Source organism: Phodopus roborovskii, unplaced genomic scaffold (assembly GCF_943737965.1).
Source record: "Phodopus roborovskii unplaced genomic scaffold, PHOROB, whole genome shotgun sequence".
Classification (NCBI taxonomy): domain Eukaryota; kingdom Metazoa; phylum Chordata; class Mammalia; order Rodentia; family Cricetidae; genus Phodopus; species Phodopus roborovskii.
Genome location: NW_026126710.1, coordinates 28531 through 100619, shown reverse-complemented (window position 1 = coordinate 100619; position 72089 = coordinate 28531). Strand labels below are relative to the sequence as shown.

Here is a 72089-nt window from a genome sequence, read left to right as displayed (position 1 = left end):
ATCCACTCTCAAATGCAATCCAGCCCTTTTCCCAACAAATCTTGTAGGTAAAAGTGTTCCTCCTTCCCATTCTGCCTTTGTCTTTTATTTATAACATTGTTTAATCTTCAAAATCAATTATACTAACTTTACAGAAATCCTGAAGTAGGTTCTTACTCAAGATGTAGGCAAGTGGTATATGTGGCCCAGGAGATCTGCTCTGTTTTAAGGTCTACATTTGAACTCTGATCTTTTCCATGTCTGCTTAGAGGTAGGCTCATAATCATTTTATTCAATGCTCTAACATGATGAAGGAAGTACCTCTCTTATGTAGAATATGGAGTCTTTGAGAGGACATAGGTCAGTCACAAACATTTCATTTTTCAAGTGCATTAGCTATGATCAGGATGATCCCAAACAGTCTGAATGAGAACAGGACCAAGGTTAGTTTCAGATACAGGAATATTATTTAATAAGTTTGTTAAGTCTCTGTGCTCACACCTGTGATCACCACAGATTTGAAAGCACACATATGGCTCAGGAAATATTGTGGCATATGTGTCATGAACATCTGACTGTTTGAGTCAGGGACATTAGACACAGAGAATGGAAGGCAAAAGCCACTTATAAAAACACAGGTCAAAGACACATTTAAGTTGTATGACATCTCTGTACACTAGCCTTTGGATTTTACTTCAAGGCATAAATTGAAAAGGGAGAAGAGACTTGATAAAAATGCCAAATCTTTGAAAATGCAGTTTGTTTGCTCAACTCTGAATAACCACAGTGATAGAACTTGTATGGTGACACTTTGGGCCATATTTCATTTGCAAACTAGTCACTATGTCTATAGATGCGAGTGCATGTGTATGAAGGCCATACTTTTTAAAGACAGGTTCTCTTACTGAGGACTGTGTGCATTCATTAGGCAAGACCTGCTGGCCAGGAAGACCCAGGGATTTCTGACTTCATTTCGTCAACACTGAACATGTGTCACCATTCTTGATTTTTCTTTTTTCATATGGGTGCTGTGGGTTGAACTCAGATCCTCATGACAAGATCTTAACAAATTGAGCTCTCTCATAAGTCCCAAACTGCTGTTGTTAATAGATTTTTTCCCAGTCTGAAGGAATCTCTTATTGGGGTGTTGTCTCCCTAAAAGTAGATGTCCTAAGAACAAGGGTTCATTTTTGGAGCAAAGTGCCCTTGCAAATAAGAGAAGGCCTGTCCACATGCCACCTAGACTGCCTCCTCTGTAGCTGACTTTGTCCTACTCCTAACAGGGATGATGGAGAAAGACTTCAAAGGGGGCCCTCTGGCTTGGCGACCTTAGCCAATGGAAAGAGAAAATGTCAGGAAGTTTCCTATCATGCTGGGGCGCTATTATGAGCACGTGGCAAAGGCAGACCTATCCCTACAGGGACCCAGGGCATGGCCACGCCCCCTCGCCTCCGGCCATGTCCTCCAGCCTGCTGGCATCCTGCTTCAGATGAGTCCAGAGTTGAGGTTTCCTCAGAGGCAGCACATCCACTTCCTGGCCGCGTCAGTTGGAGTCAGGGTTCTGAAGCTGTTAAGTGGACCACATGTGCAGTATGGGAGACCAGCGACTGGCAGCGAGCAGGCCTACCCGCCTCAGCTTTTCCTGGTCTCTGCCAACTCTTCTTGCATTGGCTTCCACAGAGGTGCTTGATGGTTTCGCCCCCTTCTTCCTTGTCATTGGTGCTTTTCTCATCAGTGCCCAGAACCCAAACCGGGGTAGCCCGGGGGTGCGGTGTCAGAGGCAGAGGCAGCTAGGCTGGCTTCCAGGGCTGCCTAGGTTCTACTGCGAGGACTGTGCGGACTGGCAGGATGCCTCTGTGTGGGCAGGCAGCCTGAGCTTTGTCGCCACCCAGGAATTCACCATGCACATCTCCTTTCTGCTGCTGCCTAATGGGCTGTGGGCTTCAGCCCTGCTGAGAGTGCCTTTTCTACCCCGCTGTTGACCCAGCTCGGCATATGCCTCTGTGTTTTGCCCATGGTGGCTGGAGTTCCTCATGAGCAAGTAGGGTTGGTTCCTGCAGGAGCTGCATGTGGAGTTTGCCTTGGAGAATGACCTGAGAAGAGGCAGCATCTTGGGTGATGGCAGTGGTGGAGGAGGCGCTGACAATGCCACTGGAGGTGTGGAAGGTGAGGTGATGTATCTCTTTTCTCCCTGGCTGGAAGTGCTGTGCATCTACTTGGAGCTGATCTTATGCTTGCTGCTCAGCAACCGAAACAACAGATAGGCTTGCCTGAAGACAACGAGGGTGTCACACTTCCCCTGCCTGGGGAAAATTCCATGGGATAAACCAGCAGGTCTTAAAGTGGTTTCTGTAGATGCAGCTGTCGGTTCTGACATGGCTATTTCCTGAGACAAGGGGTGATTGGGGGACTTGACCTGACATTTATCAGACACCATTCCAGGCTCCTCCCAGGCAGGGTTCATTCATCCATTCTTGGCAGTGAGGTAGAGCAATGTCATAGCTAGGGACCAGCTGATTTATTCTGAAATCAACTAGACCTGCAAAGGTGCTGTAGGTGAAGAGCAACTGTGAGTCCAGTAAGAACCATTTTTCACAGTTCTTTTGGGTGGATATATAACATGTATACACAGTAGTAGTATACCACATTTTGTCTCCAATTCTCTTTTTCTCTGTCACCCTTACCAGGTAATCTTCTGTGCTAACATATTTGTGAGGCCACATGTGTCTGCCCTTCTGGGTCTGCTAATTACTTCTCTGTTCACAACTGTCAGTCATCTGTGATTGTCAGGTTTTTCTTACAGAATAGTGTGTGTGTGTGTGTGTGTGTGTGTGTGTGTCTGTCTGTCTGTCTGTCTGTCTGTCTGTCTCTCTCACTATATGGGTGATTGTTTTGTTTGTACTCAAGGGTATTCCTTTTTAACTGATTAATTTTGGACTGAGGTTTAGCCTTGGTAAGTGTTCATTTCTGGCATACTGGAAGCCATGGGTTTAGTCCCCAACAACAATTAAATTGGCAATGGTAGCACACCTGTTCTTTAATACTTGGAAAAGGCAAAAGGATCCCAGTTTAAGGTCACCTTGGCTGTTTATTTAGTCAGACTCTCCAAGGGGAAGACAGCTGGGGAGGTTCTAGATGGTGTGTGTTGATGCCTGGAAAGAGTCAAGCCCATCATACCTAGGGTTGTTTTTGAAAGAGCAGCTTTCTTCATGGGCTCAAACTGCTTCATTGTAACTGAATATAAAAGACAGGAAGGGTTTAAATTTCAACCCTGAAGCCCCGTCAGTTGTTTTGACTACTCCTCCTCCCCCACAGGACAAGCTGCAGACCTGTGTTTTTCCTTTGCAGGGAAATGTTTCTACAGACCCAGTGCAAATAGATAAATCATAAACTTGAAGTGAGGGTAAAGCACCCAACCCAGGTCATTGATACTCTCTTTTAGATCGATTTTTTTTTTAAATCTGTGGTAGGGATTATGTCCTTCACCCAGATCCTAAATGAATACATAGAGATTTATTCTTCCTTATGAACACCTGGCCTTAACTCAGCTTTTATCTAGTCAGCTTTTCTAAATTAAATTATCCCATTTCTCTTTAACTATGCTTACCCTCTGGGCTTTTTTCCTTTTATTATTCTATTGCCTTTCTTTCCTTCTTACTCCTTGGCTGTCCACTGGTATCCTCCTCCTATTCCCTTGTAGTACCTTGATCTTCTTTAGGTTTCTTCTCCTATTTGTTCTCTAAGCATGCCAGCTCTTCCTATCCTTTCCCCTGCCTAGCTATTGTCCTGTTGAGCTCTTTATTAAACCAATCAGGTGTTTTAGACGGGCAAAGTAACACAGTTTTACAGAGTTAAACAAATGCAATATAAAAGAGTGCAACACATATAAAATATTCCATACTCTTCTTTTCTAGACACTATCCTTATTCTCTAACTCTCCTGGCGTTAAGGTCTGTGGAATCTCCTCATAACTCCTGTTTGAAAACTAATGATTCACCACACTTAGTCCCTCAGTAAGCACAATTATAAATTGCCAGAAAACATTGTTGGAAGCTTTCTGCTTCGTATTTTATGGTAGCCAGTTTCATATGAATAGAGTTGGCCACAGCCACCTGTGCATGTGTTTGTATCAGCCCTGTGGTGGATGCATGCTTATTTGCTTATCTTCTTTGTCTTGAAGCTTGTGGCAGCAGTGTCTGAAGATATGACAGCAAGCTTTGATCCTAGTGAGCCATCTATTAATATAAGTGTTTCAACATGGACTTATCTTACTGGAAAGAGGGTCCTGACCTTTTCTCTCAAGTCTTTATATCTTGAATACCTAAGTACAACTCCCAGAATCCTCCTTTCCAATCTGCACCCATCTTGATTTCCTATTTCCTATTGGTTAGTGACTTTGTTATTTACTAACTAATAAGAGATACATATTTACAGAATGACATCTCCCATCAATATTTCATAGACTTTCATTTTGTTTATTAACCATAGGAGAATTAATAATGGTGGCTCCTTAAAATACTTAGATTTAGGGCCAAATATATGTTGTCTCTAGAATGAGACTGCTTCAGAGACTTAAATATGATAACACACAGTGTAAAATTTGAATAGGAGATCTTACTATGTAGCAGTATTTTCATTGGGAATAGCATGCTTTTGGGTAATTCATTTACAGTACAGCCATAAGAAATTTGGTATATTAAAGCTGGTAGTAAAAGTCATATAGATTTACTTGAAGGTATATTTGTGTTAATGTAATTTTGTTAAAAATTTCTTTCTGATTCAAAGCCGACTTTATTGGAACAGGTAGTATTTTTTTTATTTAATATCTTGTGGTTGTATATAATTTAAAACCTTATAACACTTGTGTCATAATAACAATAATCTTTCTTTTGATTTCTCAGTAAGAAAGAAAAGACTGGCACTTGAACTTTCAAGGCAAATCAAAGAGAAATGTGATCTAATTGAGAAAGTGAGCCTTGCTCAAGAGCAGGTAAGAGGTGTTTGAAAATACCATCCACCACTTTGTGGAGCTTATGGGTTATTTTATGCTGTAAGTGCTTTGTTTCGGAGAAGTGCTCTATTGCTCCTCACCTTCATCACTTACTCATTTTCTTTGCAGTCCCCCTGGTGATATGTAGTGCTTTTCCTAAAACAATACATAAACACCCTGTCTTGAACCCTCACCAACAAAAAATAAAAATGTATGTAGAAGACCATGAGAACAAAAATTTCCACATCTGATATTATTACCTATGTTTGCTTGTATGTTGCTTTGCTTATTGTTTTCAAGACAAACAGCCCTGTATAAAAGCCCTGGCTGTCTTGAAACTCACTGTGTAGACCATGCTGGCCTGGAACTCATAGAGGTCCACCCTCCTCTGCCTGGTGTTTGCTGGGATTAAAGGCATGTTCCCCCACTTCTCCTAAAATTTTACTTTTTAGATGTTATGAATATAAGTGGTGTTTCATATTACTGTTTTCTTCTTATTTCCATTTGATGAGACAGTCTTAGAATATAGCCCTGTCTCTATAACTGTATAACTGTATAATTGAGTCTCAAACTCCTGACCTTCCTGCCTGTGACTCCTAAGTGCTGGGATTACAAGTGTATTCCCCAACTCTTTTACATGGAAAATTTCCATATTTACTGTAGAAGTAGCCATATATACTATGACTTCAATTATCATAGTGAAGGATATATACTCATATATACACATATATAATACACACACACATATATATTATATACATATATTTACTTAGAATATTTATAAATGTTTTACTCCAAATTCTTGTATAAGCAAACACTTGATGTGTGTAAGATTATTTAAAATATGAATTAGTATGTTCATGTTGAACCTGAAAAGTGCTATGATACTTTGAATTTGTGTAGAAATACTATTATTACATAATTTGTAAAATCCTTGTAAACATAAGGTAAGAAATCTGACAAGGCCTCTTTGCTGGCCTCTCACTTTCATTAATAATCAATTAACAGTGTACTAACTAATGCATATTTTCTTGGAGCAAAAGGGCCTCATTAAATACTTACTGACTGATACTGTCATTTCAGATGAGTGATATTTCAAAAGCAAAACAATCTCTAGAAAATGAATCAAAAGTCTATCAAATCACAACTAGATGGAGTAAGTTAAGTTGAATTACTTAAATTGGTCTGTTACTTTTGAAGAACATTTAGGTTTTTATATTATTATTAGGTATATTAGTGAGAGTTTTCTAGAGGAATAGAACTTAGGGGATGGCAGCCAGCTATCTATCTATCTATCTATCTATCTATCTATCTATCATCTATCTATCTAATCTATCTTTCTAAAGGGAATTTATTAGAGTGATTGTCAGGCTGTATTCTGGTTATTCCAGCAATGAAAGTCTAATAACAGAGATTCTAAGAATCCAGTATTTGCTCAGTGTATGAGGCTAGATGTCTCATCTGATACTCAGTATACACAGCAATCCCAAAGAAATAGGCTACAATGCCAGTGGGAGTGAGGACAAGCAAACTTACTACTTCCATGTCCTTTAGATAGTCTGCTGCCATAAGGTGTAGCCCCAAATATAGGCGGATCTCCCCATCTCAAAAGGTCCAGATTAAAAGTGAGTCTTCCCTTTTGAAATGATTTAATTTAGAAAATTTTCTAACAGCTTCCTTGGGATTTAGTTAATTCAAAATGTCATTGACAACCAAGAATAGCCATCATATTAGGTGAAAAAATATTACATTAAGATTTGAAATATAGCAGATATTAAATATGCATTTAATTTTAACTGAGTAACTTTGAATGAAATTCATTTTCACCTGAATATATTTAAACTAGGACTGTATCTGAGCACTCTTTAAGTTGTGTTAACATGTAATGATAGTAAATATAGTTACTTCCTGAAGTATGTAGTTTAGCGCAGGAGACAGAATAAGTAGTGTGGGATCGTTCTGGAATATCTACTCCTGAACTAGTGAGCATGAAAGGGTGTTGTCACCAGTGTACTGTCTGCATGACACTTCCAGAAAGCCTCAATTCTGGTTCCGGTTTCTTTTCTAAAATCACAAAGTGGGCAGGGAAGCTAGCTAGAGTTTTCTGAAGTGTACATGGCAGTAGCAGGTTGCTAAGGGCAACGACCCATTGTTTCAGCTATTTCTCCAGCTTATTCCCTTCCTGGTAGCAAATGAAGCCATGCATAGAAAATAGTCAGTATAGGCAGTGTTTTAAGTAAGTCACTAAATAAACCAATATGTCGGTATTTAGTAATTGTTCTTTTCTATTTCAGTAGTTAACAAAAATGTCTGCATACTACATGGAAGGTTCAATAATTTGCTCAAGTCATGTTGCAAATGAGTGTTGTATAAAATTAGGGTTGATACTTCCTCTGCTGTTAATAGTGGAATGTTTTGGCCTTAGATTAAATTTCATGTTATTTATTGGAGACATAAACAGGAGGTTTTCTGTTAACTTGTTATAAACTGTGAATTTCTATGATTTAAGCCAATATTTGAAATCAATGAAAAAATAACTTAAGGGAGTAATAAGAGATACCTTGAATGAAAATTCTCAAATTCTGGAAAATCTGCAGCAGTTTTGTAATATACAGATATTCTCTGTTTGATCTGAATATAGCCTCTCAAGATCTGGGCAACACATGACTTCCATTGTTGTCTTGTAATGTTTTATGAAATAGTACAAATCACTAGGTGGGTTTGGGTGGTGTATGTAATCCTTGCATTTTGGCAGGCTGAGGCAGTAAAAAAGGCAAATTTAAAGCCAATGTGGGCTATATAAGCAGAACTTGTCTCCAAAAAGCACATAGGCTGAGTCTATGGCTTACAGGTTAAGAACACAGGCTGCTCTCCTAGAGAACTTGGGTTTGATTCACACAGCACCTGAGTGATGGCTCACAACCATTCTTAACTTCAATTTCAAGGGATCTGAAGCCCAATTCTATCCTTCCAGAGATAGCATTTCGTAGTAGCAATGGAGCCAGTCCTGGAACTCACTCTATTGACCAGGTTGGCTTGGAGCTGACAGAGGTCCACCTCTCACTGCCATTGGAGTTCTGGGTTAAAGGCCTGTGGCCCCACCTCCTGTTTTATGTTTATTTTACAAAATGCCTGTTTTGATATGCCCTAACTGTACTTGTGTTTGAGCATGCAACAGGCAGAGTGTTACTACCATGCTTAAAGATTTCTATTGAGCTCTAAGGAGTACTTAAAATAGGGAATAATCAGCTCCTACACTGGTGTGGAAAAATTAGCTTATTCCCATGTTTTCTGGAATGTCATGGACCACTTTCCTCACTGCCTGACACTCCCACGAATAGAACTGTGCATGATGCAGCTTTACTGACTGCTGATTGTCATTTTGTTTCAGAAGGCAACTTTGCCCACCTCTGGTCATTCTGAATGCAAAGCAGCTGACTCTGGCATGACTCCTCCAATGGTTCCAAAGGTTAGAGGCCCTAGAGTCCCTAAAGGACCTGCCTTTCCAGGGAATTCGAGAGGCCAGATCACACCACCTCCTCCTCCAGGAAACATCAGTGGAGGTCCTGGATAGTATGTCCCACCATGGGATTTTGGAGGCCCATAGTTTCCTCCAATGCCAGGTAGGCATTGCTTAAAAAGTCCATGTGTGTGTCAATATTTATCTGTGCTTTCCTTCAAGTTTGTTTCCTGTTACTGAGATAAACACTGGCTAGTACCATATTGAGAGGGAAAAGTTGTGGAGGCTAACAGGTTACAGTCCAGCAACAAATGAAATCAAGGCTTCACCTTGATACACCTTAGGGTATTTTGAAATTGTACTTTGGTGTGATAGGCCAGAAGATCAGTAAATTTACAAGCAGATTTTTTTTTGTTTTTTTGTTTTTTGTTGTTGTTGTTGTGGTGTTGTTTTGTTCTCCCCAAGGCAGGGTTTCCCTATAGCTTTGGACCCTAGTATGAGTGTTTGGAAAACAGAATTGGGGCTGGATCTAGTGGGATAAGATGTGTATGGTACAGGGTTCAACTTCCACTGTCTTCTACCCATATCTTGGAACAGGGGGTAATGTGTACCAACCAATGGACTTTCCATCTGACCTTCCCCCAAGAACCCAGGTTTTCCTGACTCTCATAGGCTAAAGTAGAAAAGAGCTCTCTCCAGATGTGATTCCCCCTTTCCAACAACCTGAACCTGAACCTCTAGCCTGCACTTGGACCTCCTGAAACACAAGGAGATATGGTACTTTCCACGGCAGTCATTTCTTCTCATTTTAAATTTTAGCAGCTGCGGTTCCTAATGATTCTGTTATTGTTGAAATAGAAGCTAATGTGATTATATTTTCAGGATAGTAGTTTGTAAAGATAAATGATGTATATATTTATCTTATGAGTAAATTATTTATATATATGTTATTATGGATAGTAGCTTTTACTTTTATTATCAGCACATCCATAATCTTTGTAGTTTTATTCATGTAATCTTATAATTGTGGATATCTTAAACTCAAACTGCTGTGTCTTTAGACTAGAAATGTGTAAAAAACATCTTGTGGTAGACAAATGTAAAGTTAACTGTATGTGTAATCAAATACATTTTAATTAAATTAAAGACTTGTTTGCCATTGATTACAATTAAACCTTCCAATGTCCTATAAACTTGGTTCCATAAATTAGTCATTTTACTTTTTATAAAATAGGGCCTGGAGTTAGTGGTTATTAAGTGTGCAGTACAGGATTATCTCCTTCCACTTTACTTCACCATCTCTTTGAACAGGGAGAAATGTGTATGCACTAAGGGTCTGTCCATCTCATTTTCCTTCAAGAGCTGGGTTCTTTCCCTCACTCTTTAATCCTCAAGAAAATCTATGGGGATATTTTCGTACAAGAGAGTTCATTGGCCCACCATATCCTCCAATGCCAAGTAGGCTATTTTAGAGGTCCTTGTATGTGTCAATGTTTGCCTGTGCTTTCCATCAAGTGTGGTTCCTGTTACTGTGCTAAACTCTGGCCACAACCAACTTGAGGGGGGTGTTTGTATTGCTCAAGTTACAGTTCAGCAACAAAGGAAGTCAAAGATTCACCTTGTTTCTTCTTAAGGAATTTTGAATTTTTACTGCATTTAATAGGTCAGAAAATCAGTGAATTTACCAGAGCATTTTGTTTTTGGTTTTGCTTTTCCCACGTTAGGTTTTCTCTATGGATTTTGAGCCTGTCCTTGAACTCAATCTGTAGACGAGGTCAGTATGCTTACCTGTCAAGTTAGGACAAGCACAGGTGAATCTGATGGTGAAGTTCTCATTGATCCTACGTAGTTAAGAAGTGTACTTTTCAATGTCAAGATTTGTTTTGGAGTCAAAATACTGTGGTGTGAGTGTTTGGATATCAGAATAGGGTCTTGACCTAGAGGATGAAAAAGTGTACAGTATTTGGTTTCAGCATGCACTATCCTTTACCCATGTCTTCAAACAGGGAGAAATGAATATGAACCATGGGGCTTTCTACCTTACCTTACTCCAAGAGCTGGGTTCTTCCTCCCACCCCCATATCCTCCAGAAAACCTCTACAGAGATCCAGGACATTGTTTTCCACCATGCAATTTAGCTAACCCACCATTTCAACCATTTCCAGGTAGGATGTTTTAAAGTCTATGTATGTGTCAACATTTATCTGTGCTTTTCAAGTTTGGTTACTGTTACTGTGAGAATCACTGGCCAGAACCAATGTGAGGAGGAAAGGGTTTATATGGCTCACAAATTACAACATAGCAACAAAAGAAGTCAAGCATTCATCTTGACCCAACTTAGGGAAATTTGAATTATAAATGTAGTATGATAGGTCTGAAAATCAGTATATTTTCTACCAGGTTTATTTTTAGTTTTTCCCCAATGCTGAGTTTTTCCATATCTTTGGAGCTTGTCCTAGAACTCACTTTGTAGACAAGGTTTGTCTGGAATGCATAGAGATCCACATGGCTCTGTTCCAAGTGCTGGGACTAATGGCTTGTGCCACCAATGCCCAGCTTTAATCAGTTTTTAGGTTAACATTTTGTGTATTTCATTTTGTTGAATTATATAGAGGTCATTATTTAAAGTAATTACTTATATTTTTGTCTTAAGATTACTGACAAGTGTTTAAGTACGTCTCCTATATAGTAGTTCCCACAATATTTAAAATCTAAGATCATATATAGTTATTTGTTGAATTCCTTGAAATTCCTTCCTATGCTTATATTTTAAAATAAAAGTATTTTATTGATTTTACGGCATACTTTCCCCTTTGAAATCATAAGTTTTACACAGTATATCATGTTTGCAATACTGGACAAGAAGCAGCTCGGTTGTCCTAGGTGGAATTACAGGAAATGTTTCTTGTAGGATATCAGGTCGGGGTCACTGATCTGAACATTAACTTTAAGTATTTTACTACATGGAAGCACTGTTTTACATTCAGTCTCCAGTGTATTGTTATCTGGGTAGCTGCCAAGATAGGACAAACACACCTGAAAGTATTGGTGATGTACTCATATTTCTGTGTAGCTACCATGTCCATTTTTCAATGTGAAGATTTATTTGTGAGATTAAATATTGTGGTGTGATATTTGGAGCTAGTATTTTAAAAAGTGTGCAGTACTGGGGTTCAACTTCCATTTTCCTTTACACATATCTAGGAACATGGGGAAATATGTAGGAACCAAGGGACATTCCATTTTACCCTTCACCAAAAGCAGAGTTTTCAACTCCTCTCACATCCTGAAAATAGAAATGAGTTTGATGTAGACTTGAGTCCCCATGCCAAACAAACTGCACCTGAACCTCCATTCTGCACTGGAACCTCCTGAAACACAAGGAGACCTGGCTGTTTCCTTGGCAGTCATTTCTTCTCATTTTCAGTTTTAGCAACTGCTGTTGCTTATTTGATTCTTTTGTTGCTCAAATGGAATCTTAATGCAATTGTAAATTCTGGATAATATTTTGTAAGTAAGGATGATTTAAATATCTTATGAGTAAATTATTTCCATGTTATTTCATTCTGTATGGTATCTTTGCTTTTCATTATTACCTCATACATAATTATTATGCTATTATATGTGTAACTTTATAGTTGTGGATATCTTAATCTCAAAAGGCTATGTCTATATACCTGTGTTGTGTAGAAACTTCTAGTTGTAGACAAATGTAAAGTTAACTGTAAATTTAATCATATGAATTTTAATTGAATAAATGTTTTGTTTCACATTGACAGTAATAAAACTAGGCAGTGTCCCATTATCATGGTTCCATAAATTAGGATATTTTACCAATACAGATAATTCAGCTGTTCCAGAGGGAAGTGTCTGTGGCTGGAGAGATGGTGGCTCAGTGGTTAAGACTGGCTGCTACTCTAGACCAGATGACTTGGGCTTGGTTCCCAGCATCCACATTGCAGTTCACTGCAAGGCATTTTTCTCTCCTGGGAGGTGTGCCTTCCTGTTAACTACTCTCTTTGGCTTGTATCCTATGACTTTGTCAATTCTAACATGTTATTTCTGTGTATCACATGCATGCATGATGACTGAGAAGGACAATGCATGGCATCAGACCCCCTGGAATTGGTTTTACAGATGGCTGTGAGCTGCTGTGTAGTTGTTGGGAATTAAGCACACGTCCTATGGAAATAAAGCCATAGGAGTTGTGCTTAACCATGGGAACCATCTCTCATATATCAGGGATGTCATCTATTGTATGTGCTCATGCTAATTTTTTGTGCCTTAGTAAGGGTTTCTGATATCTGGCTAGAATACAAACTGTACTCTGTTCCATGTCTAACTTCTCATTGTTTTTAAGACATTTATATATATCCTCTTTAGCAGTCAAGGATATTAGGCAGGCAAATGTTAATGGATATGTAAAAGTCTACCAGTAAAATAATTTGTGTTCTTGTTCATAATTGTTGCCTCATGTGATCAGTTTTCACTCAGTAGATTCAATCTGTCAGGACCTCTTCAACTATCACTACCCACCGAAGCTGTTAAAGATATATATATATATATATATATATATATATATATATATATGCCATTAAAATGAAATCATGATTTTCACCGTGTCACAGAGACTCCACAAGAGTTGGTGTGGCAATTAACCACTGAACCCATTGCTCCAGCCGTATCTTGTGTTATATTTCCAGGTATCCCATCTGACCTGATGTATGTGTTGAAGGTTAGCTTTGCTGCCATAGTAAGGTTTTCTTGTGTCTGGCTGTATTACAATCTTTACTCTTCTCCATATACAACTTCTCATTGTTGTTATGTCATTTACATAATCTGGTTTAGCAGTGAAGGCTATTAGGCAGGAAAATGGCAATAGATATGTAATTACTAGCAATAAAATAATTTGGGTCTTGTTCTTAACTAGTTACTTTATTTATGCCTTTCACATTTGTTGATTGAATCTCTCGGGACTTCTTCAACAATCACTCACTATCCATTTAACTGGGAAAGATGTGTATCTACTATAGGTATTAGAGTAAATCATATTAAGAACGTATAAGTTTCAAACATTTAAATTTATTTTTTTCATTCATAGATGTTTTTCCATTTTTTAATTATTTTTATATTACATATCCATCCCAGTTCCCTCTCCCTCCCACCCTCTTTCCCTCTCTCCTGCCGTCCCATGCCCCATGACCATTCTTCCCTCCCATCCCCTCCCCAATCTACATGTAGGGTGATGCCTTCCAGGAGGGGTCATCTAAATTTGTCAAATCATTTGGCATAGAGACTAGGCCTTCTTTCCTATCTCTACGTTAAGGCAATATCCCTCCCTGAGGATTGTGCTCCCAAAGTCCTTCTGTTTACAAGGGATATATCCTGGTTCCAATGTCCGAGTTCCCTTTGACTGCCCAGGCCTTCTAACTGAGACTCATGTTCAGGGGGTCTGAGTCAGTCCAATGCTGGATTTCTAAGTATCAGTGTTGGGCCCATTAGCTCCTCCTTCTTAGGGTCAACTTTCTCTATGTGTTTCTGTAGCCTGGTCCTGTCCTCCCTCTCTGCATCTGGATTCGTGTTTGACTCAGTGTTTAGTTGTGGGTGTTTGACTCTGTTTCCATCAGCTATTATATGAACAATCCATGATGTTGGATAAGTTAGACTTCGATCTCATTATCAGGGAAAGGCATTTATGGTAGCCTTTCCACTGGTGCTCAAATTGTTAGTTGGGGTCACTGTAGGACGTCTGGACATTTCTCCAGGTTCAGTTTTCTCTTTGAAACTATAATGGCTCCTGCTTCTCTCTCTCTCTCCCTGTCTCTCTCGTTTCTCTTATCTATTGACTTTTGACTCAGTCTTTCTAGTCCCTTTTCCATCTGTGAGGATCCTCATATGAATCTCTTAGAATCCTCCTTGTATACTAGTTCCTTTGGCAGTGTGAATTATAGGCTGATGATCATTTGCTCTATGTCTAAAATCCATGTACGAGCGAGTACATACCATGTTCCTCTTTTGATTAATAGGTTACCTCATTCAGGATGATTTTTTCAAGTTCCATCCACTTGTCTGTGACTCAAGTTCCATCCACTTGCCACTTGCCTGAATCAATACTTCTAGTCCCTTTCCCATCTGTGAGGATCCTCATATGAATCTCTTAGAATCCTCCTTGTATACTAGTTTCTCTGGCAGTGTGAATTATAGGCTGGTGATCCTTTGCTCTATGTCTAAAATCCGTATATGAGCAAGTACATACCATGTTCCCCTATTTGTGAATGGGTTACCTCATTCATGATGCTTTCTTCAAGTTCCATCTACTTGCCTGTGAATTTCAAGATTCCATGGTTTTTTCCTCAGAGTAGGATTTCATTGTGTAAATGTGCCACATCGTCTTTATCCATTCTTCAGTTGAGGGGCATCTAGGTTGCTTCCAGATTTTTACAATTACAAATAAGGCTGCTATGAACATAGTGGAACAGATGTCTTTGTGGTATGGATGTGTATCATTTGTATATATGCCTAAGAGTTGGATTGTCGGATCCTGTGGTAGACTGATTCCTATTTTCCTGAGGAACTGCCTGTTTTGAGAGTTCTCCATTCATTTCTGTATCACATTTTTAATAGGGTTATTTGGTGTTTTGTTGACTAGTTTCTTGAGTTCTTTGTATATTTTGGAGATCAGCCCTCTGTCAGATGTCTTTGTATCTTTTCTGCACCTATACATGCAGGATCAGGACAAATATATCACCACGACTCTGACCAGTACAAACCAGCTAACATGTCCCTTGGAGTTCTTTCCTTTGGCATCTCCAGATGTAGCTCCCTTCATGCAGTATTCTTTACTACTCTTCATATTAGGTATGCAATTTAAGGTAAGCTATGTGAGTTGGAATTCTCATTGAGAAACTAGACTTTGTGTTTTATATTGTACCTCAGTGAGTATCACCTCCAAAATGGTTGAATTGAATAGTGGATATAGCAGTAACCACTTGATGCTAGGCTGTGAGGAATGAGTTTTCCGATGGAATGTGTTTAGTTAAGTACTTAGTCCAAAGTAATCTCTGGTCCACTCCAGTAAGTCAGTCAGGCCCCCATAAAGACACCAAGTGACCTGAAAAACAAGTATCACATGAGGATAAACTGAGCAGTGACAATATATGCTTGAGGTTGGCCACATTTGTTTGAAGGTCACCTTGTACCCAAGGAAAATAAGCTCCTTTTCAAGAAGAGGCATTTTTCTTGTTGACCAGAATGCCATCTTCATTATTCACAAAGACTTTCTTCTAAAAACCTCAAGTCATGGATAAACAACTATATCCTCAAAACATCTTCCTGTAACTTTTGCATTCAGAACTTATATATGCAGTTACCTCAGGCTTCAGGACCCCAAGTACACTATATAGACCTCACCCTCAAATTGGTAGGTGCTACTTTCTCTGTCCAAATGGGAATCATATAGATGTAACACAAAATGGTAGAACCTAGGCTCTAAAGCTAAAGATATTTCAGTCAGCTTTGCAAAGTAATTACTGTCTGGACAAGAACAGCAATTTAATCTCTTTCAGGCCCAGTTAATTCAGCTTTAATACCTATAAAGCTTCTAGTTTGGTTTCTCAAAGAAAAGTACTTAATAGAGAATAGTAAATTCCCCTTGCTTTATAGATAATCAGCTCTCTGTCCACCTCCTTACCTCTCCATGCCGATGTTGAGTTAGCCATTCAAAATGATCAGGGTTCAGAACCAAGTTCTGCCCTTCTCTTTGGACTCTTTCTCACAACCCAGTATAACAATGTCACCATACTGACATAACCACCTTGGACCATCTTCCACCTTATTTTCTGACTCCCTAGAATTTCCAGAAGACTTGACCTCCTGGACGTGCCATAAATGAAAGCTTCTAACTTTACACATACTATAACTGGTTAAAACTCACATATTACTCACTAAGATTACTTCGATGTTTTTCTTGTTTCATTCTATTAACCTATGCACATGAAGGATGATCCACTACAAACAGAAAATGGATTATGTCATACCTCTGCCAGTCTACTCACAGAGCCCCAAACTACTGAAAGCAAAGGAAACATTATATTGTCCTATCAAGGTACCATGACATGAATTTGCAAAGCCTCTAGTTCTCTCCTGGGCTCATTCAAATCCATTCTGAGATCTGTCCTCTTCCTATCTACACATAGCAGGTTGTATCTGATGTTTCTGATGCTCAGAAGGACTGAAGCCTAGTCTTCTCTAGGCACACCTACTTGCTCACTAGTTCTGCCTAGTTCTTCAACTTTTTGTTATGCACCAGCTATTCTGTATGAACCCTTATTACCCAATTGTCTGCATGTTTATTACCCATTCACATGGGAATCTCTTCTTCCTTTCTGTCATTTTCTCTACAGTACTAATCACCATCTAAAACATTACATGTTTGACTTATTAAATTATTACTTGAGTCTGTACCTACATATAAATTCCCTCCTTATATTCCCACAACGTTTGAAGCTGTCAAAAAGCTCTTTGGTAATTAGAATATTTTTGAATGGGATGTTCAATGTTTTATCCATCATCTGTTTGCTACTTAGTTTTACATTGCAAATGTTTGACATATATAAATTTAAAGAAGGAAAGATTTACTTTGTTTCATTTTCAAAAGTTTCAGTTTGTAGTCACTTAATGCCCTTTCTATGAGTTTACAATGAGACAGAAAATGATGGCATAGAGGAAAGAGCAAGGTAGAACTTACTTCCTGGTGGCCAAGTAGAGAGAGCCAAGTAGGTCCTGGGGTAGCGTGAATATTTCCAAGCCATGTTCCCAGTAACTGAATTCCCCAGCAAAACCTCACCTTCTCTAATTTCCAGCATCTCCTCAAAAAGTATTATCAGCTGGGGTGGATTTCAAGACACAAGCCTGTGGAAGACTATGTACACATATGCAAATGTAGTGTCTGATTCTGTTGCTAAGCATTAATGCTTTTTAAAACCCTCCAGCAAAGGCCTTGGTGAGGTGCAGCCTGCTGTATCTACAGGGTTAAGGTCTTCTGCATAGGAGAATCAGAACTCTACTTACTGCTCTGTTGTTGGAGGACTCATGTTCCAGTGTATTTGCCGAAATTCACTTCTCTGAAGGAAATTCCAAACTCCTGATGTGGGGATGGGATATATTCTTTGCAGGGTAATATGGGAATTACCACGGCATAGGTTTGTCAGTGAAATGAGTAAAAGGGTGGGGGGCGAGGGTAAGACTGAAGATCATGTCTGAGGCAATATTCATGGAATACTCCAATGTCCTCTTTATTCACTTAATTCAGTAGAAGCGTAACCCAGGGATGGCATCTGGCAAGAGGAAACAGGAATCTCTTCAACTTCCTCATGGACAACTGATGACTGGCTTTCTACATAGACAGAGAAAAAGACATGGAAGCCCTAAGTTTTCTCTTCCAAAAGAGAAGATGTAGGCTAACGAGGCACACAGACATTTCTTCAAGACTCTTTACTTGACTTCTCTTCTTCCCACCACAACAGATGACAACTCTCATTGTCTCTTTAATACTCACTGATTTATTTCCTGAGCCTGGCACCCAGTAGGGATGCAGTAATGATTGCAGAATAAATGCATAATTAAACACTGAACATGAGCATAAAAGCCGAGATGAAATCAAACTTACTTAAAGACAAACTGTCCCCAGATGAGTTCAAAGTGGCTTTGAAAGGAGGAGAAAACAAAAGTTACAGTATTATTTGAGAAGAGCAGCAGACAGGAGTCAAGGAACATACCTGTTCAGAGTTTGGTTTTGAGCAAAAATCTGTACCCATGAAAGCTTATTCAAGAAGTACAAAGATGGATTCTGACAAGCTAAGAAATAAAAGGAGAGACACACATGTTTTCTGTTTTCTTAGTTCTGTCAAATGATCTCTTCCTTATTGTCATTACTGACTCACATAAATATGATTTCATCTTGATAAAGGAGCATCCCAGAGATTACTATTTGATCCTCATGCTTTCTAAGTATTTTGTTCAATTAGTAGAGAACTATCAAGCCCCCACAATGACCAAGGAATGAATAGGGTAGAGAAGGAGTTTACTCTCTGTTATGAGAGGAAAGAGAAACCAATAGGTATATCCCAAGATTAATGAGTATACTGTGGTCTAAGCTCCTGGAATGCGATTTCTCCCTCCAAACAACAAAGAGTAGAGGCAGAGAGATTTTCAACAGGAAAGACCAAGTATTACTCAAATAAGAATAGAACTAAAAATTAAATTAAAAGTAGGAGCCTTACTACCAAATTTCTCTCCCAATGTATTTGGACAGAATGTGGAAGAAATTGAAAAAGCAGAGATCAAGAAGACCTCTAGGAAAGTGATATTAAAATAGTCTACAGTCTGTGTTAATGTGATATTTCTCTCATGTATACACCCTCAAATGCACATATCAGGCTCATGACTTGACCTTAGATAATTTCATATACTGTGAAGTAATGACCACTGGCTCAAATAACATTTAAGAAGAGGGTCTTGTGAAATGGCTCAATGGGTAAGAGTATTTGGTCCAAAACGAAGATGATTAATAATCCTCAGCACCCACTTAAAAAGCCAGGCATAAATGCATATACTTCAGCATTGAGAAGCAGAGAGACATATGCGGTGAGCTCTGGCCACATATCCTAAAAAAAGGCAGTTTTCATATTCAAAAAAGATCCCTTTTTCAAGACAATAAAGTAGAATATTGTAGAAATCAATTGATGTCCTGTTGTGAACTCCATGTGTGTATGAACAGTTGTGTCTAGCTGTACACTTGTGTTCATGTACTTCACACATTTACAAATATAATAAAAACCTAACCAGACTAGAAGAGAAAGCTACAAATCCAGCTTTACATACATGCTTAAAATATTAATTCATAGTACTACTGACAGCAAAACCAAGAAAATAGTTCAAACTTTCCAAAACCCATAGTCTTTTTTACTACCTCCCAGATGTTCTCAGCAATAAAGGCATCATTTGTTACAAAAAAGAAGAAGACAAGGAGGGAGAGGAGGAAGAGGAGGAGTTGAAGGACGAAGAGGAAGCAGCAGCATATCTCTACATATCTATATCAACATTTGGGAACTGGAATGGAAGGGATCAAGTGGGGATGAAAAAAAGTAACAATGGAGAGATACAAAAGGGTACAGTAAAATCAAAGACCATATGAAGGGCAGTATAGAAGCACAAAACAGAAGAAACATCCTAAAATACATGAAGCCAAAGAATGGCTATATATTCTCAACAAAGGAAGCCTCCATTACCATGAATGTGTTACATCTAACTGTGCTGTTGGCCTCACGGGAAGCCACACACAACCCAGACTGTTGTCAAGACTATAGTTTGCTCTTCCCATCATGACAGCTGGACCCTACTGAACATTTACACATAGAGCTACTGCCACCATAGAGCCTTCACCCCAATGAGCTAATGACTTTGGTGCATGAAAGTACTGAATATATTCTGCAAACTACCCAATGAGAAATATAGACATCAACCCGGCTACAAACCATTTGATCAATAATGGTGTCCTGCCTTCAAACAATGTAAGTACAATGGTGGTACAAAATTTGTGGGGGTAACTAATCTAAACTATATCTGATTTGACTTAAGGTCCTCCTCACAAGGTGGAACCCATATGTGGTACTGCCTGAGTAACCAGGAATCTGAGACTAGACAGCCCAGAGACTGAGGGTAAAAGCAAACACTACTGTTCTCCTGAAAGAACATGACAAAATTACTCCTGGGGATAATTCGTTCTAGTAATTGATCAGTGCCTTTCTCAGCTATTATCAGAGAAATTTTTTCCTGAAGCATATGGGAACAAACCCAAATGTGCAGAGAGTGTGAGATCTTGTAACACTTAGCGCTGAATATGATATCAAATCCCAGGGCTCAGGGAACCCTGCAGAAAAAGAGGGGCACATAATGTCAAAGCCAGAGCAGAGGGAGGGAGAACACCAATGATACAAGGCCTCTAAATCAAGACAATGGACTCATATGTGAACCACAGAGACTATGGCAGCATGCACACAGCCTGCACAATGTCTGATTGATAGAGTCGAGCTGAAAAGTGAAATAGACACCATCCCTATCCCATCCCATCACTAATCCAGCTACTACCAACAATTGATGAACACTTGTAACTGAAGGTTTGGTGTTCTCCAAGGGAATCCCACTAGAGAAACCACGCTTAATGCCAAGCACTAGTTGACCAAGAGGAAACAAACTCAATGGATGATACTTTTCTCATAACAGCCCTGTATCCAGGGCTGATACTTGTTTGTTTTCTATTTTTATACTTTTTCTATTTGCTGTGGTTTCCCTTTTGTATGAAATCCCTGAGTGTGTGACCAATTGAGTCTATGCACCTTTGTCACCTGAGCATTTTCTTGTGCTCTCTTCCTTACGTTTGATTTTATTGTCCTATTCAAATATGACAGTTTCTGTTCTATCTTGTTGTGCTATTTTTAATTTAATTATTATCCCTCAGAAGACTGTTTTCTCTCTAAGAGAGATGATAAGGTGGTAGATCTCGATGAAAGTGTAGATGGCAAGGAATTGGTAAGAGCACAAGGAGGGGAAACCACAACCAGAATATAGTATATGTGAAAAAATAAAAAAATCATAATAATTTATCAATACAAGGAAAAATTAAAATTTAAAAATATACATAGAAAAAGCATATCAACATTTGATTATCTGCACTCGTACAGCCATTTTGCAGATCAGTATGGCGGTTCCTCAAAAAATGGGTATTAGTTAACCACATGACCCAGAAATCCCTCTCTTAGGCATATAGCCAAATGATCCTCATCCATGCAACAAAGACATGTGCTCAACTAAATCATAGCAGCATTATTTGTAATAGCAAGAACCTGGAAGCAACCTAGATGCCCCTCAACTGAAGAATGGATAAAGAAGTTGTGGCACATCTACACAATGGAATACTACTCTGCAAAAAAAAAAAAAAAAAAAAAAAAAAAAAAAAATGGAATCTTGAAACTTGCAGGCTAGTGGATGGTACTGAAAGAAACCATCCTGAATGAGTTAACCCAGTCACAAAAATAAGAACATGGTATGTACTTGCTCATATATGGATTTTAGACCTAGAGCAAAGGATCAGCAGCCTATAATTCACACCAACAGAGTAACTAGGATACAAGGAGTATTCTAAGAGATTCATATAAAGTCCTTCACATAATGGGGAAGGGACTAGTTCCCCAGAGCACATGGGAAGTGGGGGGGCAGTGAATGGAGAGAGATGTAGGAGAAAGAGAAGGGGAGGAGAGGAAACATGTGCGACTAGGGATATTGAGTAAAGGTAGGAATTGAAGACAGAAGAAAGAGAGAGAGTGAGACAGAGAGACCCACACAGAGAGAGATAGAGAAAAAAACATAAAAGAGGGAGCCATTATTGGTTGAAGAGAAAACTGAAACTAAACAAAGGTCTAGGGATCTATAAGACTGACCCCAACTAACAATTTGAGCAACCGTGGAAAGGCAACCATAAATGCTCTTCCCAGATAGTGAGATCAACAACTAACTTATCCACCATCATGGACCCATCATCTAGTACCTGTCAGAAACAGAAGCAAACACCCATAACTAAACACTGAGTTGTACTAGAATCCAGATGCAGAGGGAGAGGACAAGAACAGGTTGCAGAAACACATAGAACTGCTGACCTGAACGAGGAGGATCTAATGGGCTCCAAGACTGATAGCTGGGAATCTAGCATGGGACTGACTCAGGCCCCCCTGAATATGGGTCTCAGCTAGAAGGATTGAGCAGTCTAAGGGACCTCAGTCAGTGGAACCATGGTGTATTCCTAGTGCACAAATAGACCTTGTGGACACATCTCCCATGGATGGATACTGACTGAATCTAGAGACAGGAGAGAACTCCTAGTCCCTACTTCAAACGACTTTGCAGATCTACAGGACCGCACCTGGATGGCATTGCACTACCTGTGGAATTGGGGTGGGGGAATGGGATGGGAGGTTGGTCAAGGTGCACATGAGGGGGCAGGGAGTGTAAGAGGGAGGAAAGGTAGGAGGAAGGGAGGGAGGGAAGGAGAGGGAACTGTGATCTACATTTAAAAATTATACATAATTATTTGCTAACTATGAAGTCTCCTAAACTTGGTTTTTCTATGAACATGCATTCGGTCTCTTCAGTTTCTAAAGTAAAGCAATATTTAGTTTTGCTTAACTACTTTGAAATTAGAGCTGACTTTCATTTTTGTGATTTCTTATTGACACTATCATTAAGCTCATATCCAGACTATCACTCAATGGCATGTGCTTGCCTGCCACATAGAATGCTCTAAAGTCAATCCCAACATCAACATTAAAAGCAAACTAACACTGGCTGAGAAAATGGCTCAATGAGTTAAACTGCTTGACTTGCAAACCTAGTCATCTGAGTTCAACCCCTGCTATTGAAAGTGGAAGGAGAGAATTGACCTCAAAATTTTTCTGATGCTCGCATGCATACTATGGTATATACATGTATACAAACACACACACACACACACACACACACACACACACACACACACACCACACACACACACAGATCATGGTCAGGAGCTCTGCTATGTCGGTTGCAAATGTGATGTCAGTGTCTAGGACAATTACTCTCTCTAGGTTGGCAGGAAGAGTCTGGTCAGAACCCACTTCATCAGTCCATAAAGCCCAGAGTAGAGTTTGTTGGGTATTCAGGACACTTCAGACTAGACAGGACAAAATATAAAGAAAAAAGTAGAGTGTTGTGCCCACCCTCGACCATCAAGGAATACGCAACTCAGGGGAGATCTTCTTCTAGCAGTTTAATCAGGATCCTTGAACAAGCTTCTTCTTCTAACACCAGGGAAATGCCATGTGCATCCTGCAGATAGGCTGCTCTTATATGGAAGCAAGCAAGCTGAACAGGCTTAGCCAAATAATGACTTGGTTACCACAGAGAGAGCTCACCATTGGGAAGGTGGAAGGCGGAAGCCAGTGCCATCTTTAAGGCCTGGCACTTCGCAGCTCTCTACAGTAGAGAAGGAGGGAGGGAGGAGAAGGAAATACAGGGGGAAGAATATGGGTAAAGAGAGGGGGAGGGATAGGGGAAAGAGAGGAGAGACATGGTAAAATAAGAAAAAGGGGAAAACAGCCATGTGGATTCATTGCTTAAACATTAAAAACCATGCTGAGAAAGAAACATTATCCAATTTTACAAACTTTTTAAATAAATAAATGAATTTTCTTTAAATATTTATTCATATAACTTTGCCACATTAAGTTTTTTTCTGGGAATAAAAATGTATTTGAATCAATGCAGGCATAAAATCCTAGTTGTGATGTAATTATTAAATGTAAATTCTATGATGACTTTTGAAAAGACTTTATTATTATTAGGGAAATTATATAGGTCCAGGGAAGAAAATAAGTATATGAAAACAAAACAACCCCCCAAAAAAACAAAACAAAACAACAACAAGCTAGCACCTCATTTTTTTATAAGTAGAATCATTTTTTTTATTCACTACATTTAGCTGCCATTAAACATCACTACATGTTTTGGTGACTATATAACCTGGAGAAACTGCAGAACCCAGAAAAAATGGACAACAGTGTGGAAAGCAAGGGAGGGAAATAGCAAGGCATAGCCACATAGAATTAAACCCTGGTCAGAGTAAAGCATAATACCTCACAGGTCATAGGGACAAAATTGAAAGTTGGGTCAGGTGAATGGAGGGCATTAAAGGAGAACAGTAACCATCCAAACATCAACCCCACTTTACAGCAGGTATTATGTAAATCTGTGGTTGGGATTGCTAGAGGAGGAGCTGGCAAGATAGCTCAGAATAAAGTATTTCTTATACCATCAGGAGGACCAGAGTTTGGACAATAATAAACAACACAAAAGGAAGGAAATAGACCCTATGCAAACACTCATCCCACAACATCCAACAGAAGCAGAGTACCTGGCAGAGGCACTTGCCACAGTGGATAAATGACAAAGGGTCTACATAATAATGAACACATTACCCTCATTGTAATGGACAGAACAGTATTCCTATAGTGACTGTTAGTAATTCTAAGCACATGTGGCAGGAGCTTTAATTAGCAATAATCCAATTGAATCCAAGATTTCTATATATGGCATATATATAAGGGAGCAGAAATAATCGCAACTGACAAGTTCCTTCTCAAGTGGTTGATGGAGGTCACTATGAGTTAGAAACTCACCTTGCTGAAGCTATGACACTCTGGGTATTCATGGGAACTAAATGGCATTTCCTCAAAGCTCTCTAGCTGACTTGAGCATACTGAATATTTGGTAGCCCTGTAAAAATAACCTAGAAAACCTGAGTTAGTGTAGTGATATGAGTTTGAGGACACTCCTGATTTATCTTCAAAAGTCAAAAATCCCAAGCCAGGAAATGAAGACAGTGGTGTGTCAGTCTAATGTCAAATTTTTGGACTTTGACAGGTAATACACAGGCAGTTGAGGAGGCTGGTTTGGGCAGGAAAGGCTGTCCACTTCTCATTTGGAAATGCTGATTTTCAGTAGTCTCTAGGCTACTGCAGTAATGATAGCAGGGACAAATGTAATATCCTTCACTGAGCGTCAGAGATTGGGGGAGAGTTTGCTACCATATTAAACTCCTTAGAAGCATTCCATCAGTTGTAGTTAGCCATAGTACCCAAAGCCTGAACTAATACCTTCCATGTTCCTTTTCCCTGCAGAACTTCTATATTTCTGGGTTCCTGTAAGGTCAGAGGAGAACTCTCTATCCATATAAACAGCTTAATGAACCAGCAAGCCAAGAATGTGTGCACTATTGTGCATGTGAGTGTTTGACTGTGGAGAGTACAGTACAATGTCAGGTATCATCTTTAAGAATGTCTTCCATGCCTTTTGAGTCAATGTCTCTTTGGCTTGAAGCTCATCAATTGGGATAGGCTAACTGACCAGTGAACCCCAAACTTCTGCCTTTATTACAAGAATACACAAGTATGCCTACACAACCATCTCTAGCATGGTTCCAGAGATCAAATCACATCCTCCTGCTTAAAAGCCAAATAATTCATAGGCAGAACAGTTCTCCCCAGCAAGGAAGACACTGATTTCTAAATATATTAATTAATTTAGTGTGTGTATATTTGTATACATTATAGTGTACATGTGGTAGTGGGAGGGTAACTTATGCAAATTTCTCATCTCATATTACCATGTAAATCTCAGGGATCAAACTAAGGTTTTTAGGACTAAGCAGCAAAGACTTTAAATGCTACAACTATTTGATCGTCCCAGGAAACCATTTTTCTTCCTTCTCCTCTGCCTTCTTCCTTTTCTGCTTTGTAAGTTAATTACATTTAGGCATCACTAGCTTTTAAATGTTTAAATAACCCTGGGCCTTAATTTTCTCACCTGTAAAATAAAATCACTCCATTATAACAACAAAGTAACTGTATTTATAGTCTGTAAGCTTTCTCTCACTACTAAGGAAATATTTACTCGTGAAAAATAGTTTCCTTACCAATTTGAACCTATTTCTCTAAATGAAAAATCACACTGACACTGCAAGTGTGGATAAAAATATGTGGTCAGTTTTACAATAGAGTATTACTCGACTATTAAAAAGAAAAAAAAATGACACCAGGAAATTTTCTTGCAATGGGATGAAACATAAAAAAAAAAAAAAAAAAAAAAAAAAAAAAAAAAAAAAAAAAAATCCTAAATAAGGCAGCCCAGACCCAGAAGACTAACATGTTATGTACCCACTCATACTGGATATTATTTTTTAAATAAAGGATAACCATGTACAATCCACAGACCAAGTGCAGTTAGATAAAGGGCAGGGATGGCACAAGGATATCCCTGGGAAGGTGAACTAGAATAGATTTTGTGGGTGGACTGGGAGCAGGTTGAGAGAGAGACTGATGGAAACAGTACAAGGGGCAGAACTGGAATAGGTGAGTGTTTGGGGATTAGGAGACAATGTTGAAACTTTCATGAGCATGAGCCTTGTGCACACTCCTTGTAATGGATTATATGGAGCCTGTACTGGCTATGTTCTGTAGTCAGACTAGGCTCCCAGTAGCAGGTCTGAGACACCAACCTAGTCAAAACAAAACAAAACACTAACAACAACAAGAACAACAAAAAAGAAAAACCCTGAATACCCATAACCTGTCTTGCCTGTAACATGCACTGGGGTAGTGGTGGGTGGTCCAGAGCTTGTAGGAGTATGGATGACTGTTCTCACTTCAGACCCGAGCCACTAGAGGGAGCTCTTCCCCAATCCTGCCTGAATGGCCAGATCCAGATTCTGGTGAAGAAGGTGAAGAAGGAAATATGGACTAAAGGAGGTGGTTGGTGGGAGGGTGGGAGGGAGGGAGGTCAGGAGGAATAAGAGTGAAATTACTCCTAGTGATATTCTGCTATACACATAGATTGAGGCCTAGCCTAATCACCATCAGACAGGCTTCCTCCATCTGATGGGAGCAGAAATGATACCTACAGCTAAATATGAGGCAGAGCTCAGGACCCCCATCCCCTCAAGGAGAAGAGTGGAGAAAGGATTGTAGGAGCCAGAGGGATGAAGGACACCAAGAGAACACAGCATACAGAATGAACTATTAGGAATCACGGGGGCTCAGAACAGAGACTAAAGTAACCACAGAGCCTACGAGGGTCTGTGCTAGGCCCTAGCAATATATGCTGTATTTGTTTACCCTGGGGTTTTTGTTGAACTACTAAAATTTGGAGTAAGGTGTCTATTACTCTTTTGCCTGCTCGTGAAACCGACTTGTTGCTACAGGGTTACCTTGTTATTTCTTGATGTGAGTGTTTATGGTTAGTATAATTGCATCTTGTTATGATGTGTTCAGTTGATATTACTGGGAGATCTGCTCTTTACTGAGGGAAACAGAGGCAGTAGATCTATGGGAGAGATAGGCAAAAGGGGACTGGGGGAAGGGGAGAGGTAGAGTCTGTGGTTGGGATATAATGTATGACAGAAGAATAAAGAAAAAGAAAAATGTTTTGACACATAGAAAAGTCATTTAAGTTCTGGGTGGTTGTTCTGGCAGTGTTCTGGTTCTGTGTAAAACCACCTGAGCACGAACTGTATCATGCAGTCATAGGGTGGGGGCACCTGAAGAGGCTTGTGAGAACCAGCTAGGGAGTCCTCTGAGATGAATTCCAAAACCTGTGTTCCTCACAACCACTCTGGAAAATTTACCTTCTTTGACTCAATCTCCTGACTCACAAAACAGGGGGAACTAAGTGATAGACATGACACACAATTGAGAGAAGCATTCAATGAGGAAGGAGAACAAAAGTGGCCAGCAGAATGTGTGCCACAAGATATGGGACAAAGATGAGCTTTTAAATATCAATCAATACATTCTGAAGAGCAGCTGGCCTTCAGTCTAGCCATGGCTAACTAGGTGGTCTCTTTGGCAGAGTGGCTAGAATTTTGGGTATATCAGTTAGATGATGACACACTTATAGTACACCCTCTCCAGTGTGTGAACATCCTGGTGCTTCATGGTAGCATGAGTAGGTATGCTCCTTCTACCTACAGTGAGAGCAACAGAAGTGGCAAGACCCATATTTATTTCTCCTTGCTATTAAAAAGGAACATTAGGAGGTTTGGGAAATGGCTTAGTCTAAGAGCTATACATATAATACATATGAGAACCCGAGTTTAATTTTTAAGAATTTGATAAAAATCTGATGAGACACTATACATCATGAGGCACAGACTGAACATTTCCTGAGGCTCAATATCTCCTTGTTCTAACTGAAATCAGTCACATCCAAGATCAAGGTGAAATGTTCTTAAAAATAACATATAAAGTGGCTGAGGAAGATCTTTAAAGTGAATTTCAGCCCTCCGCTGACACATGTACATACTCCTGTACACACACGTAAATATACCGCATTTTAGGGACAGCTTATGAGTTCCTGGGGCTAAGGAGAAGCCAGATGCCAATATCAGTGATCTGAGGTATCGACACCATCATTGCATAGTGTCACTGTATGAGACACACCCTCCACATACAGGAATAGCTATTTATCATTTCACCTGGTGTTTGTATAACAGAATTAGGGAATACATCTGCCAGATGGACTCTTTGTAAAATTATGTACTACTGGAATCTCTAGTCACCAGAGTCTGGGATTGGGCTTAAAAATCTGCATGCTAATAGAAAGACTCTGTTTCTCAAAACTGGGTGACTCCAGAGGCTGTGCAAGTATCAAAATGGCAGCTGCCCTTTCCAGAGTCCACGAGAGATGTGGAAGTCATTATGTTTACATGTAGCAGAGCAGGCCTCAGAAGAGCACGGTACCATTTCTTCAATCTTTCTCTACAACCACACGGGTGTTGTGTGGAAATGGTATGGACAGTACATACTAGATGATTTAATGGTAGCCATTTGGTAATAACCTCCCACATCTGTAATTACAGAATACAATGAACTCTGCTGGTATAAATCATAAGTGAGTGCACAGCATCCATCTGATAGAATGACAATTAAAAGGAGGGGGGAGAATATGAACACAATCAGATGGAAATGTCCAGAGGAGATTAACTTTCAATTTGGTCTGCAAAACAAGTAGGAAGCAGAATTTCTCAAATACCTAAAGGGAAAAAGATAGAAGAGGTGTCCATATATATAAACAGACTGCCAAGCATGTGCACACACTATGCACACCTGACTGTATGTGTTTTTGTGAAATAAATATAGCCTGAAATCTTTCTAATATTTATGATTACTCTATGCACTCATGTGTACCACCATGTGCATATGAATGCTAAAGGTGAACTTGTGAAGTCAGTTTTCATTCCCTGTTTAGATGTGCCTATTCTTGTGAAGTCAGCTATAGGTTCAAAGGTAGGTTCAAAGGTTGGAATTGAAGGAGGTTCATATCGAAAGAGCAGAAGGTTGCAAAGTATGTATAGCCTACTAAAGAGAATGGGGAAATCCCTTAGAGTGGAAAAATAAAAGAGTTTTTAATACGAGATTGATCCAATCTCAGATGTGTTTTAGGAATGCATGATATATGGAGGTTGGAGTAGGAGAAGGCAACTTCAAAGCAATAGAAGGATCATAAGGGTTTATTATCCGGGGGTAACATACCAAAAATTCATGTTCTGGTGCTCATTCTAGATTCATTAGGTCTGGAGGAGGGTTCAAGAGTCTGGAGTTTTCTGTCAGCATTTGCAGGTCATATTAAACTCCACAGATTATAACTGAAGTAACATTAAAAACAAACGACATCCCAACATCAAAACTTCTCCATGTCTCCTTGGCTAGTTTTCTCATGTAGCTCCCAATTAGCTCATTTCCAAGAAACATTCATAGACATCTCTGAGCAACAGTGACCACTGACAGCTGACAGTTTCCTGAGAGTACAAGGATAGAAGATCTTTCTCGATATAAGTAAAGACCTGACTATTTTGAGAGAGCCAAACATGGGAGTTGCTTCCACATCTCTTGTGATATTGGAAACTTAGAAATTCTGTTCCCATATACATAGCCAAAGTTGTAGTGATGTACTTAACCAACATTAGCTGCAGTGCTGAATTCTAGGACTCCCATCTCCCAACATCAGCATCTCTGAAAGAAAGTTTGCAGAAACTGAAAGCTGGTCTGTATAGGTAGTAACGCATCAAGGGAAACTTGTTTAGTGTGTGATCATAACCTAACTAACATACTTGCCTTATTCCACTGAAAAAGCCACAGAAACCTACTTACAAATCACCTCTGTGAATACAAGTTACTGTGGAAGGACAGAAGCTCAGTGAGGCAGAGGAACATGATCCCAGCCAGATCTACCTACAGGAGAAGAACCCCATCCCATCTTTGCAGTACCTTCCTTTCATCATATCACATCTCAGAAGCAGATTCTGTTTAGATGCATGGAACTTAAGGAGACTGTCCACTGGAGCATTCCCTGACTACTTGCACACTCTTTAGAATGTCACACTCTGAAATGAAACTCGTCTCACCATCAAGCGTTCTTATTTGTGAACTGGGCTGTTGTAGTAATTTAGTTTCCTGAAATATTACTGCCTTAACAACTATTAGATTTTTCAGTGCACTGAGGGAAAAATGACATTAGACCCCACATCGTGTGAAATTAATAATGTTTGAAATTTCAGTAATTGATATAGTTTCAATATATACTTATATATGTATACTTAAAACTGAGCTGTAAACAGAGAGAACAGTCTGGGAAGAGTTTAAAAGTTAAACAATACAGCAACACAAACAATGCTGTCTAAAAGGACATGTACTCAGCTCAGTTAGTAGAGTACTTACCTAACATGCAGGAAGCTCTAGGAATAATGCACACCCACCACCAGCCTACGAGATATAAATAGTGGCTCATTCCTGCAATACCAGAATTGGCGAAGTAGAGGCAGGAAGGCCCAAAGTTCCAGGAAGTCTTGAGTTATACAATAAGTTTGTGGCCAGTCTAGGCTACAAGAGCCCGTGTCACACAAATACCCAAAGAAAGAAATCCACTGCTTACTGTGTACCTTACCTACCAATGAGTAATGGACTGTTGAACTAGATTCAGCATGCTTTCAACCAACACTCAGTTGGGTCTTTGGGATTCTGCTCTAAGGGAGGAATGACAGTTTCTTGACACCTAAGAGTATTTCAGGAGATGATGGCTCACCTGGAGTGGTATGGTACTTCTAAGATATAGTTCTAGTTCTAATTCAGGCACATAGTCTTTGGTCAGTCTACATCAGAGTTTTCTTTAATCACAAGAGTGGAGAGGCCTGACATGGCATGTGATCTATGGACAAGAGTGTAGCCAACAGAGAAAGTGCTCTAGTTAAATTGCCTTCAGCAATGTGAACTTTATCTTGTACCCATGTTTAATTTTCTAAATTACAGTGCCAACAGAACAAACAGATTGTGTATCCGTATGCCTGTGATTATGTCTACTTCTGATATATAACTCACTTTTAAAATTATACTTACCTCTTACTATGAATAAAGATAATTACCTTTACCTGAAGGGACAGAAGTGGGGGTAGGGGTGGGTATTTTCTCAGGTTCTTGGAGAGCATCAGAAGGGCAGAGACTGCATCTTCTGAAGCAGGACCGTTTCAGGGGTTCTTTACTATTAGCTGTATAAGTTGTTCACTAAACACCTGTTTATCATTTATCTTTGGTCTAATGAACTCATTAATAACCCACATTCACATGGAGGTAGAAAAAATAAGTTATTCCAATGGTTTGAAATTAAAATCCTATTGAAGAATGTAGTTATTGAATTAGTAGGAAAACTAACTCCTTATGACTGGACAGATCATTTCAAAAAAAAAGCTGAGAACTGATCTCTGTTAGATTACAGCACACTGACTTAGCCCTGACAGGGAGGTGGGGGAAGTAAACACAGCAAAGTCACAGCACAGAACTACACAGATGTGTTTGTCATTATGGATTTAATCACAAGAAAGCAACTTTCCTGTCCTGGGGTCATCTGCTGAATGTTATTCTCATCCAACTTCTCCTTTTTAGTTGTCCCTCAACTCACTTGGAAGGACCACAAATTAAAGGGCAGCCATGTATGTGAACACCAGACACATGAGTGGTTAAGGGAAAAAACCCTAGTTGCCACTTGGTTAATTTCTGGTTGTTTTAAATTTGTTTTCTTTCACAACACATGGAAAGCAAATCTCTCTCATGTGGCAGTCTGAATTTCTTCATCTCACTGACAAAATGACCCTCCTCAGTGGTCACTCACGAAAAGAGTATAACTTCATTCTATTCATGCAAGACATGCAACTAACATTAACCAAAAAACTTCAAATATTTTGATCCCGACATTGAGGCTTTTTTTCCAAACTAGTTAGAATATGGTTATATTGACATCCACCCTCCATTACAGGCCCTTACTATTTATATTATGGTTGGTAAGAAATCCAGATATTGAGTATAGCTAAGTGTCTATGTAGGGAATTTACCATCCCAGAGAGTGCAAAAAGGAAAAGAATATCATCCCTAGATAGTAAAGTAATAAAACATAGCTGTGAGTGTAGCTCATGTTAAAACACACATGGTTCTTGATCCTTTCTGTAGTGCACACACACACACACACACACACACACACACACACACACACACACACACACACACGGCCAAACAGACAAGTAAAATAGGAAAAATAATTCTATTGTTCCTTCATTTCACTTAAATTTGTTCATTTGACTGATAAAATAAAAATAATAAATCAAATTCTTATGATCTGATTCATTAGGCCTTGAGATAGCCTTGTGGGTAAAGATGCTTGCTGTCAAAGCTAAAGGCCTAAGTTAAGTCTTCTAGACTTACACAATTCAAAATTAGTAGGGAACAATTCAAATCCTAATTTGGCCTCTGACCATATGTTTACAATGGCAAGGGTTCACCTGCCCACACAGACACTGACAAATAAATAATTAAAATTGTAGAACGAGTTCACTTAATTCTTCAAGACAATATCTAAACATTTGCTGTGCTCGCAAGTTTTGTATATCAGTGAAAGAATTCCAAAGGTGGAGTGTTCCTAGGACTCAGGAGACCATCTAAAAAGAAGAGGATCTTCTTGTGTTTATGTTTACATTGACGTCACATTTGAGAAGTGTTTGTTAAATAAGAGACACTATTGTGAAGCAATTTGCAAATATTACGCCCCCTCTACACAATAATCCTGAAGCACACACCAAGGAAATAACAGAATTATGAAGAGTTTTGAAGAATTATTGGAACTGGATTTGAAAAGTCATATGTGCTTCAATGTGTAGCTCTTGATGTTTGTGGAAACTGATTCAAATAAGATGTTCAAGTGAACACTGAGAAGTGAAAACAATAAAGAAGTTAGTAGTGCAATTCTTGGGATGGAGTAACAGATTGGAGATGGTAATTCAAAGCAGAAAATATGGAGGTCAACAGAGCTTGTATTTTAACGTAAATGAATACTCCCTCGGGGTAATACCAAAAAGTACTAATAAAGAATAACTTTTTGTGGTATATATCATCATGGCTCCATCTCCAAACTAAAGGATTATAACAGCTATTGAAAATCTATTAAGAACCAATCAGGAGTGTCGCAGGCTTTTAATCCCAGCCTTTGAGGCTGGGGTATGCGGATCTCTATGAGTCCAAGACCTGCCTGGTGTATAAGAGCTGGTTCCCAGGCAGCCTCTGAAAAACCTGTTCCAAGAAACAAAAAAAAAATATTCTACTAAGAAAACTATGAAAATGAGTCATCAAGAATGAAACCAGATCCAAATTATAAAGGATCTCAGTCTGTTCTTCACTACCTTGCCAATATGCCATGTTGACATTTTCTGCTTAGTGTATTTGAACAGTGTCACTACTGGCCTACAGCACACATGCACTGGAGTTTAAGGCTTCTTCTGCATGTAAGAAAGCTTAGTTGGGGCCAAAACCCAACTCCAGTCAGCTCTGTCCTAAAACCACATGGCCCAAAGTGATAAACTAAATTTGGGCAAGTACAGGTGGTACCTAGTTTTGCAACTTGGTGTGGTTCAGTGAGCACAGCAAACACAGGTAGCTCCCAGAACTTCCTTGAGGGCAATTAATACTTATCAGTTGATCTTCTGTTCAATCACCCTGAAGGTAACAACTGGGGAAATGAACTGACACATCAGCTCTAACTTCCAATTTAGGGAAAAACAAACCAAATTTCTGATGCTTAAAAACTTTAGATGGTCTGTTTTATTTGTTTGTTTGTTTTTTGTTTTCTTTTCCAACATACTTTGCCAAGTTCCTACATAGTTTTCTTGGAGGAAATTCAAAGCAGTCATTATATGGAAGCACATGGAGCAATGAAATGAGACCTGACACTGAAAAATAAAAAGACATTTCAGAGCAGTGACTCTCAGGTCCTACATTTGAGATACACAAAAGCATCAGCTTATTTCATGAGGCCTACAAATAGGATGCTAAATAGGGCAGTGCTGAGCAGAATGTCTCCATCTCCAGGAATTAGTACACACACACACACACACACACACACACACGCACACACACACACACCCACCCACCCACCCACCCACCTACCCACCCACCCACCTACCTACCTGCTATTAATTCCGAGTCAAGAAAGTATATTTCTTAGGAGTCAAGTGGTATAACTGGGCTGATCACAGTGAGTTCGAAGTGTGAATGCGTCATCGTCTCTTACGTCAGAGGCCGTTTTCTGACACTGATTATGACGGAGGACGACATCTCTGCGTAGGAGCGTTTCCCCCTAGCTACTACAGTGTGGCTTTTGGACTGGAGAGGATAGGACAGAGGATGATAGTAGCTGTAACTTGGGGGCTGAGCTTTCACTCTGGGGCTGTGCCAGCCCTCGGAGTGTAGGGCTGTAGCCCCAAAGTTGGTGCTTCAGCTTTTAGTGTTCCATAGGGGAGTGTTTTTTTTTTTTTTTTTTTTTTTTTTTTTTTTTTTTTTTTTTTGTTTTTTTGACTTGATAGGACAGAGTGCGATAGTAGCTGGGGATAGGGGGCTGAGCTTTCACTCCGGGGCTGTGCCCCAGGCCTGGGAGTGTAGGCCTGCAGCCCCACACTGGGTGCTTTAGGTTTTTTTGCTCCAGCTCTCCAGGACTCTGGTGCTGGAGGTCAGAGTGCCAGCGTTGACGCGTCAACTGAGATAAGGAGGTGGAGAGGGCAGTGGTGCCAGCCGGCCCCAGAAGCCTTCCCTTTCCCAGTGTCCCACTGACTGTGCTCTGCTCTGCTGCTGTCCATCTGTCCAGCTGCAAGGCCCCCCATGGTGGGTACAGGGATGGTGGTGCCTCGTACTGCCACCATGGTGTGCCCATGGAGGATTTTTGAGCTGCTGCCAGTTCTAATTATCTTCATGTTCTGTGAATTTAAAGTAAGTAGTGCCATGCTCATGGTTCATTTGCCCATGAATAAAAATGCTCTATGGAGGTTCTAAATGAAATAAGGATTTTGGTCATTTTCATCATGTTGGCTGTTTGGGGAGAAAATACACAAAATTAATCCACAGTTGAAGTCTATTGCCTATAGAAGTACACATGCAAAATAAGGGAAGGGAGTGATTGTTTTTCCTCGGGTTGCTGGCAAAGTCTTTAGACTGAGCAAATAAGTTTCAGTAGATGAGGTGTGAAAACAGCATACACAGGAGCTCACAGCATAAGTGAGCCAAGGGCCTGATGTGACATGATGCTTACTGTAGACCAGTGGGTCTCAAGGATTGCTGTGGGGTGTGAGATCCAGCACAGGCTCATCAGTGGTGAGACCCATAGAAAAATGTATAGATATTCCTGATAGTATGAGAATCAAATGTCAGGGGAAAAAACACAGGAAGGAGAATTGATAGGGATAAGGATAGAGAAGTTGGTCCTAAATGGGGCAAGAAGAAATAAGAGCTAAAATGAGAGTGACTTTCTTGATTAGCTGCAGAGAGGGGTGGGATGTGTGAAGAATCTGGAATAGTCCCAAGTTCCTGGCTCTGTCAGCTAAGTTACTGAGATGGGCCTTATGGGGAGAGAAGCATATTGTAGATGAGAGATGATTTCAGATCACACACATCTCCCTCAGAATCCACAATTAGGGCCTAGGGAGATGACTCAGTGCGGAAAGGAAAGTGCTTGCCATGATCTGGAGTTGGAGCCCTTAAGGCAATGTAAACGCTGGGTGGAGGTATGAATAGAGGAATCCCAGGTTCACTGGTCATCAGTTTATCAGAGAATGTGTGAGCTCTAGATTCAGTGAGAGACTCTGCCTTAGAAAAATTAAGGTAGAGAAGGAAGACATTACAACAGCAGCCTCTGGCTTTTCACATAAAATACACAGGCACCTAGCAGTTACCAACACTTTTTGATAACGTTTGGGGTGAGGAACACGGAGGGATTTTGCAGACTTGGCTGGATTTTCTGTGGTTAAGTGGGCTGTGTGGATGTGTGTTGCATTTTGTAAGGGAACAATTCTCTCCCCTTCAGGATGGTGTTAGCTATGAGTCTTCTATTGGTGCTGTTTGTCAGATTGAGAAAAGTAGTCCTAGTTTGCAGTCTCCTGATGATTAGACTGTCGATTTTCTTACATGTTTTATTACTATCTGTTGAGATCTTCTTTTTCTTCATTTCTTTTACTGTGGATTATGACATTGATTTTTTTAACTGAGCATTACATTCCTTTCTGTGTATATATGGTGTGTGTGTGTGTGTGTGTGTGTGTGTGTGTGTGTAAATCCAAAGCCCCAAGAGTCGGTTTTTTCCTTCTACCACATTGGTGATGGGGGTCAAACACAGGTCCTGAGGATTGGTGGCAAAGTTTTTACCTGCTGAGCTATCTTCCTGGCCCAATAATATTTAAAATTTTTATTTAGATTTATTTATTATATATAGTGTGTTCTGTCTCCTTATATCCCTGCAGGCCAGAAGAGGGCACCTCATTGCAGATGGTTGTGAGCTACCATGTGGATGCTAGGAACTGAACTCAGAACCTCTTGACAACTAGTTAATGTTTTTAATCATTGTGAGATCTCTCCAGCCCCTGCCCCCACATATTTTTTTTTACAAAGTCTTTTATGACTATAAATTTTCCTGTTACACACTGAATTAGTTGTTTTGTGTAAGTTTTATGTTGCATTTTATTATTTTTTTTAAAAAAAACCTTTTATGTTCATGGATGTTTTGCTCTTGCATGTATGTCCATGCGTCACATGTTTGCTGTGCTTAAAGATGCCTTAAGGGGTGACATATTTCCCTGGAAATGGAATCATAGATAGTGGTGAGCCACCAAGTGGATCCTGGGAAACAAACATGGGTCATTTATCTACAAGAATGACAAATGCTCTTAACTGCTGAGCTCTCTCTCCAGCCCTTCCTGTTTTTTGATAACTAATTTTAACCCGTTGTAATCAGAGAAGATGCTTCTCGACATGGGAATTTTTTAATTGAATTTTTACTATTTTAAACTATGTGTATGTGTGTGTATGTGCTTGTAGCTTCAGCTGCCCAAGGAAGCAGCAAGAGGGCATCAGATCTCACAGAGCTGGAGTCATGGGCAGGCACTTAGGGACTTCTTGACATGGATTCTGGGAACTGAAGTCTGCTCCTCTGCAAGAGCAGCAAATGTTTTCAGCTGCTGAGCCATTTCTCTGGGCTTGGCCATGTGGTTTGATTATTTAAAGAAACAAAACAAAAAACAAAGAAAACATTGAGGTGTGTTTTAGCTTAATGCCTGGATTTTTTCTGAAGAATCTTCCATGTACATTTGAGAGTGAATGTATTTTCTGCTATTATTGCATAGTATTTTGCTAGTATGATAGTCTAACTTATTTGTTGTGTTTTTACCATGTTCTCTTTTCATGCTGACTCACTGAAAATGAGATCTAAAAATAACTAACTACTGTTGATGAACGGTTTGTTTTATCCTTACTTCAACAGATTTACTTCATTTTATTGTTCTCTTGCATAAAATCCTACATCTTAAAGACTGAGCTAGCCTTTTCCATCACATCTTTGTTTCTAGTAACAGTTTTAGTCTTAGTCTTTTTTATCTGCTATCAGAGGAGTCTACTTGTTTATGATCAGTTAGTATTGGGGTCTGGTAATAAAGACTAGAATAACCCACTGAGGGAAGATGGATTCAGGAAGAGGTAAAATATGCAATTAACTGCAGGCCTTACTCTGTGAGGTGTGGAAGAATATTTTAGAGGGTATGTGGAGGGCTTGGATATACATTCATAGTCTCTGGAGTGAGATAATGGAAATATTTGCCGTGCCTGAATATCTATTCTTGTGATCCTAGAGGCAAATCGTTGGTATCATTGCCTTGCAACATGATATCACACTTTTTTGTATGTGGCTCAGATGAGAAAGAGAGAGAGGACCAGGATAAAATATTTTCAACCCTTTTCTGAGCCCTTGTAAGGTCAGTCCTGTACCTTAAGGATCCAAAACACAAGGTTAAAGGAACTCTCCATGAAACCCAGAGCAGAGGCTGTGCACCTACACTTTGGATCCTTTCTGGAGTCACAGATGTAAAAAGGAAAATAACGATACAGGGAATAAAAAAAGAGGATACTATTGCATGTATTTTTTTTTTTGGTAGAAGTTAATAAGCTGTAGATAGCAGCTTGTAAAAGGTCCTTGTCATGTACTAGCATAAAACAGGTTTTATAGATAGTAATTATCTAAGGATTTGTTGTTCATTTTGTCAGACCCCAAGGAGAAGACAGCTGTGGAGTTTCTAGATGGTGTATGTTGATGCCTGGAAAGAGTCAAGCCCATCATTTCTAGGGTTGTTTTTGAAAGAACCATTTTCTTTTTTGGGCTCAAACTGCATTAATTTAACTCAAGAGACAGGAAGGAAGGGTTTACATCCCAACTCTGAAGCTCTGTCATTAGTTTCTTATCACTCTCCCTTCCTCAGAGGACAAGCTGCAGTTCAGTGTTTTTCCTCTGCAGGAAATGTTTTTTCAAACCCAGTGCATATGGATAAATCATGAACTTGAACTCAGGGAAAAGAACCCAACCCAGATCATTGATACTTTTTTTTTTTTTTTTTTTTTACTGGATTTTAAAAATCTTTGGTAGGGACGGTGTCCCTCACCCATCTCCTAAATAAATACATTGAGATTTATTCTTACTTACTTATTACGAATGGCTGGCCTTATCTCAGCTGTTTCTAGCCAGCTTTTCTAAATTAAATTATCCCATTTCTCTTTATGTGTTGCCTCTGAGCCTTGCTTTCCTTCTTACTCTGTGACTGGTGCCCTTGGTGTCCTCCTCCTCTTGTCCCTGGATCTTCTCTAGGTCTCTCCTCCTATTTATTCTCTCTGCATGCCAGCCAGCCCTGCCTATTTTTCCTGCCTAGCTATTGGTCTGTTCAGCTATTCATTTGGCCAATCAGGTGTTTTAGACTGGCAAAGTAATGCAGCTTTACAGAGTTAAACAAATGCAACATAAAAGAATGAAACACATATAAAATATTCCATAATGTTCTTTTCTTGATACTATATCCTTATCCTTTAACTCTCCTGGAGTTATGCTCTGTGGAATCTCCCCATAACTTCTGTTTGAAAACTACTGTTTCACCACACTTAGCCCCTCAATACGAACAATTGTAATTTACTAGAAACATGTTTGGAGGCATTCTGCTTTGTATTTTATGGTAGCCCATTCAATATGAATAGAGTTGGCCACAGCCACCTGTGCCTGTCTTTGTACCAGTACTGTTGAAGAAGCATGCTTATAAGTTTATTTTCTTTGTCTTGAAGGTTGTGGCAGCAGTGCCTGAAGATATGACAACAAGCTTTGATCCTAGTGAGCCATCATTAGAATTGCTGATATGTGTGGTTGCCATTGGACTGCTTACCGTTTTCTTATTTCTTTGGAGAGGATACCGATCAGTAAGTAACTACTTATAGTAAGTGAATGGTCATTCTAAGTTTTTTGTTTTTGTTTTTTAAGTTTATTTCCTTTTATGTGCATGACTGTTTTGCTTGTATGCATGTGTGTGTGGTACGTGTTCCTGGTCTACAGAAGTGATTAGTGGGCCATTGTTGGATGCCCTGGAGCTGGAATTACTGATGACTGTGAGCTATAATGTCGATGATGGCATTTGAATTTTGGTCCTCTACAAGACTAACAAATGTTCTGAGCCATTTCTCTCTAACCTTCATTTTGTGTTTAGATTGAACATCTAATTGGAGAAACTTGTTATTTCAGGGAAATGAGTTAGGTCTTAGTGTTCTGCGTTATGCTAACAGGTGGTTTTTAAAAACTGAACAGAGATTAACAGAAATATTTTTATGTAAGTGTATTTTAAAGGATTTTATTGTAGGGATACTACACACTAGTACTAAAGCCCCAACTTTCTTTCTTTCCCTTTTCTTCTTTAAATTTGGTGTGTCTGTGTTTGTTTTTAACAATATTAAAAAGTTTGCAAGTGTATCTACTTCCCAACTAAGAGTAAAAATCGCCACTTTCATGGCTCTCCTGGATCCTATATTGCTTTTTCCTATGGATCCTATATTGCTTTTTCCTATGCTAACTGTTTTTTAAGGAGGGAGTCATAACATAGCCTTTTCTTTCTGAGACTTCTTTTTAGATGTTGGCCTTTGTGCTTCTGACTGACTTCATTTCTAATATCTTCATGGTTTTTTTCTTCCTTACCTTCTGCTTACATATATCCTACTGTTTTTTTTGTCATTTTTTTTTTCTTCCAGTTTTCTGTCTCTGTTTTCTAGGTGGCATGAGTGTTCTTGTTTGCGTCCCTTGATCACTTTACCCTATCCCCACTGTTCTCAAGGGTGGATGTATCCCTTCCTTATCGAAAGCTGAAGTATGAAGAAGAAAAATACTAATGAGTTTTTTTAGTCAGTCAAGGTCTAGAGTCCAATGATATTTCATATATTTTTATTTTGATTATTAACCGTAGGAGATTTAATAATGGTGGCTCCTTAAAATACTTTGTTTTAGAGCCAATATATGCATGGGAAACATGGAGTTAAGTGGAATTATACAGTTTTCTTTAGAATAAGACTGTTTCAGAGCCTTTAATATGATAACACATATGATACCACACAATGGGAGACCTTACTATATAGCATTGTTTTCATTTGAAATAGAAGGCTTTCCGGTAATTTATTTACCATAAGGCCATAAGAAAGTTGGCATCTTAAAGCTGGAAGTAGAAGTCAGATAGATTTGCTTGAAGATATATTTGTTTTAATGTAATTTTGTTAAATTTTTGTTTCAGATTCAAAGCCGACTTTATTTGAGTAAGTAGTCTTTTTTGATTTTAGATCTTGTGATTGTATATAATTTAAAGCGTTTTCACACTTTAGTCATAATAATCTTTTCTTTGCTTGCTCAGTAAGAGAGAATAGACTGGCTGTGGAACTTGCAATGGAAATCAAAAAGAAATGTGATCTAATTGACAAAGTGTGCCTTGCTCAAGAGGAGGTAAGATGTGTTTGAAAATACAATCCATCACAGTGTGGAGCTTAATTGTTCTCCATGGGTTATTGCCTGCCATCAGAGCTTTGTTTCAGACCAGAGCTCTGTTGCTGCTCAACTTCATCACTTAGCCATTCTCTTTGCAGCCACCCTGGTGATGTGTAGTGTTTACCTTCCCTGACTAATTAGTCAGATCACCTTGATTTGCTTATTGCTCATTTAGATATTGTAAAATTGCCTTTTAAGTCTTTTACACGTTAAAAGATGACTTTATTTTTATTGTGTGTGTCTATTTGTGTCTATGTGTGTAGGCATGTACCAAGAAGGCATTTGTGTGGTGATCATAGGATCATAGGACATGGAGGAGTCACTTTCCTCTTTTTATTACGTGGGTCCCTAGGATTGAACTCAGGTTATCAGTCTTGGCAGCAAGCTCCTTAACTACTTACTGAGCCATCACACTTGCCCATTTCCATCCATTTAAATGCACTCATAATCTTTCTCAGTTTATGCCATATAGATTAGGGCCTTTGCTTTTACTATTTTATGTCGTATATAAGAAAGAGTTTTGTCCGATATATGGATTGTAAATCTCTTCTACTCTGTGGCTTACATTTCTGTTTTGTTCAGTGTCTTAGAAGGTAGAGGATTTGAATTACAATTTAATGTAGTGTAATGTTTCATGAGATTTTTTTTTTGCTTATCAAGGATGTAAAGGTACTTTTACTTGTTATCATGTAGAGACTTTATTTACTGTTTTCATTTGGGCATGCTAGGGCTACTGTGACAAAATACCTTTAGCAGCAGAAGTGAATTTCCTTACAGTTCTTGAAATGAGTCCATGAAGATATAGCCAGGCTTTGCTTCCTCTGTGACATGTCCCTTGACTTTAGATATTGCTGTCTGCTTGTTATGTCTCTCTCTGTCCTAGTGCTCTCCACATAGGATACCAGCCATATTACATTGCAGTCATCTTAAATCCCTCATTTTAACCTAGCTGTATTTAAAGGCTTTGTCTCTAAATAACACAAATTCTGAGGTGCTGAGACAGGGTTTCTCTGTGCATCACTGGCTGTCCTGAAACTCACTCTGTAGACCAGGGTGGTCTGAAACTCACAGATTTTATCTTCCTTACTTGCCTTATTTATCACATGATATAAATGTCTGATAGCCAGTTACCACATATTGTTCTACTGACAGACTGGAGAAGCCATTAATCTGTTCAGGGGATAGTAGATGACTCACTTCTTTAGATCCACTTTAGTCACACTTGCTGTTAGGGTTTTCAGCCCCAGCAGATGTGGGGCAACTTTGGTAGTCACAAAGGAAACGTTCTGCCATATGTTGCCTAGGCTGGTGATTGTGGCTTATTTGTAGACCTGGCTTTCCTCAGCACAGTGTTTAGATTGCAAAACTAAGCTCATAAAATCCAAGGGTACTTTACATGGTGGATATAAATTCTGTTTCCTTCTTTGGTGTCTATTTAGATACAAGTTGAGATAAAATTTGTATTTTTTCCTCATGTGTTCCCTTGTTTTATTCAGTATGAAGGCTTAGAGTCATCCTTAAAGGAGGCCAACTTTGACAAGGCATCAACAGAAGTACAGAGTTTGAAGGTAAAAAAAAAAAGTATGATGTAAAAGCTAGGGAAAAGATTCTTATTAGAAATATCTTGTCTCCCCAAAAATAATTATGTCAGAGAAATATGAAATTGTGTATCTGGATCTTACAATGTACAGAAAAAGTTAGTGGAAACAGAATAGTTGTAGGTGGTATAAAATATTTTAAAACATAACAGTTTTATCTCTTGTCATTAACTTGTTTTGAGGGATACAAAATCAGTTTATCAGAAGCTATAGATTTATAGAAAGAAAGAAATTCTGCATTCTGTACTCTGGTGAATGGATTGGAAAGACAATTCCTACTTTTGACATAGTTTGCTCCAGGAAAGAGACATAGAACTCTCACAAATTTAAGCATAGTAGCAGACAAGTAAGTTGTGACCATATTGTTTTTTCTTACCATGGTAGTAGATATTTACTAAAATTAGAATTGAGGTTTACATTGTAAAGAGTGGCATGGTGATAAATATTTAATCCCTTTCTGTGCATCAACCCTTGTCTACACACTCCATCACAGCCAGTTTTCAGTCCATAACCATGATTTCACAGAATGGAGAGTTTAGGAGAGATGGACAGTTAACTCTCTTGATTCAGAGGACACAATGACTTTTCTTAACAGACAGAGTATGATGTGATGAAGTGCCTCAATACTTTTTGAAAGTGGAACGGTTATTAAAACTGAGTTGTGAGCCTGTAGAGTAAATAGAAGTAGCCTGCTCCTACCAATATAAAACAGAAAAAAAACTTTGTCCCTTAGATTATGTGTTCAGTCCAGTATGTCAGTTCTGTCATCCTCTGTCCTGAGTAGCAAGTCTGTGTCTTATGATTTAGAATGCCCTTGTAGAATCTGCAGGGAGTTTAGACTCCAAATAAACTCATTAATTTTTCTTTATTTTTACATAAAAGTTTTTTTGGAAAGCAACTGTTTTAATTCCTTCCGTGGGTATTCATTGTTTTCCGTGGTTAACTGGTGGGCACCTAAAATACTTACACTTTTTTTATAGAAGTTGCTGGCAACTGGTAAACCTGTTGTTATTTTAATATTTGAGAAATGAAAAAACGTATAAAGTGTTTATAAATTTGAGTATACTCATCTGATTTTTACCCTACACTCATCTGATTTTTACCCTAACTAAAAATTCTTATGTTTGCCTTGTTTAAGTTAGCTTTCTATTTTAGGCAACTTATAAAAATCTAGAAAGAGATAAATCTAAACTTGAAGAAGAAATATTACTTATAGAGAAGAAACTAGAAGAAGAGAGAGCTAAACATCATGAAGAAGAGGAATTGGTGAGTCTTATATATTCCAAGAGAATTATGAATCTTAACTATAAATTAAATATTGATTAAAATATTATATGTGAGCCAACCATAGTGGCACAAACTTATAATACCAGCACTTGGGAGGAAGAAACAACAGTTCCAAGCTATCCTGCCCTGAAATGTAAAGAAGCTCATGTATATAAAAAATGGAATGCAGGCTGGGCATTCTTGACAAATGCCTTTAATCTTAGCACTCTGGAGGCAGAGGCAGGCAGATCTCTGTGAGTTTGAGGCCAGCCTGCTCTACTGAATGAGTTCCAGGAAGGTTCCAAAGTGACACAGAAAAACCCTGTCTTGAAAAATCAAAAGAAAAAAAATGATGTAGAATAATATGAGAACAAAAATTTTCACATCTGATCTGATCTTTTCACCTCTTTTATTTATTTGTTGTTATGTTTTGTTTTTTCAAGACAGGATTTCTCCATGTAATAGGTCTGGCTGTGTTGAAACTCACTATGCAGACCAGGCTGGCCTGGAACTCACAAAGATCCACCTCCCTCTGCCTCCTGTTTTCTGGGATTAAAGGCATGTGCCAACACCTCCCATCAAACTTTTACTTTTTAGATGTTATGATGAGTGGCTTGTGCATATTCCTGTTTTCTTATTGTTTATATTCATTGACATAGTATTAGAATATAGTCCTGTATGTATAAGTGAGGCTGGCCTAAAACTCATGACCTTCCTGCCTGTGCCTCTTAAGAGCTGGGGTTACAAGTGTGCACCCCCACACTTGGCTCGCTTGTTATTTTAAATGGAAAATTTCAATGTTTACGTTGGAAGTAACCATAAAGAATATAACTTGAATATTCATAGTGAAAAATATATAACATATATAATATATATATATATATATATATATATATCATTTATATTACTTTAAATTCTGGATTAAGCAAAATCTTGATGTGTGTGAGATTATTTAACATACGAATTAGTGGGTTCACCTTAAACCTGAAAAGTTCTATGATGTATTGCTTTTGTAAGGACATCATGTGATTACATAATTATTAAAATCCTTGTGAGCACTTGGAATGCAAGCTGACAAGGCCTCCTTATCTGGCCTCTCCCTTTTATTAACAGTAAATTAACAATGTACCTAACTAATGCATGTTGTCTTGGAGCAAAATGGACTTATTAAATACTTACTGACTGATACTGTCTTTTCAGATCAGTGACCTTTCAAAAATGATCCAGTCTCTAGCAGATGAATCACAGTCTGTCAAATCACAGCTAGCTGAAGTAAGTTAAGTTGAAATAAATTAGTCTGTCACTTCTGAAGACCATTTATGTTTCATATCATTATTAGGTATATTTGTCAGAGTTTTTTAGAGGAACAGAACTTATGAGATGTCATCTATCTATCTATCTGAATATCTATCTATCTATATATCAGGTATTTATTAAAGCGATTTCCAGGCTGTGTTCCACTCAGACCAGCAATGTCAGTCTACCGACAGAGAGTCCAAGAATCCAGCACTTTCTCAGTCCATGAGGCTGGATATCTCACCTGATACTCAGTATACAATGGAATACCAAAGAAGTAGGCTGTAATGCCAGTGAGGGTGAGGACCAGCAAGCTTCCTCTTCCATGTCCTTCAGATAGGCTGCTGCCAGAAGGTATAGCCCGGAATATAGGTGGATCTTCCCACCTCAAAATATCCAGATTAAATGTGGGTCTTGCCACTTGAAATTATTTAATTTAGAAACAGTACTCACAGCTTCCTTGGGTTTTAGTTAATTCCAGTTATCATTGATAACCAAACAGCCATCACATTAGGTAATAAAATATTGTTAGTATTTGAAATGTAGCCAATCTTAAATATGCATTTGTTTTAATGTGTTACTTTGATTGAAATTCATTTTCCTCTAGATATATTTAACCTAGGAATGTATCTGAGCACTCTTGAAGTTGTGTAACATGTATCGATAATAAATAGATTTGCTTCCTGCTGTATAAAGTTTAGGTCAGGAGACAAAGTGTAAGGAGTGTGGGGTCTTTCTCTAATATCTACTCCTACACTAGTGAGCATGGAAGAGAGAGGTCACCAGTGGACTGTCCTCCTGAGACCTCCAGAAAGCCTTCAATTCTAGTTAGAGTTTCTTTTCTAAAATCACAAAGTGGGCAGGCAAGCAAGCAAATTTTTCTGAAGTGTACATGGCAGTAGCAGGTTGCTAAGGGTGACAACCCATTCTTTCAGCTATTTCTCCAGGTTATTCCCTTCCTGGTAGCAAGTGAAGCCATGTTTGGCAAATAGGCAGTAAAGCAGTGTTTTAAGTAAGCCGCTAAATAAACCAATAATTCTGTAACTAATAATTGTTCTTTTCTATTTCAGTAGTTAACAAAATGGTCTGCATTGTACATGGAAGGTTCAATAATTTGTTCAAAGTCATGTGGCAAATGACTTTGTCTATCAAAGTAGTGTTGATACTGCCTCTGCTGTAAATAGTGGAATGTTTTGGCTTTTGCTTACATTTTACGTTCTTCAGAAAAGACATAATCAGGGGGCTTTCTGCTTAATTGTTATAAATGGTGTATTTCTCTTACTTAGGCCAAAACCACACTAAGAATATTTGAAATAAATAAAGAACGACTTAAAGGAGTAATAACAGATACCTTGAATGAAAATTCTCAACGTCAGGAAAGCGTGCGTCAGGTTTGTAGACTACAGATATTTTTTTAGATATGAATATAGCCTTTGATGTTGTGGGTACTCACAAATGAACCATGTGTGGAGTTGTGTAGTGAATGAGTAAGCTTATGAGAGCAGGAAGTCTCCCCTGCAGACTCCCATAAAGGATTTAAAAGTGTGTTCTTCCATCTGTCTTCTCCCCTGATAGAAGGCAGTCAGAATTTTTACTCTCACAGGAGACATCGGTTAACAGGATTCCTCACAATAAAGACTGCAGTAAGAGTTAACAGATTACCAATTGGGGTGCTAGAGGAGGGAGGAGTTCTTGGGGTAATGTAAAGTGAAATCTTACCTTTTATCCTCACCCTCCTCTCTCCTAGACACTAACCCACACGTGCTCTCGCTGCTGTTGTCATAAATCTGTTTGTCTTCCCAGGTCCCAGGCCCCTTCCCCTCTGTCTCTTTTCTTCCTTCCTTTCCCTCCCTTGCTGTCTCTCTTTTCCTTCCTTTCTATAGTGTGCATATTGAGATGGGGGTGTTTGTGGGGGTGTGGTGTGAGAGTTTGACTGTGCACAGGTATGACATGGTGTTTGTCCTTACCTTTACTTTGTTACAGACATACTGTCCTTTTCCTCTTGTGGAAACGCTTTTACTATCTTCCCAAATTACTAGTGTGACATTTTCTTCTTACAGTATTATGGATCTCTGAATAGTAGTCTGTCTGACTTGACTATATATCCTGAGTTGCCCGACGTTTTATTTTACTACTTGGCTTCCTGTAATGGATATTTGTAATCTATCTCAATGGAAATGCCAATCACTCAACTACCTTGGCTAATATGTTCATTTACAATTCTATTATTGTTATTTTTTGAGAGTGTCTTGTATTGAAATTCAGGGTGACCTGGAACTTACTGAGGTACTCAGTCTCCTAATTGCTGGGTTCAAAGTTATGTGTGTGCCTACTGCCAGATTTTTCCTCTTCTATTTTTTATTTTAATTATATGCATGTGTGTAACTTGATTGTAGATATGCACACAAGTGCAGGTACCTTTGGAGGCCATAAGCATCAGATCCCCAACATGGTCTGTAAGGGGAACCAAATTCAGGTCTTGTGAAATAACCATAGATATTCTTGGACTTCTTCATTTTCTTCTGGGGGCCATTTTTCTTGGAATCTTAGATTCTTCTAGTCCAATAAGAATGTGTAATGAGTGGCAGTGGTGTCACATACCTATTTATCCCAGCACTGTGAACAGAAGCAGGTGGATTTCTGTGACTTTGAGCCCAGCCGGGTCTACAGAATGAGATCCTGGATAGCCAGAGGAACCATGTCTCCAAGAAGGAAAGAAGGGAGAAGGAAGGAAGGAAGGAAGGAAGAAAGGAAGGAAAGAGAAAGAGCAAAGAAAGAAAAAGAAAAATGTGTTCTATAGATCTACTGGGCATTTTTGTCCTGATACTACAGTTCACTCAGCAGCCAAGGATTCTTGTTTCCTTATCTTAAATGTTCTGTTTCCTGTTTCAAAAAAGAACATTTGTGATTAATTAACTTGTTTATCTTTCAGATAATAAGGTACAGTAGGTAATTTTAAAAGGCAATTGCATAGCTCGAAAGGTCTTATTTTTCCATTTTTAAAAAAGATTTTATTTTAAAATTAATTATTATTTTTTTAATTTTGTGCATGTTATATTTGTGTGCATTTGTGTTCATGATTAAGGTGCTCTGAAAGGCCAGGGAAGGATGTTGAATCTCCTGTACTTGGAGTTATAAGTGGCTGTGATGAGCCCGATATAGGTGCTGGGAACTGAACTCAGGACCTCTTGGAGAACAGTGCATGGTATTAACCACTGAGAAATTGCTCTAACTCCTTGTTCTCTTTCATGTTTCTGATATTTTGATACTTATTTGCACTTCTTGGTGTTTTGATTCTGCTTTTGTTGTTGTTAGTGTGACAGGGTTTCTCTGTGTAATAGTCTTGGCTGTTCTGGAACTCACTATAATCTCATGCAGGTCTCAAACCAGGAGATCTTTCTGCTGTGCTGCATTTTTTTTTAAATAAAATTTTGATATTGCTGCATTGTCTTCCCTTTCCATGTTTGGTTTTGAAACTTGAATGATGTGTTGATTATGGGACCTTCTTTGCTTGCTGCCCTTTTTTTCTTCTCGAACAGTATCTTTCTGTTGTCTTTGGCTCTCTGAGATTGTGTGATTATGTGTCACATAGGGTTTCATTAATATGTTGGATTCTTACATTCTGGAAACTCTTGAAACTGTGGGTTACTAGAACTATTTATTGTGACAATATAAATTTTGTTTTTTTTCCTTTTTATTTAAATTTGAAAAAATGTTGTTTTACATGTCAATCCCAGTTCCCTCATGTTCCCATTCACCCCTATAACCCCCACCAAAACCCACCCTATCCCCTTTCTGCTTCTCAGGGAGGGTAAGGCCTTCTGTGACCAAATAGCAATCCAAGAAATATTGGAGAGACTAACTTTAAAGCCCTTCCATATAATGATATTGACGACTACCTGATTCGTTGAGTGTGTGTGTGTGTGTGTGTGTATTCATTTGTTCACGTGGGTACATATTTGTAATTGTGTGTAGTGACTAGAGGCCTTAATAGTGTCAGGGATGGTCCAGTTTATTTTTTAGAAAGAATCTCTCTAAGTAATTCTGTCTATCCTGGAGCTCCCTATGTAGATCAGGAAGACTTTGATCTCACAGAATTCCCCCTGCATCTGCCTCCTGAGCACTGAGGTGAAAGGTGTGCATTGCTGTGCTGGACAACATGTCATCTCATTGAGCTGGTTGGCCTTAAATCCAATTAGAAAGTGGTTGCTTACTTTAATAACACTTATGCTACTGTGGTACCATAAGCCACATCTTGCTGCTGGGTTGTTATTTCAGCTTGTGTGCTTCACAGGTAGGTGACATTGATGAATATGTTTGGACTGCTGTATGCATAACACCTTACAGCACTATTGAAGCTTGCCAGTAGGGATGAAACATTCAGCTATATGTACGCATAAAAGAAAAAACGAGATGAGTGGCAGAAAATGTGATGTGTATATGCATGTTTGAGAGAAGACAGGTACAGGGAGGTAATAGGAGAGATATCAGGAGCATGTGTATACTTCTCTGTGTTGGTATGTGTGTATATGTTCAGGCATTTGTAGGGACTAGAGGAGGACATTAGATCATATAGAATTACAGGCACCTGTGAGCTACTCAGTGCAGGTGCAGGGAATTGAGTGTGGGTCCTCTGCAAGAGCAGTATGTGCTTTTAACTACTCTACTGTCTCTCCAGTTCCCTAATTCTTCCCTTTTGGTTTCCATTCCTCCCTCTACTACTACTGCTTTCAATCATGAGCCTCTCTGGATTGTGTCAAGTCATCTTATTTTAGGATTTTCTAACTGGCTTATGTTTCTTCTATTGTCTGTGGATTCTTTGGTCTCACATGTGTTCCTTCTGTTTGTCCATTTTCTTTTGGGGTTGATGCCTTCTCCTTTCACATCTTTGTTGTATCATCTCAGGTTTTAGAAAACATTGTGGTGAGGACTCCTGTGTTGATTGTCCTTACTATAATAAAAACTGAGTCATCCTCACTTCAAAGTCCTACCGTGTATACCAGGCTAAACTGGAACTCACAGTGCAGTTCAGGCTCAGATTATCTGCAGAATATATATATATATATCTGGGCATTGGTGGCACATACCTTTTTTCCAACACCTGGGAGGCAGAGGCAGGTGTATCTCTGCTGTGAGTTCCAGGCCAGCCTGGTCTACAGAGTAGGTTCTAGGACAGGCTCCAAAGCAATACAGAGAAACTCTATTGGGAAAACAAAACAAACAATTAAACAAAAGTAATGAGATGTAGCAGAGTATATAGGGTACAAAGATAGAAAGAATTGACTAGATTTTTCATACAAGTATGTGTCAAAATCGTGTACTTGATTAAAATTTTCCTTGTAAATCAATGGAAGAATATTTCTTATTTTATACTCTTCTGCTTTGAAAGTTCTTTATAAAAAGGAACCACATCCGAGTCCCTATTTAAGTAGCAACCCTATCTTTTTTTAATATCATTTAATAACACATTTAGTATCTTTTAATGATATTGAAAAAATTCTTCTAAACATTGTGCTATCTTTCACATCGTTGTTATTGTTTTCCTGTCAGTATTTAGAAGAAGCTAAAGTCATGAAAGAACAAATGAATCAACTCAATAAACAGAAAATAGCAATCGAAGTATCCAATGTACAGGCAGAGCAACTCCTAAAAGTTAAGGAAAATCAGATCAAGGTAATGGATTGTTGGGTCACAATTTTATGGTTAATTGTAAATTCAAATAATTTTAACAGCTTTTATTTGCTATTGTGTCTTTTTGTTACATTTCAAATGCTTCTAGAACATATATAGATTTGTAATATATATGTTAACAATCCATGTCTTTGTTCTCCAGTATTTTAGCCTGGTGTTCATGAATAAAGAAATAAAATAATGATTTTTACCTTTTTGTTATTTTATATAACCAATTCCATTTAAATGAAAACAAACATTAGACAATATTTGGGAATTTGGGCATCATTCTTTCCATACTACTTCCTGCTGGTAAGGGTCTCTGACAAGGTAATTCCAAGAAGATGCAGAAATCCTGGCTGTAGTCTGTAAGGCTGCTTTGTACAGCTGTTTTGAATGTAGGATCACCTGGTACTCTGTTTCAGGCAGTCTGGCTTTATCAAACCACATTAGTCTGGAAGGAATCCACATCTTTTCATTTTCTTTGGAAAAAAAAATAGAAATCCTTTTCCCCAGTAACTTGTCCTTGAGCTTAAATTTTGGAGTCAAAGCATTTTTTTTTAATTTAATTTATTATTTTATATGTCCATCCCAGTTCCCTCTCCCTCTCTCCCCTTTACCCTCTCTGCCCTCTCACATGCAATCTATCCACCCTCCCCTCCTATCCCCCCACCCCAATTCCATATGTAGGGGAATGCCATCCAGTTGGGGTCATGTAGATCTGACAGGTCATGTGAAGTAGGGACTAGGGCTTCTCTCCTGTCTCTAGGTTAAGGCAGTTATCCCTCCATGGGGGATGTGTTCGCAAGGTCCTTTTGTGCACCAGGGATACATCCTGGCTCCACTGTCTGAGGTCTCTTAGACTGCTCAGTTCTTCTGGCTGAGAGGCATATTCAGGAGGGCCTGAGTCAGTCCCATGCTGGCTTCCCAGCTATCAGTCTGCTGGCCCATTAGCTCCTTCTTGTTCAGGTAAGCTGTCTCTATGTGTTTCTGCAGCCTGGTCTTGTCCTCTCCATCTGCATCCGGGTTCTACTTTGACTCAGTGTTTATGTATGGGTGTTTGCTCCTGTTTCCATCAGGCACAAGTTTAGGACTCCATGGATAAGTTTGTTGTTGATCTCACTCTTCGGGAAGGGCATTTATGATAGCCTTTCCACAGAAGCTCAGATTGTTAGTGGGTAGCAGTCTTGTAGCTCTCTAGACCTTTCTTTGTGTTCAATTTAACTTCAAACCATTATTGGCTCCATCTTTTATGTTCTCTCTCTCTCTCTCTCTCTCTCTCTCTCTCTCTCTCTCATCTTCTATTCCTAACCGGGCTCAATCTTCCTGGTCGCACATGTTTTCCTTTACTCCCCCTCATTTTCTCCTACTTCTCTCTCCATTTGCTGCCCCCCCACTTCAACTGAGCTCTGGGGGACTTGTCCCTTCCCAGTTCTGTGAGGGACTTTATATGAATCTCTTAGAATACACCTTCTATCCTAGTTCCTCTGGTGGTGTGAATTATAGGCTGGTGATCCTTTGATCTAGGTCTAAAATCCACATATGGGTGAGTACATACTGTGTTCCTCTTTTTGTGACTGGGTTACCTCATTCAGGATGGTTTCTTCAAGTGCCATCCACTTGCCTGCGAATTTCAAGATAACATTATTTTTTTCTGCAGAGTAGTATTCCATTGTGTAGATGTACCACATCTTCATTAACCATTCTTCAATTGAGGGGCATCTAGGCTGCTTCCAGGTTTTTGCTATTACAAATAGTGCTGCCGTGAACATAGTTGAACAGATGTCTTTTTTGCGTGGATGTGGATCATATGGGTATATGCCCAAGAGGGGGATTGCCGGGTCCTGTGGTAAACTAATTCCAATTTTCCTGAGGAACCGCCATACTGATCTCCAAAATGGCTGTATGAGTTTGCGTTCCCAACAGCAGTGGAGGAGTGTTCCCATTTCTCCACATCCTCTCCAACATGAGTCATCATTGGTGTTTCTAATTTATCCATTGTGGCAGGAGTAAGATGGTATGTCAATGATGTTTTGATTTGCATTTCCCTGATAGTTAAGGATGTGGAGCATTTTCTTAAGTGTCTTTCAGCCTTTTTGATTTCCTCTGTTGAGAATTCTTTCTTCATTCTGTAACCCATTTTTTAATAGGGTTATTTGGTGTTATGTTGACTAGTTTCATGAGTTCTAAAATTTGCCCTTTGTCGGATACAGGATTGGTGAAAAATCTTCCCAGTCTGTGGGCTGCCATTTGGTCTTGTCCACTGTGTCCTTTGCCTTACATAAGCTTTTAAGTTTGAAGAGGTCCCTTATTAATTGTTTTTCTCAGGGTCTGTGCCAATGGAGTTATTTTCAAGGGTACCTCCTACTTTCTCTTCTAAGAGGTTCAGTGTGGCTGGATTGAGGTGTTTGATCGATTTGGGCTTGAGTTTTGTGACAGACATGGGTCTATCTGCAGTCTTCTACACACCCTCATCCAATTGTGCCAGCACCATTTGTTGAAAATGCTGTCTGCACCCCATTGTATAATTTTAGCTGTTTTGTTGAAAATCAGGTGTTCATTAGGTGTGTGGGTTAATATCAGGATTTTCAATTCCATTCCATTGATCTGCCTGTCTATTTTTATGCCAATACCAGGCTGTTGTCAGAACTATAGCTCTGTAGTAGATTTAAAAATCAGGAATGGTGATGCCTCCTGAAGTTCTTATATTGTATATGGTTGTTTTGGCTATCCTGGGTCTTTTGTTTTTCTATATAAAGTTGCTTATTATCATTTCAAGGTCAGTGAAGAATTGTGGGGGGATATTAATGGGGATTGCATTGAATCTGTAGATTGCTTTTGGTAAGATTGCCATTTTTACTATGTTTATCCTACCTGTTCAAGAGCATGGGAGATCTTTCAATTTTCTGGTGTCTTTCTTAATTTCTTTCTTTAGAGCCACATTGTTCTTGTTATATAGGTCTTTTATTTGTTTGGTAAGCATTACACCAAGATTCTTTATGTTGCTTGAGGCTATTGTAAAGGGTGATGCTTCTCAATTTCTTTCTCTGTCTCTTTGTCGTCTGAAAAAAGTAGGGCTATTGTTATTTTTTTGAGTTTATGTTGTATACTGCTAATTTTCTGAAGGTGTTTATCAGCTGTAGGAGTTCCCTGGTAGAGTGTATTGGGTTGCTTATATAAACTATCATATCATCTGCAAATCGAGACAGTTTGAGTTCTTCCTTTTCAAATTGCATCACGTTGATCTGCTTTTGTTGTCTTATAGCATTAGCTAGAACATCTAGTACGATATTGAAGAGATATGGAGAGAGAGGGCAGCTTTGTCTTGTTCCTGATTTTATAGGAATTGGCTTAAGTTTCTCTCCATTCAGTTTGATGTTGGCAGTTGGTTTGCTGTATATGGTTCTTATTATGTTTAGGTATGTTCCTATTATCCCTGACCTCTCCAAGACCTTTATCATGAAAGGGTGTTGAATTTTGTAGAAAGAGTTTTCAGCATCTAGGGAGATAATCATATGGTTTTTCTTTTTCTGTTTGTTTATATGGTGGATCACCTTGATAGTTTTTGTGTGATAAACCATCCTGCATTCCAGGGATGAAGCCTACTTGGTCATGGAGTATGATTTCTCTGATGTATTCTTGAATTCAGTTTGCCAGTATTTTATTGAGTATTTTTGCATCGATATTCATCAGGGATATTGGTCTATAGTTTTCTTTCTTAGTTGTGTCTTTGTGAGGCTTGGGTACCAAGGTTATTGTGGCCTCATAAACAGAGTTTGGCAATGAACCTTCTGTTTCTATTTTGTGGAATAGTTTGAGGAGTAGTGGTATTAGTTCTTCCTTTAGTGTTTGGTAGAATTCTGCACTGAATCCATCTGGCTCTGGACTTTTTTGGTTGGAAGGCTTTCGATGACTGCTTCTATTTCTTTGCAGGTTTTAGGTCTATTTAAGTTGTTTTTCTGTTCTTAATTTAATTTGGTAAGTTATAATTATCCAGAAATTTGTCCATTTCCTTTGAATTTCAATTTTTGTGGAATGCAGATTTTCAAAGTATGACCTGAAAATGGTCTGCATTTCCTCTGTTGTTATATTCCCCTTTTCGTTTCTGATTTTGTTAATTTGCATATTCTCTCTCTGCTTTTTCGTTAATTTGGATAAAGGTTTTTCTATCTTGTTGATTTTCTCAGAAAACCAATTCTTCGTTGCATTGATTTTTTTTTTTTTTGTATTGTTTTCCTGGTTTCTATTTTGTTGATTTCAGCCATCAAGTTGATTATTTCCTGGCATCTACTTCTACGGGTGAGTTCACCTCTCTCTGTTCTAAGGCTTACAGTTGCACTGTTAATTCTCTTATGTGACTATCCTGTTTTCTTTATATGGGCACTTAGTGCAATGAACATCCCTCGTAGCAATGCTTTCAAGGTGTCCCATAAGTTCGGGCATATTGTGTCCTCATTCTCGTTGAATATCAGAAAGTCCTTAATTTTTTTGTTTATTTCCTCTTTGACCTAGGAGTGGTACAATTGCACATTGTTCAGTTTCCTTAAGTTTGCAGGTTTTCTGCTATTTGTGTTGTTGTTGAATTCCAATTTTAAAGCATGGTGGTCTGATAAGATACAGGAGACTATTCCTATTCTCTTGTATCTGTTGAGGTTTGTTATGTCACCTAGTATGTGGTCGATTTTAGAGAAGGTTCTATGTGGAGCAGAGAAGAAAGTATATTCTTTTTTCTTTGGATGGAATGTTCTATAGATGTCTGTTAATCCCAGTTGAGACATAACTTCTGTTAGTTCTTTTGTTTCTGTGTTGAGTTTCTGATTGGTGGTCCTGTCTAGTGTTGAGAGTGGTATATTGAAGTCTCCCACTAAAAGTGTGTGAGGTGTTATATGAACTTTGAGTTTTAGTAGCGTTTCTTTTTCAAATGTTGGTTCCTTTGTATTATGGGCATAGATGTTCAGAACTGAGACTTTGTGTTGATGGATTTCCCCTACGATGAAAACGAAATGACCATCTTCATCTTGTTTGATTAATTTTTGTTTGAAGTCTAACTTGTTAGATATTAGGATAGCTATGCTTGCTTGCTTCTTGGTTCCATTTGATTGGAATATCTTTTCCCAACCCTTTACCCTGAGGTAATGTCTATCTTTGGAGCTAAGATGTGTTTCTTGTATGCAGCAGAAGGATGGATTCTGTCTTCGTATCAATTCTGTTAGCCTGTGTCTTTTTATTGGTGTGTTAAGGACATTAATGTTGAGCGTGAGTAAGGACCATTGATTGTTGATGCTTGCTCGATTTAGGTTTGTTGTTGGCAGTGGTATTTTGAATATATTAGTTCTTCTTTACCCTTGGTTTCTGGTGTAGTTGGATTATCTGTTGTCTACATTTTTGTGGGCGTAGTTACCTTCTTTGGGTTGGAGTTTACCTTCCAATAATTTCTGTACGGATTTGTAGATAAGTTTTGGGAAAATCTGGTTTGTCATTAAATATCTTGTTTTCTCCATCTATAGTGATTGAGAGTTTTGCTGGATATAGTAGCCAAGACTGGCATTCATGTTCTCTTTATATTTAAGAACATCTTTCCAGGATCTTCTGGCCTTGAGGGTTTCCATGGAGAAGTCAGGTGTAATTTTGATAGGTCTGCCTTTATATGTTACCTGTCCTTTTTCCTTCACTGCGCTTAATTTTCTTTATTCTTTATGCTAGGTGTTTTGATTATTATATGTGGAGGGGTCTTTTTTTTTTTTTTTTGGTCCAGCCTATTTGGGGTTCGGTATGCTTCTTGTACTTTCATGGGCATGTCCTTCTTCAGATTTGGAAAGTTTTCCTCGATGATTTTGTTGAATATGCTTTCACCAACTTGAGCTGGGCTTCCTCACCTTACTCTATGCCTATTATTCTTAGGTTTGGCCTTTTCACGGTGTCCAATATTTCCTGTATGTTTTTTGTTAAGGATTTGTTGGATTTATGATTTTCTTTGGTCGATGAATCTATTTCTTCTAGTTTATCTTCTGTACCTGAGATTCTCTCTTCGATCTCTTGAATTCTATTGGTTATGCTTGTGCCTGTAGTTCCCGATTTTTTTGCCCAGTTTTTCTATTTCCAGCATTCCTTCAGTTTGTGTTGCCTTTATTTTGTCTATTTTAGTTTTTGGTCTTGAACCATTTCATTTACCTGCTAATTTTTTTTTATTTTTTTATTTTTTTTTTTGGTGGCTTTCAGTACTTTCTTTGCTTTCCTTAAGGAATTTGTTCATTTCTTCCACTTTTTGTTTGTTTTTTTCCTCCATTTCCTTAAGGGATTTTTCTCACATCTTCTTTGAGGGCCTCTATCATTTTTATGACAGAAATTTTTAAGTCGTTCCCTTCTGCTTCCTCTGCTTTGTTGTTGTGTTCCATTCTAGTTGGTGTAGATTCCTTAGATTCTGGTGGTTTCATGCTTGTCTTTCTGTTGTTAGGTGTTTTCTTTTCTTTTTTTTTTATGCATATAGCGTATTTTTTATTTAATTTTATATAACAAAGTCCAATTAAATGAAAACAAACATTTATACACAATATTTGGTACTTTGGGCGTCGTTCTTTCCAAACTACTTCCTGCTGGTAAGGGGCGCTGTCTTGGGGGATTCGAAGAAGATTCAGATATCCTAGCTGTAGTCTGTAGGGCTGTTTTGTCCAGCTGTTTGGAATGTAGGATCAGCTTGTACTCTGTTTCAGGCGGTCTGGTGTGATCAAACCACATTAGTCTGGAAGGAATCCACATCTTTTCATTTTCTGTGGAAACAAAAATAGAAATACTTTTCCCCAGTAACTTGTTCTTCAACTTAAATTTTGGAGTCAAAGCATTTTTTTTTTTTTATTATTTTACATGTCGATCCCAATTCCCTCTCCCTCCCTCCCTCCCTCCCCCCAAGCCCTCCCTCCCTCCTTCCCTCCCTTTTGCCCTCTCTGCCCTCTCACATGCAATCTATCCACCCTCCCCTCCCAACCCCCCACCACAATACAATATGTAGGGGAATGCCATCCAGTTGGGGTCATGTAGATCTGACAGGTCCTGTGAAGTAGGGACTAGGGCTTCTCTCCTATCTCTAGAATAAGGCAGTTATCCCTCCATGGGGGATATGTTTGCAAAGTCCTTTTGTGCACCAGGGATACATCCTGGCTCCACTGTCTGAGGTCTCTTAGACTGCTCAGACCTTCTGGCTGAGACCCATATTCAGGGGGCTCCGAGTCAGACCCCTGTTGGCTTCCCAGCTATCAGTCTAGTGGCCCTTAGCTCCTCCTTGTTCAGGTAAGCTGTCTCTATGTACTTCTACCGCATGGTCTTGTCCTCTCCATCTGCTTCTGGGTTCTAGTTTGACTCAGTGTTTATGTATGGGTGTTTTCTTGTATTGCCGTCTTCTCATAGCTTCTTCCAGTAGGTGTTGATGGGGTCTCCCCCTCTCTCTATGATACTTCCCCAGTGGGATTTTGTGGTCAGTGAGTCAATATCTATATCTCTGGGTAGTCCAAGCTCTATAGGAGGTCTCTCCACAGACAGGGACCCAGGGATGGGGTCAGGGCTGAGGATAATGTAGAAGATGCCACTAGCCAATGGCTCTAGTCAATGGCTGGGGGAGGAGGACAGAGGCTGAGCTGAAACTTGGCAAGTTTCTGCATGATAGTCTGATCTCACTGGAAACTGGGACTCTCCAGCTGAGGCCTCTTTCTTTAGCAGAGGCCCTGCTTTAGGGGTCAAGGATCTTGCTGGCGGCAGGAACTCAGAGTGGACTCTCAGATATAGGTGGATTTCACAAAAAAAAAAAAGAAAGAAAGAAATATCAACAGCAGCAGAAAAATCAGTTGATGGTCTTCCAGTACTCCTTCAAAATATTTTACAACGTGTCTTTGTTTGTCTCAGTTGGACTCTCCAGCTAGTTACTTCCTTGTATAAATCAAGAATCTGTATTTTAGTTTTTTGTGGGTATAATCATGTGAGTTTTTTGGCCCTCAGAAACCAGAAAGGTTGTAGTCCCTGCAGCTGAGGTTACAGGGAGTTGAGAAATGCTAGATTGAATTTGGGCCTTTGTCAAGATAATATCTGCTCTTAACAGCTGAGCCATCTCTCCAGCCAGAGATGTTAATTTTTTAGTTGGTGTGTATTTGTATGTGCCCATGTATAGGAATGTGCATTTGAGTGCAGTGCCCAAGATGTCTATGATGTTTTCATAGATTTGTATGAATCTTTTTTATAGCTTTTGTATGTCTCGGAGATAGATGAAACACCACACAACATTTATCCCACTCCACATGTTATTGGCCACTGCATGCTTCCCACAGAGGCCAGAAGAGACCACTGGATGTCCTGGAGCTGGAGTTACAAGTTACCCATCTGATGTGGGTGCTGGGAAAAGAGCTTAGATGCTTTAGTAGAGTAACAAGTCCCAAACTGCTCAGCCATCTCTCCAGTCCAACTGTAAATTAGTAAAAAAATATAAAGAATGTCAAAAGAAAGTATTTTAGGGAGTGGGGAGATGGTTTAGTGGGTTAGTGCACCTGGTCTGCAAACATAAGGTCTTGAGTTTGAATTCTAAGCACCCACATAAGAAGAGCATGGCTGCACATGCCTGAGAGCCCCGCACAGGGGACAGAGACAGTGGAGATTAGAGCCTGTTGAGCAGCCATGCTTTTGAGATAGTGGAGTTCTTATTCCATGAGAGGTCCTGTCTCCAGGCAGTAAGGTAGAGTATGATGGAAGAAGACACTTGCATCTTCTTGCCTCATGCTCTTGCAGCTGTATGTGCACCTGCATACTCATGTGTGTATGATACACACAAAAGAAAATATTTTATTGCTTTGTAGTTAACAAGAATGAACCATTATAAAACACTGTATTTGATTTTGTTTTCTCTTCTTTCTTTTCCTTTTTCTCTTCATCCTTCCTTCATTCCTTCCTTCCCTCACTACCTCCCCTTCCTCCATCCCTCCCTACCATAATATCCATAATATTTATTTTTGCATACAGTGTTTCAAGAGGTAAATTTCTTACCAGAACTCACTTTATTATATCAGGCTGGCTCCCATCTCACATAGATCTGCCTGCCTATTCCTTCTGAGTGGTGGGGTAAAAGATGTACCATGTTCAGCAAGTTAGTTTTTCAGGATTAATAGTCCCTAAATGTGGAGTTAGAAGATAAAAGCAACTGTTTACATATCTCAATTGCAGACAGATACTTAGGGTACAAAAGGATTTATTTATGGGGATTGATTTAAAAAATTATAATATTTAAAAATTTACTTGTGTATGTATGTGTCAGGTATGTGCATTCCATGATGTGGGTATGGAGTTCAGAAGACAAATTTTGGGAGGCAATTTTCCTACCATGTGGGTTCTGGGGATTAAACTCAGATTATCAGTCTAAGTGGCAGATGCTTTTACCTGCCGAGCCATCTCATTGGCTCAGGATTGAATTTCAGATGAGTTAAGTTTTAATTGTAAAGCTATTATCATGAGTCATTACATTCTCTTTTTGTTTTCTCTTTTTACTCAATATCCAGTCTCTGATGGAGAGCCTGCTAAGGATGAAAGACTGGAATTCTGTGCTTGGGGAAGATGTAACTGATGATGGTAATCTGGATGTAGAAGTGAACAATGACTTAGAGAATAACGTGCACTGACTTGTGGCGACTGACTCCTTGTTTCCTCTTCATTCCACATGTGTATCGAGCTCCTCATATACTTAGACTTGGCACATTTTGTCTATCTTCATGAAATACCACACTCCCTTTCCACCTTATTTAGCTAGTCTTTTGTGTAAATCTTTCTTTACCTCTTCGGAGTTGTAGACTTCTTCTCTTTTGTTCTTCTCTATAGCCTATATTTCTCCATTATAACAACACAGCTCTTAAGTTCCATAACAAAAGGGGAACTATAGTAAGGTATAGTAATATAAAATATTTGTATTTTTCATTTTTATTTTATAATAGAAGAAACATATTTATGTTTAATAGTACTTAACTTGGAGCCATGGTTCATTAATAATTTTAGTGTTGAAGCCACGGTTGACTAATTAACCTGGATGCTGTAATGCCATAAGAATCTAAGCATAGTTAAGTCCATGGACACTGTTTAGGTAAATATTCAGTTCTTGTTGGGTCTCTGTAGTACACTGTCTATCTTCCTGAGTGTAGATCACTCTACCTTATATAAATTATTATTTTTATTTTAATTACTCTTTTTACTGAGACAACATCTTGCTGTAGGTCAAGCTGGCCTGGAATTCACCTTGGAGTCCAGGCTGGCCTTATACTCATGGGAATCCCCTTGTCTTAGCTGTGAAATGTTGGAATTAGAGTCAAGAGCAAGTAAGCTCAGCCTCAAATTATTTAATTTTGGCCAGAAGAGGGGTTGCAAGACTAGATAAAGAAGTAATGTATTCATTTGGATGTGTTCACTAAGTATGGTTTTATTTTTCACTGTAGGTAATCAGCCTAAGGGAGCTTTGAGGAAGCTAATATATGCTACTGAGGTTTGTATTAGTATGTAAAAATCTAGATGAGAAGGAGCAGGACCTACAGCAGACATGAAATCTGTGTGTCCTTAGTAACTAATTTAAAGATTGCTTTAATTTTTTGTATAAGGTTATATGATAAATGATTAGAATGTTCTTTTTCTTTTGATGTATTAATTTTCTGTGCATTGGTGGTTTGCCAGTATGCTTGTTTTTATGAGGGTTTGAGATTCCCTGGGACTGGAGCTACAGACAGTTGTGAGCTGCCATGTGCGTGTAGAGACTTAAATTCAGGTCCACTGGAAGAGCAGCCACTGTACTATCTCTCCAGCCCCTAGGATTTCCTTATAAATTTCTTTTTTTATATCAACTTTAGAAATTTTTATAATTATAGTATTTAGAAATGTTCAAATTGTACACTCATTTCTTCCATTAAAGATATCTTCAGAATATTATTGTTTTATTTAACCATTCCCCATGTGCATTCTTTTCTTCTGGTTCCAATGGTTCTATATACTCTTTTGAGAAATAAATAATAGCTGTGTTTTCTTCTGGTTTATTCCCTCTGTCAGTTCTTAGTTAATCTGTGTAAAAAGTCCTGATTGTATACGGTGAAGGCTGCTTTGGCAGCTGCACTGATGTCTTTATGTTGTCCATGATATCATCACAGGGAAAATAACTGCAGGACAGTAGTATGGGGTATATTGGGGATGTGTGTTTCTTTTGTGTAATTGATAATTGCTTTTCTTCTTCTTTTCCTTCTTTGAAGTTAAGTGCTTCATTAAAAACCCTAGAAGGAGACAGAAACCAAATTTATACTCAGTTATCTGAAATAGATGCAACAAATGATGATCTTACAGGTAAGGGTTCTTGACGAGCACATCTCCTTAAAGAGAATGAATTACTTCTGAGTTTTACTGTCAGTGGTAAATGTAGTCCATTTTCTCTTATATTTATGTAAATTATTAAAAGTATGTAAGAATGTGGAGTATGGTGCATCTTTGTTAGGGTTTCTATTGCTATGTAGAGACACCTTGACCATGGCAACTCTTATAAGGAAGACATTCATTGGATCTGGCTTATAGTTTAGAGTTCTAGGGCCTGCAAATTATAAGTATACCATAAAGTAGTATTCCATAGTAATTGCACTGCAGAAGATCACACAGGCAGACATGGTGCTGGGGAAAGATCCAGGAGTTCTATATCTAGATCTGCAGGCAGCAGGAAGAGTGCCACTGTGTCAGTCTTGAGCATCAGAAACCTCAAAGATCACCCTCAGTGACAACTTCCTCCAACAAAGCAATACTTCCTAATAGTGTCACATCCTCTGAGCCTAGGGTGACATTTTCACTCAAGCCACCACAAGGAGTACAATGTTGGATATAGGTTTAGATGTTAAAAAGTTTTAAATTTAATTTTTTCCTTACATTTTTTAAAATTGAGAAAGTGATCTTCAGGACTTGAGCTTGTAATGTCTACTATTTTAATATATTCATATAATTTATTAGCATACACAAGAGTGGCTTTACACCTGTAAAAATATATTTTTTATGGAAAGCATTAAAAAAGTTTGCTGATTTTGTTCACATTGAAAAATAGTTTTTGCCAGTTGTGTTTGTGCTGTAAAAGGTATATCACATCTCACTGTGTTAATGAAATAAATTCATATTTTTATATCTGAAAAGAATGGATGGACATATTCAAATGTCTGTGCTGGTTAACTCAGAATGGAACCACAGGCATCTTTTTTTTTATTTCTCCTCATCTATATTTTCTTTTCAAAACAGGCTTTATTGATCCTGTTACACTTGCTTAAATGATGCAACATAAGACAAAAGCTTCTGCTTGTAGAGCTTCATTTTTACCTGCCTGATGCTTTTCCTGCCGTTTCTAACTCTACACCTATGATCACAGGCAAAGCCCCTTCACTGATTAAACAGCTGAATATAAACATACCAGAAATCAACATCAACAAAATAATCCTCTCAATGAATGCAAGAAACGTCAATATGTAGTCAACCATTGCCACGGCTGCCCAGAACTTCACATTTCTTCCTTTTCATTCTTAACTTATTCTGTCTTCCAAATGATAGCCAGAACCATTTGAATCTGGACCTATGCTCTATACCAGACTTCATCGTTGTGAGGCCAGCTTCAGTGTACTTTATCTTCTTTATAACCTTCACGACCAGGGTTGAGATCTGATGAGAAAAAGACCAAAAGGGTCTCAAAGGCCTTTAAGACTTTTAATGAGCAAAATGCTTAAAAAGATTGAACCATTGGATTAAATTGCCCTACTCACTGATTATAGTAATTGTATTGTTATTAGACCTGAAAAAACACTAGTCTAATTAAAAAAATGCTGCTATCTGAGAAGAATAGTAGTAACAGTGTGGAAGATACAGAGAGGAATAGGCACTCTGTTTTCAAGGCAGCTTTATCGAGGCATACATTAACGTACATGTATCTTAGTAGGAAGTACCAGTGTAGCAAGCAATTAGTTCACCAGTTATTCCATTGTTTACTCCTTCTCTTGGCCAGTCTTAATCCCCCCACCAAATAATATTGGAAACTCTTGTGTGTGTAGAGCGTTCCTCCAAATCCACCTTTTCTTTTTCCATGGTGTTTTTAAAAATTATTTAATGTTTTTTATTTATTTACTTTATTGGGAGTTTGCTCACATATATGTCTGTGTGAGAGTGTCAGATCCTCTGGAACTGGAGCTACAGACAGCTTTGAGCTGCCCTGTGGGTTATCAGAATTGAGCCAAGGTTCTCTGGAAGAGCATTCATTGCTCTTAACTGCTGTGCCATGTCTCCAGCCCCAACATTCTTTCCTTAATGCGTCATAAAATTTTTCAATAATTAATTTTTAACATATGGGAGCATTTTTCTCTAACCATCTCTCATCTCCCATAGATTCTGGCCTTTTTGGTAATTTATAGTGTTCTTCCTTTAAATGCATGTTTCTATGTAACCCCTGGCTTCTTGAAGTCCTCACATTTCTACCTCAGCTTCTCACATGTCTGCTTTATATAGGCTTAAAATTACTGCACCTGGCCTGTACAGTGCCCTATTATAGTGTCTGGGTTGAGTGCATAAAAGCCCCTTCTTCTGAGCCTGATGGTCTGAATTCAGTCTCCAGTGGAAGGAGAGAACAGACCCCTGCTAGTTGTCCTCTGACCTTTGCCCACCTGGGCATGCAGGCTGAGGTGAACACACACACACACACACACACACACACACACACACACACACACACACACACACGTTTTTTGAATTGAGCTATACTTTTTCCCAGTCCCCTTCCCTCTGAGCCCCTGCCCTCCACGTCTCCCAAACACTTAGTTTTAAAAGTTTTAAAATGAGATAAAGTAAGACACTAGAAAAAAGAGCTTGAGTGTATAATGGTAAAATAATTTGTGTTGTTTTTTAAGGCTTCTTTGCATTAGTACGATTCAATTATATTACAGCTTGTATTGACCATTGATTTCTTGATAAGTGACTTGTTAGATCTGGCAGACAGCATGGATGGGCATTTTTTTTTTCTGATATAGCTTTACGATTTTTGCAGAAGTCAACTATTCATGATTTCCTGTACAATTTCCCTTTGCTATTACTGTATCGACACAAACTTTTCTTTTGGTCCATATGTTTATTTAGCTTGCATTTTAGTATAATAACATCCCATTGCACATAGTTACTAAACTTTTCCTTGTTATGATTTTGAAACTGCCCTTTTGAAATATAGTGCATTTTTTTCTTGTATTCGATTGGTTCACATATGTTTTGGGAATGATACCTTAGAGCAGGTCAGAGTTGAGGTTCTCATTTTAATATTAGAGCTGTGTAGAGTTGTATTAATCATAATGAAAGAAAAGTGAGATATGTAAAAATAATGGTGTGCTAGTTCATACAGAATTCACAATCACTTATAATTGTTAATCCATTTTGTGTGTGTCTGTATTCATATGTATATAGAGGACAAAGGTAGATATTCAGGCTTTCTTTCAATTGCTTTCCCCCTTATTCATTGAGAAAGCTGTCATTAAACCTGGATTGTCCTGCTCAGTAAGCCCTAGGGATCTTGTTTTTTCCCTTTTCAGCACTCAGACAGGTCTTATATGGGTGCTCATGACCCAAACTTTGGTCCTCATGTTTGTTTAGCCAGTACCTTACTGACTGAGCTATCTCCCCAATTTTGTGGGTGATTCAGTAGTATAGCAGTTGAAATAATGTAAAAGTCATTATTCTTTCCAGTCTTCATTTTGTTTGAGTCTTGGTCTCTCAGGAAACTGTAAATGAGCACTTATTATCAGCTAGTTTGAATGATAGCACATGAACAATTTAGACTGAAAAAAAGACTGATTTATTATGGTACTAGTAACTGAACTGTTGTGTATAGTAATTGTCTATAGCTGTATGTCCCTGGGCATGTCCAATCTTGTCAATTATCTTTTTTTCTTTAAGATTTATTTATTTATTATGTTTACAATGTTCTGACTGGATGCACACCTGCAAGCCAGATGAGGGCACCAGACCCCATTACAGATTGTGTGAGCCACCATGTAGTTTCTGAGATCTGAACTCAGGACCTTTGGAAAAACAAACACTCCCCTTACCATCTCTAGCCACTAAAAATTTAAGACATATTTTTAATTGTATATTGTCTGAGTGATTCCATATACATTTAAAAAACCCTAGGCGTGTGATTAAGGATTTTTGTTTTCAAGACAGGCTTCTATGTGTATCTTTATAAAGTAGGTGGGTTTTGAAGTCACAGTGATCTGACCAACTTTGTGTATCGTTAATATTTTTAATATGTTTTAATTGTATGAAATTCCTTTAATTTCTTTATTAAGAACTGAAGAATTTCTTTAATTCCTTTAGTTTCTTTATGATTTTGTACCTTTGTCTAGAGCATATGCGAAGTCTCAAGTCTGAACAAGTGTCTTTGCAGTCAGGTAATACACAACTTGAAATCGAGAAACAGAAGCTTCAAAGGAAAATCACAGTGATGAGGGAGCTGTACCAAGACAATGAAAGGATGCTTCACAGGTGAGAGGTGTTTGGTAACTCCAGTGAATGGCAAGTGAAATGTCTTTAAATGCATGTTATGTATTAGAGGCTTTACACATTGATTATTGGATGTTATCAATTACATAGAATCATTCATGTTGTTTCTTTTTTTTTTTTTTAATTTGGTGTTTGCTTGTGTTTTCAAGACAGGATTTGTCTGTGTAGCTTTGCAGCCTATCCTGGAATTCACTCTTTAGACCAGGCTGGTCTTGAACTAAGAGAGATCCACCTACCTTTGCTTCCTGACTGCTAGTTTTAAAGGAGTGCCCTACATCACCTGGCTACATCATTCATTTTTAAGAATGTTATTTTGTCTTGGACGATTTTCTTCATGAACAAAATGTAAATATGTTGGAATTCCCAAGCTACCTTTCTCAGTATCTGGTAACATTTATCAGATTATTGCCTTAAACTTATGCTGACATACAGGGTCCAGGAATCTGAGCGGTGTCTTTGGATGGAACTTCCTATTGTATATAAAACTGACTCCTTTCTTCTGCGCAAGTTAGTCTTGCTTAATATTCTTTGTTGTAGTTACTAAATGGCAGTATCATTGTATTTGTGAACAGGACAGCTGTTAGTCATCCTTCAGTGCCCTTTTTGTGTCCCATATTTGTTTGTCTTATCATCAAATACTGTCAAATTTCTTAACCTTTAATCTGATGGCTTTTTATCATCTACCAATACTCTGGTTAAAGCCGTCATTAGCAGTAGTTGGTTCATTACAGTAGCCCTATGAATGTCTTTATATCTTCCTACACTGTCTTTTCTCTGTAAACTCAGAATAACTCCTAAAACATAAATTGTGCATACTGTCACAGTCTTTCCTGCACCCCCCTCAAATGTTTTAAACAGACTTAAAACAAGATTCTCAGAACCAAGTTTACCATACCCACCTTGTGAGAAGCTATAGACTATTCTATGTCTCTTTTCTTTGTTGCTATCTATTGCCATTGGCTTTCTTCATTTTTGGTGTGCCCAGCACATCTGTATGGTAAGGTCTTTCATCTTTCAAGCTTTTTCTTTCCTTCTTTTTATTTTTTTCACTATGTGGTGTTCTATGTGCTTGCATTTTTGAATCTTTGTTTCATTCAGATGTGGGGTCCCGCTGTCATCTTAAAGAAGGCTTTCTCGGTACCCTAACTAAACCAATATCTCTTATTTTGTTTCGTTATTTCTCGTCACATCTTGTTTTGTTCTCTAAACATCATGTCCTCCGCTTTACATTAATTTAAATTCTGTAAGAAGTATGGTACTTTTATTTATATTCCCAGTGCCTAAACTGAAAGGAAAATAGTGGGTTTCCAATCAATATTTGTGCTCAATCAATTCTTCAATATCCTTGAAAGGATAATAATCAACTTTATACAGAAAAAGAAATAAAATCAGGATAGCTAAAACAATCCTGTACAATAAAGAAACTCCAGAAGGCATCACCATCCTCAACTTTAAGCTCTACAACTGACCTATAGTCCTGAAAACAGCCTGGTATTGGCACAAAAATAGACAAGGTCACCAATGAAATTAAATCAAATATTCTGCCATTAACCCACACAGCTACGGACACCTGATTTAGGACAAAACAGCTGAAAGTATATAACGTGAGGAGGAAAACATCTTCAACAAATGGTGCTGGCACAACTGGATGATGGTGGGTAAAAGACTCAGATAGACCCATGTCTATCGCCATCCACAAAACTCAAGTCCAAGTGGATCAAAGACCTCATCATATGTCCTTCCACACTGAAACTCGTAGAACCTCATAGAAGAGAAAGTGGGAAGTACCCTTGAACAAACTTGTACAGAAGACTGCTTCCTGAACATAACTCTAGTAGCACAGAAACTGAGATGTCCAATTAATAAATGGGACCTCCCCAAACTGAGAAGCTTCTATAAGGCAAAGGACACAGTTGACAAGACCAAACGGCAGCCCACAGACTGGGAAAATATCTTCACCAATCCTACATCTGACAGAGGGCTGATCTCCAAAATATACAAAGAACTCAAGAAACTAGTCAACAAAACACCAAATAACTCTATTAAAAATGGGGTCCAGACCTTAATAGAGAACTCTCAATAGAGGAAATTTAAAAGGCTGAAGGGCACTAAAGAATGTACTCACAGTCCTTAGCTATCAGGGAAATGCAAATAAAGGAACTTCGAGATACCATCTTACTGCTGCCAGATTGGCTAAAATTAGAAACACCAAGAACAACTTATGCTGGACAGGATGTGGAGAAAGGGGAACACTCCTCCACTGTTGGTGAGAGTGCAAAGTTGTACAGTTATTTTGGAGATCATTAAGGCGGTTCCTCAGGAAAATGGGTATCAGTCTACCACAGGCCCCGGCAATCGCCATCTTAGGCATATACCCAACTGATCCACATCCATGCAACACAGATTTCTGTTCTACTATGTTCATGGAAGCATGGTTTGTAATCGCAAGAATCTGGAAGCAACCAACATGCCCTTCAACTGAAGAATGGATAAAGAAGATATAGCACATTTACACAATGGAATACTACTCTGCCGGAAAAGAAAAGAATAGAATCTTGAAATTTGCAGTAAAGTGAATGGACCTTCAAGAAACTATCCTGAATGAGGTAACCCAGTCACAAAAAGAATAAAATTGTATGTACTCAATCATATATGTATTTTAGACTGAGCAAAGGATCACCAGCCTATAATTAACATTGCCAAAGAAATTAAGATGCAAAGAGGATTCTAAGAGATTCATATAAGTTCCCTCACAGAAGGGGAAAGGGACAAGATCTCCTGAGCATATGGGGAGTGGTGGGGCAGTGAGTGGAGAGGGAGCTAGGAGGAAGAGAAGGGGAGGAGAGGGAAAGCATGTGGGCCTAGGAAGATTGAGTCAGGGGAGGAATAGATGAGAAGAGAGAGGGAACATAATAGAGGGAGCAATTATATGTTTGAAGAGAAAAATGAACCTAGAGAAATATCCAGAGACCTTCAAGTCTCACTGCAAGTAACAATTTGAGCAACAGTGGAAGGGCTACCATAAATGCCCTTCCCTGATAATGAGATTGAGGACTGTCTTATCCACCATCATAGAGCTATCATCTAGCAGCAGATGGAAACAGAAGCAGACACCCACAAGTAACCACTGAGCAAAACAGGAATTCAGAAGCAGAGAGAGAGGACAAGACCAGGCTACAAATATACATTGAGACAGCCAACCTGAAAAAAGGAGGAGCTACTAGGCCCCCAGACTGATAGCTGGGATTCCAGCATTGGACTGACTCAGACTCCCTAAACATAGGTCTCTGCCGGAAGGCCTGGGAAGTCTAAGGGACCTTGACAGTGGAAACAGGATATGTACCTGGTGCACAAAAGGACTTTGGGTGCACATCCCCCATGGAGGGATACTCCCTTAACCTAGAGACAGGAGAGAAGGCCTAGTCCCTACTCCAAATGATGTGTCAGATTTAGATGACCCCTCCTGGAAGACATCACCCTACATGTGGAGTGGGGGGTGGGAGAGGAGTGTGGTCGGGGGGCATGGGGGTATGAACAGAGGGAAACAGGGAGGGAGTGAGGGGGAACTGGGATTAATATGTAAAATGAAAATAAGTAAATAAAATTGTACTCAGTGTATTTAAATATTGATGGCAATATGAGACATTGCCCTGACATGTCCAGATAAGGCAGAGAAAATACCCTTGTGATACCAATCTTGCAATTGCAGATTTCCTAATAAGAATTATAGTTTAGAGTTTTCATTATAAAACCAAGCACACTTTCACTTTTATTGCCCTTTGGAAGTCCCTTGTCTGTCCTATTCCTTCATACATTAAGTGTGCATGTATTTATGTATGTGTGTGTGCGATGTAAAGTCCATTGTTAAATTTGTTTGTAACCTTAAAGCCTGTTTTTTTTTCCCCAGAGATTTGCTGGCCTTTCATTTGTAAACTGAGAATGATGAAGATTCTGAGAGGCCCAGTGTGAGAACTCCTGGTTGAGGGCTAACACAGCAATTTCTTTCAGTTCTCATTCTGTAAACAATTGTCTTCTCTGACTACCTCTTCTTTTTAGAATTGTTTATTTGGTGAGGTACCTGTTCACATAGAACCCAAGCATGTGCTTGAGTGCTGTCACGTGTTCTTGATGGTGAGAAGGCCATAATATACTTTGTGAAAAAAATGCCATGTATAAGATTAACTTTGTTTTGTCTTAACTTACAGTGCTGTTGGTTGGGAATTTACTTTAGGAAATACACAACTTATGTTAACCAAGATGTGTTTTATTTTGTTCGAGACTGTTTCATGTAGTCCATGCTGGCTTGACCCTGATTACAGTCAGCTGTGACTTTTAACTCCTGATCTTTCTGCTGTCACTTCCCAAGTGCTTGGAACAGATGTTTTCCACCACTGTAGATTTTATCTAGTTTTAAAAAATGATTTATTATGCTGGGCATGGATGGGGTACACGTTTAATCCCAGCACTCAGGAGGCAGAGGCTGCTGAATCTTTGTGAGTCTGGTCTACAAAGCTACATAGAAAAACCCCATCTTATCAACCAAAGCAAAATAAAGAAACAAAACTGTGATTTGCTCTTTTAAATTATGTATGATGTGTGTGAACCTGTAAAAATAAGTGCTGGTGCATGTAGAAGTCAGAAATGTTGGCCCTCCCTGGAATTGTAGATAACATGCTGTTATGAGTCACTGGATATGGGTCTTGGGAACTGAGCTCAGGTCCTCTGCAAGAGCAGGATGTACTCTTCTTAATGGCTGAACTATTGCTCCTGCCCATGGATATTTATTTTCATTTTATGTGTATGTGAGAGTTCCTGTATGTATGTCTATGCACAATGCCTGTGCCTGGTGCTCTCTAAGGCCCGAAGAAGGCGTTGGATCTCTTGAAACTGAGTTACAAATGCTTGTGAGCTGCCATGTGGTTACTGATTACTGAACTTGTGTCCTCTGCCAGAGCAGTTTGTGCACTCTTAGGTGTGAGCCATCTCTCCAGTCCGATGGCGAGTTTTAAATAAAATACACAGGATTCAAAGTTGTGTATTCTTTACATCATATGTTTCATGAAAAGTGATCAACAGAGAAGTAATCCTGTATTACCCCAGGAACCAGTGGCCCCAGTATTTGCTAATTTACCAGTTAATGGTTAATGAGTTAATGAAGTTAATGAATAATGCTTAAAAATTCAAAGGTGCAACACATTTTTTTTGTCCATTTTCAAAGTAGTGGTGA

The 72089-nt window shown here is 38.8% G+C and overlaps 1 protein-coding gene and 2 non-coding genes across 3 annotated transcripts; 2 read left to right on the top strand and 1 right to left on the bottom strand.

The window, feature by feature from the left end:
* The first annotated feature begins 35305 nt into the window (after positions 1-35305).
* Positions 35306-68956, top strand: LOC127214438 (melanoma inhibitory activity protein 2-like). The gene is made up of 16 exons (XM_051174846.1): positions 35306-35368; positions 39743-39874; positions 41227-41252; positions 41348-41432; positions 42971-43062; positions 43477-43483; positions 44228-44338; positions 45539-45610; positions 46921-47025; positions 51185-51307; positions 60835-60945; positions 61540-61618; positions 61759-61805; positions 62557-62647; positions 66706-66844; positions 68932-68956. Exons 1-16 carry the CDS (start codon positions 35351-35353, stop codon positions 68954-68956), a joined length of 1263 nt encoding a protein of 420 aa, XP_051030803.1. The 5' UTR covers positions 35306-35350.
* LOC127214441 (small nucleolar RNA SNORA26) lies at positions 38382-38503 on the top strand. Its single transcript, XR_007833843.1, has one exon. It is a non-coding gene; the product is annotated as a small nucleolar RNA SNORA26 (small nucleolar RNA).
* LOC127214440 (small nucleolar RNA SNORA61) lies at positions 63885-64013 on the bottom strand. The gene has a single exon (XR_007833842.1). It is a non-coding gene; the product is annotated as a small nucleolar RNA SNORA61 (small nucleolar RNA).
* Positions 68957-72089: the final 3133 nt, after the last annotated feature.

Coding starts and splice junctions, on each gene's coding strand:
- LOC127214438 (XM_051174846.1), top strand. Junction 45,611..46,920: donor TCAAATCACAGCTAGCTGAA/GTAAGTTAAGTT, acceptor TCTCTTACTTAG/GCCAAAACCACACTAAGAAT. Junction 47,026..51,184: donor GTCAGGAAAGCGTGCGTCAG/GTTTGTAGACTA, acceptor TTTTCCTGTCAG/TATTTAGAAGAAGCTAAAGT.